Consider the following 72089-nt stretch of genomic DNA (forward strand, 5'->3'; position numbering starts at 1 on the left):
TTAGTCGTTCTGTGTCAGGCTACTAGTCTTTCGTCTTTTCGTCATCAGGGAGAAGATCGCTCAATAGTTACTCGGTTGAACATCTCTAGCTTCTCGTAATAGTGCTGCCAGTGTGCCTAAGAGTTGGTAGTACTGTAGGCGCCTTTGCCTTGTCTGTTTCAAATTTTGTTTCGTCACTGAGTTTCGACAAAATTGTTCCTCTGGTCCTGTCTGGTTTTCTGTAGTTTGTTTTTCGCATTTGCGCTTTGTATAGTGGTATAGGTTCAGTCTTCCCCCTCTTGTACTGTTCTTGCAAACCACTTTGAAGCCCGCAGCAGACGGCATTTCCAATGTACGTCTACAACAACATCTACAAACATACTCCTTGAATCATCTTACGGTGCGTGGTGCTGGGAAATCATTGCGCCACTCTCACTCCCCCGTTTTCTCTTTCAGTCGCGAATGGTTCGCGGGAAGATTGTTGGTAAGCCTCCGCATTGAGCCCAAATCACTGCAGTTTTGCTTTCATGGCACCTTCGCTACATCTGCGTAGGAAGAATCAATATATTGGATGACTGTACCAGGAATGCACGCCCTCACAATTTTGATAATAAACCAAAGGGTTTAGGAGCGCTACCTCTAGAGCGAGCGGGAACGAGAAGACACGGGCTGTAGGCGGCAGTGAAAGAGGCAACATTACTAGGACGGAGCAGGCGATACCTTGCCTGGAAGTTGTTGATCAGTAGGCTGTCATCACGGCTGCTGAATTTTTGCGGTTCTGGTACAAGTTGTTGGGCTGTGTTATGGACGTTAAACCGAAGCCAAGAAGAATTAATTAGGCCATACCTCAAGAAACTTGTACACCGTACAAGGGGAGCGTAGCTGCCATTACTATCCGCCACACCCAATGCCTACAGCCAACAGGTTACTAACTGTATAACTAAAATCGTAGACGCTTGAACCATTAATTCAGAATTTACTTTCCTGATTAATCATTGTGACATAACATTTCGTTCATCCTGTTATTTTACTGCTGATCATTCACCTATACAGCGGTCCTTTTCTAGTTTTTGATTATTCCGAGTAAATCTGTTTCAAAATCATTTGAAGAGCTTTATTCACTATCCACAAGCACTAATTACCACCACTGAAAATTTTTTTTTAAATAATTGTTGTAAAGTAACTGTTAAAGGGAAGGTAAAAATATTGTATGGTTTACGTAGCACAACTGCTGAATTAAAATTTTTCTTCAGTATTGAAGGAGATTTTTGCAGACAGATTTAATGATTTTAATATTCTTACTCTCTTTGTGGCATTATATAAAGTGGAAGTGAGTAAATAAGTTTTGAGTAAAGTACAGATAAAATTGTTTCAGTTATAAACGAAATTCAGCAAAGTACAAAGAACTATAAATAGATAATTTTTTACGTCGCCCAGTAACACTGAAGTAGAGAAAATGCTGAATTACAGTATAGAGTGACTGAGAGTGGCTGTTCACAGATCATCTGTGAAGGGAAAGGTATAAACAGAGCTTACTAATAAATTTCAATGAGTGCATCATGCTATTAGAATATTTAAGTATTTACTTTGCTGGTTATACAAAATGCAAACATAGAAGCCCTCCACCCCAACCCCCTGGCCAAAAATTTCTTAGCACAAGCTGATGATTAAAACTTCGTAGCCTATCTAGACCAGAACTATATATGTATATAGCTGCAGCAGCTAAAAGATTTCTGTGTCTTTCTCAGAATCATATGCTGAAGAGTTATGCTTATAAGCTATGTTAATTTATATGTTATCTTAGGGAACAGCAGATAAGTAGGCCAGATTTAACTCTTCTGTTTTCTGAAACTTAACCATTCGCTTGCCTACATAGGCTGTCGACCGTAAATCAATAGGTAAACCACTTAATGTAATGTCGTTTTCACTGCGTTCCTTTCTAATAGCTAGAAAAATCTTAGGAAAAGAAATACTAGCCTGATTTCCGTATTCATTAGTCATACATCATGGTCAAATCCTGTAAAAGGAGTAACATTATCCGACAGGTGTATATTATATGCACAATTCCCCGTATAATACTGTTCTGCTAGACTTTTTCTCTAGCAAGACTATTTGTTCTGTTGTATAGTGTTGTAAACTCTCTTGCCTGGCAAGTTTGTCTGTGTGCCCATACGACGCAGCAAGCGCAGAAATACTTGTTATGCAAATAAAACCGCCTTTTCTACGCCACAAAATGAAGGAGCAACATATTGGACAGTGTGAAAAAGTTCAGAATGCAAAATTGTGCGTATGTTTCGGGAATAAAGGGATAGTGCGACGTCCAGACCAGATGAGAGGAAACGCAGATCACAAATAGCTGTAAGTAATTACATAAAAAACGCGACGTGAACTGTTTGATAATCTAAAAATAACATAATTATATATTTATAGATCCCACTGAAAATGCGTTAGAGCAAGAAAAAGGCGAAACGCGCCTTGGAAAAATTAAGTTGCAGCAAGAAAAGCCGGTTTCATTTACAAAACAAGTATCTCTTGCCTGGGCTTAGCTGCGCTAACTGGTGTTACCTAAATGAAGCAGCACATAACGTGATTTCAGCACGTGGCTCTCTTTTTCAAAATTTTCTCGGATCTTTTGGTGTTGCAGTTTTTCTAATCTTGTTAACAAGTAATTTATTTGTTACACAATAGCTTGAGTACACATGCGGTCTCACGTTGTGAGTTCCATGAAAAGGATCTTAGGTGAAATAAACGGCCAATTTTAAAGTGATTCCTCTCTCTGTTAACAGTTCTAAAGTGAGAGCCTAAAAATTCAGCTGACCAACCGCGCTGAGTGTTCATAAAGAAAATAAAAAAGTTTTAGCCTTACAATGGCATATTGCCTGCACTAACAGCTGACTGTATTTTATGTAAACTTGTCATCAGCGTATTTACTTGGATTTATTTGTTATTCCTTATTACATGCGATTTGTTTTACTTTTCAGTGGGTGTCGGATGTTAATTGCCGTGTTAGTCATTTCTCTACATTACTAAAGCTTAAATTTGGAATGTATAGTCAAACGCCACATTCTTGATCTCATTAATCTTTTGGGTTAAGGCTTGGATTTAATGTCAAGACTTAAGAAAATGGTACCTACACTTGTCTCCTTGAAATTTTTTCTTGATTCTATTTTAGAGGTTTCGTAAATTCTATAACCAGTTGTCTTGCCTTCAAAAGAAAAAGTCAAAAATCTAAATTATGGTGGAAATTGCTGAGATTTTCTATATCTTTTTGATGTGTCAATGAAGTGGTTTATTTATGAACTTTCAGCATGCTACAGGTGAAAAATAGGTGCGCAACTTGTAATTGAAATAAATGGTTGTAGGTCTGTCATAAGTTACATCCAGAAATAAAATAGACACTTCTCAATGCAACTTACGACAGAGCTACAACCATTTACTTCAAAGTGGCTTACTTTTTAAAAATTTGATAGTAAAATTATGAATGCTACCGCATTTCAAATAAGATGCGTGAGGAACTGTCACATCATGCATGACGTTTAGATTTATTACTTCTGTGCCACTAACCGTATTCACAGTAGATTCCGCAGGCAGTGTCCACATATGCCGCAAAATACACCCACAAACGTATATCATTGGACCACACACACAGATCAGGAGATATGGCGTCGTAAACACAGAGATGGGTGAAACTGCCTCATTGTGCATGACGTTTAAATGTATCACTTTTCTTCTACTAATTGTATTTGCAACATATTTTCAAGCCAATATCCACTTATGAAGCACTTAGAATAGCAGAAGCGTATGAACCAAAAGCTAGTTTTAAGAGAAATGCGATTAACGTTTCACTAAGTGGCACCAAAAGCTAGTTTTGGAGAACAATGCGATTTAAGGTTTACAGCGCTTCATTAACCGAGCGATAAAGACATTAAGAAGTGTTCAGATGTGAACATATAAAGTATGATTTGTAAAATGCAATTTGACATATATGCAAGGTTTCTGATCGCTAGTTTAATCCATAATGGTTTTTACATAAGATATGCATTCATGCGCGTGAGAGCCGAAAGTGTTTTCCTGTAACGTTAACAGCCGGCCACGGTGGCAGAGCGGTTCTAGGCGCTTCAGTCCGGAGCCGTGCGACTGCTACGGTCGCAGGTTGGAATCCTGCCTCGGGCATGGATGTGTGTGATGTCCTTAGGGTAGTTACGTTTAAGTAGTTCTAAGTTCTATGGGCTTGATGGCTTCCGATGTTAAGTTCCATAGTGCTCAGAACCATCTGAACCATTTTTTTGTAACGTTAACGTTGCAAGAATAGGCCTAGTATTAATCAGTAACGTGGAACACACAATGAAACATAGTGAATGAACTGATCAATATAAATAAATAGGTAACAAGAAAGTGTAGTGCACCGAAAACGACTAGGTGGAGGTCCACTTTGGTTTGCGCTGTGAGGAACCTTGAATATGTCAGTAACGCGAATGTCGTCATCCACTGACGCCTCTTCCTCTCCCTCTGATGTGTGATATGTGTTTTCTTGGTCAGTAAATATACTTGTGACGTATACTTGATGATTCGCGGGAATGTACGGAAGAAGTGGGGGAAAATCTACAGGTTTAATGTATATATTCGGTAAACTGACTGCCGAAAGGTTCAAATGGTGATCGTAGCTCTTCCCACATCTTTTTTGCAGGTACACTTGATAAAGTTCTCCGCTGCATGTAGATGTAATGCCAAACCACATTCTTGTACTGGATGGCGGGTGTGGGCAGGCGGTGGGCGTTGTGGAATAATAGGGTAATTTTTAGAGAAAGGCCATTTATTGGCTAAAGCATGATGAAAAGGGGCTACATAGGCCTAGGGAGGTGAGAGTGAGCCAGAGCTTACAATTTGGCGAACATTGTTCGCGAAGCTACCGAAAGTGGTCGTCTGCCAAAACTAAGTCCACAGTGCCGTAGCACCGGGAGAAGCGGGAGATGTTCAGTGCTACAGGACGCGCATCCGACTCGCGGGTGAGGAAGAATACAAGAGCCGGGTATATTCGACGCACCACGCGGCTTCCTCCACCCTGATTGGTCAGGACCGAGCAAACCGTGCGGGCGGCATGGAACTTTCCAGAGCGTTGCCTGCTAAGCGACGCCTGGGACGGCGTTACCTCGTCAGCACACGAGAGAGGCGCGTGAACAAGGTGCCCTTTCTCGGTGCTGACTTCCTGTTACTAGACCGTGGGACGAAAGAATTTACAGGCAGCTAACACTGCCGGCCGTGGCTGTAATGGAGAGATGAAGTTACCGGTTGGAGGCTCATATAATAAAGTAAAATCCCTTATTGTCTGGCTCATCCTTTACATTCTGTAGTTGCTGGAGAAAACAAAATCTCTTCCCCAAGAAAACTTGGCGCCTGGAACTTGCTCCATCTTCATGTGCTGTCGTGAAATTCTTATACCTTTGAACTGGTCTCTCGTTACAATAATGACATCAAAAGGATTCTTCTTTCTGCAGATTCTTATTTGCTGACCATGCTAAATCTCAGTAAACATTTCTCTTCTCGTGAGATATAATTCTTTACTCCCAAAATTGAACCACGGAGACGTGTTCCATTGTTGAGAAACGGTCTCTATGTATGTATTTACGACAGGTCTGAAACATGTTCAGAATTTTATTCTCCGAACTACAGTTATCGCTGAAAACATGTAATGTCTTCAATTCTGCGGGTGTTTTACTTTCAGTATAGTCCATGAGGCAACTTGCAATTTCAGCAGAGACTCATTTTGCAATACTTTTACTCCAAAGATATACTGAAGCTGTTCTGTCCCGTACATTGTGGATGCCAAAAATTACAAGTCCGTAATTTTCTCTTGTCACACTGGATTCCAGAATTTATTTTGGGCGTGCGAAACGCCTGTTGAATGTCTATTACAACAGCAGCAACTGCTGGATCCTTGTTATCAGCCACCTGCTTTAACTGTGTTTGTGACATCATAGCTCTGCGTTTGTGCAAACTCTTTCCAGCTTTACTTCTGTTATTTCTTCGGAACTGACGTGTTGTCTCATTGTCTCCAGATGTCGCTTTGTTTTGTCATAATAGTTGCAAGTGTCGGACATATCGCTCCAGTTCCTGTAACATGTCACGAGCAGCACGCAGTCGCATTTTACTCAAACCGTGTATGTTACGAAAAGCAACTGCGCAAACCCTATAACTCTTATTTCCATGAATCACTTTATAGTCTGCTCTGCGCAATCTACGAGACGGTTTACATGTGATGTTATTACGTCCGCAATTATCATTAGGTCATTTAAATAGCTATTCTGTAGGTTGTAATCCCCTATGTCCCAAAATATTTGAAATAGTCCATCCAATTTATCTTGATCCAGTTTCTCAAAACAACCACACTGAGAAGCAGTTCCTACTTCCTTGACCTTTACAACACTGTTTATTTTGACACATGCTGTAGATACTCTTTACCGGATACGTTCGTTTTCCATTGCTGTGGCCGCACTCAGCGTTTTGTAGGATGAATTACGTGATGAGTTGTAGAATAATGGGTCTGTATCCCTCATTGTGCTTAATTAACGTACGTGATTACGCTAAATCCACTAAGGGTTTGATGAATGCTATCATTATTACACAACACTACTTTCAATACACAATACTATATGCAGTCCATGTACCTTAATCAGAGAGCTACAAGTCACCAGATTACGTGTTACAACTGTCTTCACACGCAGCAGATTGAACTCGATAGATACCCGGCCACGGTCGGTAGGCTGACTCACACGCCTGTGCTAATCTCACGCTCCAATTACAACGCGGCCGGTCAGGCTGCAATCAAATGGCGAGTTCGATCATATCCGAGGCGTTTCACCCAGTCAGACTTAGAAAGCATGAAATAGTACGCTTCAAACATTATGTTCCAAGAGCAAACCAAAAAGGCATGCTTTGGCGTATAGCCTCTGCTATTCGAAAGCCTGCTGAACGTACCTACAACATTACATCATTATATAACACATATACCAGGTGATATGACGTCATGATCACTGAGACGGGGCCAACGAAATACACAGACCCTACAACGAACTTGTGACGTCATACTAGTCGGCTTGTCCGCCACTCTTCGTGAAAGCTAGGCTCCCTACAGGGCACACAAGAAATGAATATTTAATTGAAATGTTTTCCGCCAAAGGTCTTACTTATGTCGTCTGCTATCGAGAACTTGCATGTATTTAAGCACTTAGTGCATGTCTTCTTTACTCCTGAGACAGTTCTACAGTCAAGTCGACTTAAGGAATCTCTTGACACCTGGCAGCGCTTAAGACAACCTTCATCTGCGAAGCGCAAATAAGCTATGGGCCATTAAGATTGCTTCACCACGAAGATCACGTGCTACAGACGCGAAATTTAACCAACGCGAAGAAGATGCTGAGATATGAAAATAATTAACTTTTCAGAGCATTCACGCAAGGTTGGCGCCGGTGGCGACACCTACAACGTGCTGACATGAGGAAAGTTTCCAACCGATTTCGCATACAGTTGATTGGCGTTGCCTGGTGAAACGTTGTTGTTATGCCTCGTGTAAGGAGGAGAAATACGCACCATCACCTTTCCGACTTTGATAAAGGTCGAATTGTAGCATATCGCGATTGCGGTTTATCGTATCGTGACATTGCTACTCGCGTTGGTCGAGATTCAAAGACTGTTAGCAGAATATGGAATCGGTGAGTTCAGAAGGGTAGTACGGAACACCGTGCTGGATCCCAACGGCCTCGTATCACTAGCAGTCGAGATGAAAGGCATCTTATCCGCATGGCTGTAACGGATCGTGCAGTCACGTCCCGATCCCTGAGTCAACAGATGGGGACGTTTGCAAGACAACAACTATCTACACGAACAGTTCGACGACGTTTGCAGCAGCATGGACTATCAGCTCGGAGATCATCACTGCCGTTACCCGTGACGCTGCATCACAGACAGGAGCGCCTGCGATGGTGTACTCAACGACGAACCTGGGTGCACGAATGGCAAAACATTTTTACAGATGAATCCAGGTTCTGTTTACAGCATCACGATGGTCGCATCCGTGTTTGGCGACATCGTGGAGAACGCACACTGGAAGCAAGTATTCGTCATCGCCATACTGTCTTATCACCCGGCATGATGGTATGGGGTGTCATTGGTTACACGTATCGGTCACCTCTTGTTCGCATTGACGCCACTTTGAACAGTGGACGTTACATTTCAGATGTCTTACGACCAGTGGCTCTACCCTTCACTCGATCCCTGCGAAACCCTCCATTTCAGCAGGATAATGAACGACCGCATGTTGCAGATCCTGCACAGGCCTTTCTGGATACAGAAAATGTTCGACTGCTACCCTGGCCAGCACATTCTCCAGATCTCTCTCCAATTGAAAACGTCTAGTCAATGGTGGCCGAACAACTAGCTCGTCACAATACGCCAGTCACTACTCTTGATGAACTGTGGTGTCGTGTTGAAGCTGCCTGGGCAGCTGTACCTGTACGCGCCATCCAAGCTCTGTTTGACTCAATGCCCAGGCGTAGCAAGGCCGTTATTGCGGCCAGAGGTGGTTGTTCTGGGTCCTGATTTCTCCAGATCTATGCACCCAAATTGCGTGAAAACGTAATCACACGTCAGTTCTAGTACAGTATATTTGTCCAATGAATATCCGTTTATCATCTGCATTTCTTTTTGCTGTAGCAATTTTAATGGCCAATAGTGTAGCTGTAGGTGGAGACGATAGCCGTCTGTAGAGCTATGAAAAGGGGATTCCATAGAGACGTTTACAAAATCGCATTGTACACAGGTCAAGCAGCTGCGCCCTGCCTACAGAAACTGTACAGCATCACGTTTGTTTGTTAAGATACTGTTCTTATACATTTCTACGCTATGTATATTTCTTTGTGTGACTGTTTCATAACTTCAAAGGTGTTTTCATAAATACATGGAAATGAAATTTTTTCCATATTTTAGTACAAACAATGTTCACTTTTCGTTTCCGTTTCAAATACAGAAATTGTAAAATGAAAACCTGTGCAATGCCAAGTCTGTCAGCTAGTAGCCTTACAAACAATGTCTGACAACCAAGTTACCACTTCATTTTCGTTATTGCGTAACATATTATTTCGCGAAGTATACTTACTATGGAATCGTTGAAATGAATATTATTGTACTCGTTCAGAAAATTTAATACTTTTGTTTCATGAGTACTAACTGTTCAGTTATTAACTGAACCTGGTTCCTATATCTGCCACTCCGATAGGAAATCGTTGGAACGTAAAGGTAAGATTTAACATTGACGTCCTAACCCTGATGAGCTCATTAAAGGCGGAGCTAAAGTTAGGATTGTTGAAGGATGTGGAAGAACACCGGAAATTGCTTCTTGAATGGATCTATTCATTCTTCAAGATTATGTGATCGAAGGAAATTACGGAAAATCTAAATTGGGTAGAGGTCGGCGATAATAACTATTTTATTACCGCGTGCAAGTCTACTATCTTACCACAGCCGCATCGGCGTTATCTGTCGAGTTTTACGAGACATGGCCAAACATGGCCGATATGCGAATGTGAATGCTGGGGATTATTCTTATCAGCAGCAAGAATGACATTAGTCATTGCTATATCTGTAGAAGGGGTAAATGCGTGCAAAGCCGTAAGTTAAGAGAACTAGAGAAGTTTAAAATAAATGTGTGGAAATAAAATGAAAAAAAATACACTAATGATGTACAGGGTGTCGCCAGAGGTATGGTATAGCTTTATGCGTTATTAGCTCCGAACTAATTAAGATATTCACGCCATATCCGGCTTACGTGACGCACTATTTCACAAAGGTTCTTTTCAGTCAGTTTAAAAATGTGCTCCTCTGGTGGCACGCACAAGATTCCATCTGTATTCAAGCTCTGTCCACACGCGGCGCATCATAACCACATCTACAGTGTCAATGACAACAACGATTTGGTTACGTGAATCACTGACGTAGTTGACAGGCGTTTGGTAGACTCTGTCCTTCACATACCCCGTAGATAGAAGTGTATCGGTGTAGTATCAGGCGTCCTAGGAGGCCAGAGACGTGGACCATACCTGCCAATCCAGCAAACTCCTTGGCTAGATCATCTCTCCCAGTCGGAACCTAATGTGACGGTGCTCCATGTATGCGAGTTAGTTGTGCCCCAGATGGGAACATTGTTTTCGTTTACTTTATCATACACGTGGAATGTTACTTCGTCAGAATATGCTAAGTTGATTAGGAAATTTCAAGCATCTGCTAAACAGTGAAAAACGCCCGCAACGAATTTATGTGTTGTGGCTTCTCGTCTGGCTGGAGTCGGCTTGGATATATCTGTAAATGTTTCCGAAGGACATGGTCCTCGGTCGCCCTAGCGATTGGCAGTTTCTGTGACTTTCTTCGAACAGACTTCCGTGATGAACGTTTAAAAGCCAAGAGTATCCGTTCGATATCGACTTCACTGGATCTAAGTCGTCCAATAATATTTCACATCAACCCTTCCAGTCTGCATAAAATTCTTGCACCACAAGCGTATCGACGTCCGCGAGGGTAGTTGCGTCCTATACTGTTTGGAAGTTCCTTTGAACCTGCGTACCTGATGTTTCTGAATAAACCATTCCACACACTTAAACTTTTTTTTGAACCGTAATCCTTCGGTTGTCAGAGTTTTTCATCCCTCACACAGAATGGCATATCTCCCCAGCAAATAATAAGAGTTATTTCTAAAGTTCATCTGTTGTCTATAGGCGACTATACTGTGCGTGTGTGTGTGTGTGTATGTGTGTGTGTGTGTGTGTGTGTGTGTGTGTGCGAGAGAGAGAGAGAGAGAGAGAGACAGAGACAGAGACAGAGACAGAGTTATATTTGTGTATTGTGCTGATGAAACAAGGCAAAGTTGAAGGATGGTACTGGCACAATGCCCCTTCCTATCGAATGGCACCAGGAGACTGCTGTGGTGAAATCCCCAAGCATATGCTTCCTATAAAAATTTGGGACTAATTCTCCATGTTCCAGCTGGATAGTTCAGAGGCTGCTTGCTACATGTGCTGTGTCTTCATTTGTCAACTATTCTACAGCAGAAGACCTTGGAAGCCGAAATACGCTAAATTCAATGTTTGTTTCACGTCGCTGTTTTAGGTTTAGTGATAGAGGGCCCCTGAAGTACCAAGAGCTAGTCCTATTGTTGTCAGTTCATAGGACTTATATTCAAATTCGAATATGTGTAATTCATATACCGTAACTTCTTTGTCTGCTTGCGGCATCTCTGTCACCAAAGTCTTCAACATAGAATTTATTGGGTGGCTATGAATAACAAAGATCCGGCGTCAAGAAGATAACGTACAGAGTCTTTATATATCAAGAGCCCTGAGTTCGTTCGCCGCCTTTACTTTTCCCACAGAAGATCGCCACCACCACCACTACCACCACCACCACCACCACCTGCAACTCAAGTAACAGTTTAGTGTTGTAATTGTTTGCATGGATCAGTTACTTGCTTCATATGCAAATGGTAATCGATTTAAGTTCATCTTGCTGTCAAGAACGTTAAATTAATCTTTAACCGTTGCCCCTAGACTGGACCCTTTTCCTAGTGATGCGATGTATCTGAGAATCCTAATTTTATTGAACCTAAGAGTATTTATTCCTTTGATAGCACTCTTTAACTTTTGTCTAGTAGTAAATTTCTTAAGTACTCAGCTAGTTTCTTATCTAAAGTATTCCACATTAATTCCCACAATGGAAGAGTTGAAGTTTTACTAAAATTTAGATCCTAATAGAGCTAGTTACTTTACTTAAAAATCATTGTTTCTGAAATCTGGACCGGCCGGAGTGGCCATGCGATTCTAGGCCCTACAGTCAGGATCCGAGCGACCGCTACGGTCGCAGGTTCGAATCCTGCCTCGGGCATGGAGGTGTGTGATGTCCTTAGGTTTGGTAGGTTTAATTAGTTCTAAGTTCTAGGCGACTGATGACCTCAGAAGTTACGTTGCATAGTGCTCAGAACCATTTGAACCATTTAGAAATCTGGATTCAGTATTAGAAACAACTAAATAATGCAATGATCATTATGAGGGGTTATTGATCATTGTAGTTTAATGGTCAACTTAACGAATACCTGCTTCATGGGTTTTTAAAAGTGTTATTATTCATACATTTGTGTTTTAGTATTTTGTCTTCCCAGAAGTGTTCAGTTCTGATCTCAGACAAATGTCAGAATAGTTTCTGCGTGTCATTGCTAAATGTTGAACCAGCATTACAGTTACTATTACAATAAAAGTATTTATGATACGTACCATTCATTTTGATAACATTTGTGCTCTCTAACGATTATCTGGCTGAAACTGCTCAAACCATAACACATAAAGACGCCGTGTTTTACTTTTACTCTATTTCATGAAAAGAAGTAAATGATCTCTAAGCAAATGTATACTGATGAGATTAGTTAATAGAACCATTTAAAGATCAATTATATGTCAGTGTCCATCAATAAATACCAATTAGTGAAACTCCCCACATGTGTATTAGTTGTGCTTATCGCTTGCTAACTGACTTCAAATAATGAACATCGACTTTCTTTCTATGAACACAGCCAGTAAGAGTTTGGCCAGAACAATTAGAGTTTCCATATGTGTTGCTCCAGCTTGTTAAGTGTCCTGTCTGCAAAACAGAATTAGTTCCAAGTCAAGCCAGGGTCTTGATGACTAGTATAAGCACTTGATACCACTTTGCCTAATTCGGATGGCAACACCTTTTTTCTTTATGTATTCAAAGTTTGCTTTAAAACTACCATAATATTGGTTCAACTCTCGCCAATTCAACGACTGGTCCCTATCTAAACATAACCTTTTGGTTAACAAGACACAGTCAGGTATCTCTTCCATTATGTACGATCAGGGTCGACTCTAAATAAATTTCATGTTAGAGTGAAGTCCTATCCTTTTCTTTATGAGTAACAGCAGTATTAGTGATCGATAGTGTTATAAAGTCTAATCTGTCAAAAACTTGCAAACCCTACACAATGGTCTAGTAGTCACTAGGTGTAATCACATTAAAGAGATTGCTCTCTAAAAACTGCATCCTTCCTCAACATGTACATACATATGTCTATATGGTGAGTTGTTCGAAAAAGTGAGAGAGTTCTTTACAAACTCCGATGTATTAAGAAACAGTTATCAAAATTAATACCTATTAAATTTATTTCCCAATATATATTTTAACAGAAAATTAAAATGTGCTCTTACTTAAAGATTATATCATTAAAAACCTATCATATATCATGGAAGCAGATGTTACTTACATGCAGCGACCTGTGGCATTCAATCTTAATAGACAATGTTGACAAGTAGCAACATCATCAACATATTCTGTTTGACAGTGCTCTAAGATAAAAGCTATTAATTCCAAACCACATCTTGGATGTTGTATGAACAGTTACTGAGATACGTTAGAGGTAGTAACCAACAGTTCACACAAAAATTTGGTAAGGAATGTGTGTGAAATTAGCAAATATTATGTTGACTGTAACATATGATGTATTTTGGCTGAAAGAACCTAACATTTTTCAACCAGAATGTCTTCCAATAGTTTGAATTTTGAACCTTCATCAAATACTAAACCTTTCATTTAGGCATTAATGATTAAGTTTCACAATGCATTCATGTAAGTAACACTACCTAATGATGGACAGTGAACAATATCTAATCATTTTGTTATTAATTTCTTTATTCTAAAATCAAATTACATTAAATTTTTTTTATTTTTCCCTTCAATTTCTTTCCTCCATTATAGATGTTAAATTTTCATTTACTGTTTTAGAACTTTCCAACACACTACCTGTATATCAAGCTTTAATTACATATTTTTCAAGTGTAAAGTACACAAATATTACCTAGATTTGGCAGCTATAGATAAATTATTCACAATAAATCCTCCAAATTTGACTACAAACCCTTCCATGTGTGAAGGTGACAGTGGAGTTTTTCTGTTATACTTACTAAATAGTGTCATGATAAAAGTAATGAATTCTGTTTTATAAATTTCGCAACTGCCACAAAATTAACTCCTCATTATTGTAGGCTATGCTTATATAAAAGTTAAATCTATGTTTGGAGTTCGTTATTATCAACATCGTCTAATATATCAATTCTAGATTTTCTTCTTAGCACTGTCATTCTAAGTGATTTATTTGATGTCAACCGGCAGATACTGATGTAAATAGGAAAATACAGTAATAGTGTAAGAAATTTTGTTGTTCAGTTATAGGAAGATCTGTTTTCCAAAAGTGTACTGCACATTTATTACTTGTACTCATAGAAAAACATTATTTTCTGGTGTTCTGAATAAATATAGTAATATTGCTTTCATCTGAAATGAAATGTTATTCAGATTTGACCACAAAATTATAGAACTACCCTACTTAAGACATTGCTAATCAGTTGTTAGGACAGAACTTTGAAATGACTAAACAGCTGTTAGCTAAACATGAACTGAAAATTAAATCCTAAGGAAAGGAAAAATGATACACATTTGATTTAAAACATTAATCAGTTAGAAAAAAAACCAAAACACTAAATTAAAGACAAACTTCATGTTTTAAACGCTAAGTAAATGATGATCAGTGTGGTGTCTAATAAATGTAACACTAGAATTCAATTTTTAAATTATTTCAGTCTGGTTGTCACATGAAGTTCTCATAAATTTACCACAATTAATAACCACTACCAATATCTTTATGATGTTAAGCTGTGTACTTATAATTACTTGATTAGTGTCTGATGATTCCTTGTTGTAGGTTATCAGTCAACACCATCTACTGCCAATTTTCTGAATCAACATAATCTGGAATTTCTTCTCCGTAATTTTGTTTCAACTTTAAGAATTTGTTGCATTTGTCATGAAGTGATAAAGATGGACAACCAACTTGTCTGTGTGTACACAGTTATTTTACTTTAGCAGCTCTCCACCAGATTCATCTTTTATTATAATGAAGGAAGGTGTTGTAACTTGTCTGTGTGTTATGCAAGTCATTCATGTTGGTGTAACTTTCTATTTAGTCAGTTTCTGATTTTTTTTATAAGGCAGAGATAAGAAACGCAAAGTATCTGCCAACATTGAGAGATCTCTGATTAATGAGAAAACAATAATTACTTTATAATTTCAGTACTATACGTGATTACAAATGTAGTGTAGACTTTGTTCTGTTTCCATTGGGGACCTGTTAAGAGACTGTCAAAGACTGTTGTGTAAATTTGTTTCGCTGTAGTAGAGTATATATCAATGTAAGAACTACGGACTAATCCGATACTTGTTTTTGTGGGTGATCATAACGATTTCTATAATTTTATTATTTCCTTTTCATTTTATCCTTTTTTTTAATCAAATATTTGCAAAAGTGAAAAGGAAGTATGTTTACTATCACATGAAGTATAACTTTCAGCTATTTTTCTACAGTTCATTTTCCTTTTCCCAGTTCATTTGTATTCAAGTATCAGTGAAATATGTTGGTCTCCTTCCTGATATACCGTCTGGCTGTTTGTGTGCTTCTTACGTAATTTATTCATAGCGACTGCAATATATGGTTCTTTGTAAGATCAAAATTTAGTATGATTTCCGCTCTTTTTTAATTTAAATTAATGACAGTCATAAAGTGAGAAATTTCTTGATACAAGCCATATAGTTACTACAACTACTACAACAGCTTCCTCTAGGTAGTATAAATGAGTAATTTAGATACACAAGGTGCAGTATCTTTGGAAATCAAAGATACAATGAATAAAATGCGCACACAAACTGATCAGTTAAGGAGAGTACTACTGCACTGCTCACACCATCGACATGCATTCAGCTGTACCACTTAAAATGACATCCCACACCAACTCATGTAATACTGATGTTAAAACATGGAATGCACACTGGTCACAGTTGGACATGCTATTAGCTTAGACTGCAAAGATGGGTTATCTTGCAGAATAGCATCACAATAGGAATTCGTTTGTGGAATCTATGCAAAAATACAAAAAAAATCTTGCTGTTTACTTCCATTAACAAACTATCATATTTCATTTTGACTTGGTACTTATAATTTACTGCGGTCAAATGGGTTAACTTATCATTCAACACTATTGTTAACTGCATTGTACATAAATAATGTCTTGGAAATACACACTATTGTTTACAGTTGCAGCATGACCCATTGTCACATCAAATGTTTTATTGTAGGAAGTTTTCGTTTCCAAAAAGCAAACATTGCAGAGAATCAAATTTCAATTTCAGACTGAACTTCATTATCGTTTGTATCTTCTCTTGTATGTTACCCAGTGTACATGAAACTGATATGATGTCATAAAATTGTGTGACTTTGTGGCACTTGTAACACTTTCTTAGATACAGGGTGAGTCAGAAGGAAAATTACATGCTTTGAGACACGATAGTATTAGTTATTCTGAAAAAAAAAAACTTCATATAGATTTATGCCCTATTGCGGATGGTTTCTGACATAGAAAACATTTAATATCACATTTGTACGTTTTTCTTTAATAACTCGAAAACTGCACACTCCAGCGAAAACCTGTCTCAGTACACAATTAAACTAAATTAAATTTGCTGTAAAAAAGGTCCTATCTATTTTTTGTCTGTGACTAACAGCTTGCACGGAGAGATCATGGGAATATTGAAAATCTCGCGCAGAGTGCAAAAGCTGTAGCTTTGGTACTTCTTGTAGGCCCGTTTGAGGCATTTTTCCGACTTGATAGACCACAAGCGTCCTTTATCAAAATGTTTGTCTCAACTTCCTGTACATTACTGTGGTACATCATAAACAATGACAATGAATAAACATAAAATAACTGATTACAACAAACGAATGGAAGATATTCTCGCAGAACCTATCTACAAGAAACTTCAGGGAGATCCGACGGCCAAGGTAATCAAAACGACGCAGGCACTGCTCAAGCACTCTAGAATCAATTTCGACAAGGCCAGAAGATTCATCCCGCAAGTGACACAGGCACCAAGGATATATGGTGTACCGAAGGTACACAAACCCGACTTCCCCTTAAGGCCCATAGTAAACAGTATAAATTCGCCGACCTACTACCTGGCGAAAGAACTGGCACCTAGGCTCCGACACCTAGTGCATCAAACCGAGTCCTACGTTAAGGATTCCACTCACTTCGTGTCTCTCCTAAAGGAAATGCGTGTTACGGACCAAGATCTGATGGTTAGCTTCGACGTCAAATCCCTATTCACGAATGTCCCAGTGTCAGATACTGTGAACATCCTAGAAGAACGCGTGGCACCTGATGTATGTGAGCTTGTGCGCCACTGTCTGACGACCACCTATTTCAGGTGGAGAGGTCAATTTTATGAACAAACTGACGGTGTAGCTATGGGCTCACCCCTATCGCCTATCGCAGCAGAAATTTTCATGGAGGCATTTGAGGAAACAGCCCTCCAGTCCGCACAATTACGTCCAAATTGTTGGCTTCACTATGTCGATGATACTTTCGTCATCTGGCCCCACGGAGAAGAGGAGTTACAGAACTTTCACAAGCACCTTAACCAACAGCATAGAAAAATCCAGTTTACAATGGAAACAGAGAAGAATGGGGTGCTGCCTTTTCTCGACGTGGAAGTTTATCGAAAACCTGATGGTAAACTTGGCCACAAAGTGTACAGGAAACCAACCAATACGGACAGGTACCTTCACGCCTCCTCCCACCATCACCCCACGCAGAAGAAGTCCGCCCTGCACACGCTAACGAAGAGAGCGTACAGGATAAGCGACGAAGAACATCTGAAGACAGAACTTGAACACCTCAGGTCCATCTTCGGAACTAATGGCTATGGGAAGCAGATGATAGACAGCACCATGTCGACAAGGGAGAAGACTAATAGGGAAGAGGAGAAGGAGGCACAGAGCATTGCTGTGTTACCATATGTACAAGGGGTCACCGAACGTATTGGCAAAATACTACGAAAAGCCGACATCAGACCAATTTTCCGAAGCAGAAACAAAATATCAGACATGCTCGGTTCTACCAAGGATGCAGTTGACAAACTACACACAGCTGGCGTGTATGAAATTGGTTGTGCGTGTGGATTAGTTTACATAGGTGAGACGGGACGTCCGATCAGCACTAGGCTCTCGGAACATGAAAGATATATCCGCCTGAAACAACACACTAAGTCAGCAGTGGCGGAACACCGAGACGAGTGCGGGAAACCAATATTTTTTCAAGAAGCCCGCGTCCTGGCGAAACAGCCTCTCACTTTCAAAAGAAAGATTAGAGAGGCGATAGAAATAGCCAAAAGACCCGCCAACATGAATAGAGAGGACGGGTACAAGCTTCCGAGGTCTTGGCTGCCTGCAATAGCAGGGCTACGGAGCGGCGGCAGAGCCATGGCTGCCCATGCAGACACGCGGAGAGCCGCAGTAGTGGTCGCGAGCACACAAAGCAATGGCACGCCGCAGCCGGCTTCTGGACAGCATGGAAACAGTGTGACGTCACAGCCATCACCTGTTCGCTATTCGTCCGTCTCCTCCAATGGGGTGGATTAATATAAAGACCAATAGAAAACAGCTATTTCAGCCAATAACAGATAATAAAGGAAACACCAATAAAGCATACCTTTCACCCCTCCTCCTCCTCCTAGTACAGCCAATCAAGTAACGACACGGTTTTCTCGTGCAGCTATTTAAGGAATCCAAGTGTGTTCATTTAGCAGTTAACGTAAGGCCCTGATGAAGGCTAGCTGCAACGCTGGCCGAAACGTTATCGCATTTTAAAATTATGACGATGCGGTCTGATACCCTGAAGAATCTTATTGAAGAAGACAACGGCCGCGGAAGCCTACGCTTACAAATAGAAATGTACATTAAAAGTATTCTGTCTCTGAAACCATTCGGAATAGGGCATATGTCCACATCAAGCTTTTTGTTCAAAATCAGTAATCGTCTCACCCATCAAAACACTTCCCTTCCCTTTTGACTCACCTTTTAAAATCTTATAGAACTATGTATTGTGACGTTTAATTTCTACACATATGGAATTTAGACCCCTTAGACTATGATTCCAATGTGGAATGACTTATTCAGGATCTATGCAGTATTAATCGTTACGAAGTCCCTGACCCCCTCCAGTTCAGAATAACATTGTAACATGAAGACTAAGTGAAAGTAGATTTAAATTTATCTATCACGAAGATGGACTGACCTAGAATTTGTCTATGACACACCGTCATAACTTTGTCACAGATTGGCTTAGTTTTATGAGTTTGGTTTTATGCATTTGTCACAAAGTTTGTCAATTAATTGAAATTAAATTTTCTAGTGTTCTTTAAATTAAAATAACTTTGAGCCTATCAGGATTGAAACACAGTATGAATGGAAAAAACCAAACTGCATTAAGTGTGGTAATCACACTTTAACACACCTTTTCACACATTTGTTCAGTGGAAACGTATGAGGAGCAATATCATGTCATAACATCAATTAAACATAATATTCTCTAAGGTAGAAAGTAAATTGTTACCCACCTATTTGTGAGTACGGTGGTATATGGAAAACAGCCATTACATCTTTAACACAATATTTTGTGAAATTGTAATATGATACAGTTAGAAACAAAGCTATAATAAGTTATGTAACTTTTTCTTTAAAAAACCATTCACAAATATATAATTTCGTTCATGAGACTTACTTGCTATGATTTCAGTTGTCACAAATATTTCTGCAATCATGTTTGTTGTTACAGAGTCATCTCTATAACCTATGGTAACCAGTTGTATCACTTTCCAATGCTTGAAGTAAGTATTTGTAAAATGTAACTCTTATACAAAATGGCCTAACATACAATTTATTCAGATCGATTTATTTTCAGTTACCCAGATCCGCAAAATTATTGGCAGTGGCAGAAAGTTTCCAAGAAATGTATACATCTACAAACACATTGTTATACCTGTAAGAAAAATGGCTGCCTGATTGCTTTGTTGGTAGTTAACTAAATTAATATGCTGATTAGGAAACTTATATTATAATACATAAGAAATCAGTTAGGGTTTAATCTACCAAGACATTTTCAATAATGTGTATTACCAGGGGGGCGGGGGGCCAGAATACTTTGAACCAGCTGTAAAAAAAATATGAAAAACCACACGATAACTTCTCATAATGACATACTTCATAAAGAGAAACTGGTGTGTAAGTAGAGTCCAGAACCTGAAAATGTCTCTTAGCAAAAAACTCACTTTCATTAATGTGTAATACCAAAGTGACGGCGTGGGGTTCAGAAAGACAACTTCATGACTACAAAAAGAAAATTTTAAAATACAAATATCCATAATTTTGGTGACTTTTACTCACAACTCAACATACTGATGTCCAAATAGATTACTGGATGTGAAAATATTGAACATGGCATTCATGTCAAAAGGCACATATACCAGTAAGAGCTATATTTTTGAGTTAAGTGTAATTAAAATTTTAAAATATTTATGGAATTTGTTAGAAGATCGCTTTAGAAACAATAAATACTTTTTCCGAACTTCAAAAATAATTTATTAGACTAGATTACAGTACCTCCAAAAGCTGTGTGTAAAGAACTACCCCATCCCTCTTTCATATTGCTATGATTAATATCAGAGATGTTCAGCCACATTGGTTATTATATTTAGTAAGTGTAAATACCCTTCATTTTTGTAATCTAAAACACATATAAGGCAACTATAAGGGATTTTAGTGAAATTTTCATGCCAAATAAAATTCGGGCAAGATCGTAGTTGGAACTTTAAACCTCGGCATGCATGTTCACCACTGTTATCGACTGAGCTGCCCAAACTCTACAAAGATCTGCCCACGTAGTTTCTCTTCTGCCAGAATCACTCCACAACTTTCCAAACATCACAGTAAGTTTCAGGTTGTTGAAACTTTTCTGTACATGGTTTTAATCTGCAGGCAGTTTCATAACAATTCACCCATCAGCCTATTGTGGTATTTAGTAGTTTTTATGTATTTAATATTGCCACTGTATTGTCTCATACTACATATCCACCGGTTAGGTCCTAACATGCTAGATAATAGTTTTTGTGACCTATTTCACTTGTAACAATGTGTGAAAACTACCTAATTTCGCAGTGAACTATATTTGAACAATAGGGTGCCAGTAACTAGTTGAGTGCGTTGTAACACTGCATACGTACTGTCGCGGTACATTTCGAATTTTTATCGTAAGTCAACCAGAAATTGTTTTGGTTTGAGATGAAACGGGGAATATTAAGAACTGTGACTACGTGCATATCAACAATTACACTTCCCTGTTCTGATCGTTTGATAAGATTGCTACATCGTGCGTAGTATCTGAAAGGGTAATATAATGAAATGTGCTGTATATCATATTTAATAGTAAGTAACTGTTTATTAGACAAACATCAGTCCGCAATCACACTGCCACTGTTACTCTGGTTACTGTCACCCTGTATAACTGGAGATGAAAGATACTGAATTTTAAACACTGTTTAGAACGATTACCGGCCCTTGTCATGAACGCGCGATTTTTAGTGGTAAACACTTGAGAAAGACAACTTCTTTGACAACTTGTTATTGCTTTTCTTTCACCTGTATTCTTGACTTAAAATGTATGTTTTTATTTCATTCCACTTCTTACTTTCCATCACAGTATTCAGTATTATCACTTTGCTGCTCTCCAGAGACTCTCTACCCCACCTATAACATAATTCCGTACTCGCTGATAGCCTCCGAATGTGTTTGTTGAAAACGGCTTGGGCGCTCTGCAAGAACAACGCGCAATGTCAAGACGACAATACCCAACGAATGTTCGTCTCCAGAGACTTCGCATCCAGATCAATCGATACTTCGTAAGTTGGAGAAAGGCCAGAGCGTAACAATTCCAATAAAAATCCAATAGTAAATATATTGTTGTGAACCTCTAGCATAAGTTGACAGTAGCTCACACGCGTTGTGTGTGTAGTTACAGGCGTGAAATGAGGAACAGTCGTAGTTCGAAGAGCTTTATTTCGTCTCTGCAGAAAAAAACATCACACAGTTGTTTGATAATTTGTTACTGATTTTCAGGTACTTCGTCTAGCAAGTGAATAATGTAATAAAACTTCGCTTCTTCTTGTGGCGTCGCTGCAACGTCCTGTAAAACAGAAGACAACAAAGTTCTCATTGAAACTGATAATAATGAAATATGTTGTGGCAGGTAGAAAATATGAATAATCGAGTGAGCTAACTCTACAAATTAGGTAATACCATTTAAATAATTGTAACTACGATAATACTCGATTTTATTCTTATTCGAGGACACTCATCCGAAGATGTTTGTGGTTTCCGGGAAAAGAAAGAAAAATTCATTGCACCTCCTAAGCTAGACATTGAATTTAACGCCGTACCCAAGCGCGAAGTAAGGAAGTCAACTGTTACTCGCACCAAGAAAACCACGCTGGGCGGAAGAACACAACGTCGTCGTATATTTGTAGGTTAAGGAAACATGAGGGTATTTCAAAAAGTAAGTTATGCATTATTATGTCAGACCTAATAGCTTTTATCGAGTGTTGCAATACACACCTGAGTGACACAGATACGTGAAACTACATTCCAACATAGAGAGCAATGTTTGGGGCGTTCTGCATATTGTTCAGTTCCTCGAGAAATGATATTCTGTCCTTGCTCACGGAGTAATTCAAGAACCACTGTGTGAAGACAGTCGTCGTTCGGAAATTTGTTTACCCTAAAGGTTCTTTCAGTTTTCTGATAAGATGAGATTCGCATTGTGCAGGATTTGGACATCGTGATCAGCATAGCGGACGAATGTGCTGCCTTGGCCGACATATTGTCACCATTTTACTACGGCTGCACGCGATACTGCATAAGGTCCACATACCGTAAGCATTTCAGGACAAATCTGGACATTTAGACGTTTTGTTCACAAGAATCTTATTGTCCCGTGTAGTTAGACTTTGAGATACATTTCCAGATGCTGCATCATTTCAGTCACACCCTGTGATGCACCTGTTGTCCGTACCAAAGACCAGGTGTTTCAGCAAGAAACCGGGAACATGTAGTCTCTCCTGACAATGCACCATTCTTAAAATGCAGTGGGAATAAAAGCTTAACTCCCAGAATTCCCTACGTACAGCCTGTGATGATATGCGAGACTAGCAGTTTTGCTAGCAACCTACCTGTTTGCACACAGGTCAGGAGGATTCATGGGCATGTAAGTTATTATCCTTCTATATTCAGTGAAATTCTGTCATACGAAGTTTCAGGAAATAATGGTGGAAACAGCCACTGGTTTTACTTATACGCGGAGAATCGGACAGTTTTTTAATTCAGGTTTGTGAAGTTCTGTAGAATGCTGCTGAGTTTGATCGGGTTTTTATTTGTTTACTTTTTGTACATAGAAGTTTTATTTTATTTTTGTCTATTTGATGCTGAAGCACGTAAAGAAGTAGATCTCTGGGATTAGTTAATGCATTACACAGAGTAGTCCCAGTGGCTTACCTTTGGACGGCTGTTTGATCCCGACTGATTAATGGCTGGTTCTGAAGAAAAGTAGGTGGGAGAATTTGATACCTATGAAGGGGTGGAGAAGAGCTACTTCCAGAACAAACTTTTGCAAGAGAAGCAGTTCCTCGTTTGGTTAAATAGATCGTATAATGCTGAAACAATGCCAAACTGCTACACTACATGATAGGGCTAACTTATTTCGTGAAGCATGGCTGGATGAGAGTGGGAAAAGGGTGTCGGGCGTAGTATTGGTTGGCTGTACCTAGCTGACCAATTTCAATCCACAGCCGCCAAAATAGTACTCATTTCCGGCAAATTCCACTCAGCTGTTTTCTTCTGTGAGTGTCCTTTGTTTGTTAAAAGGTGGTCCGTAAGTTTCTCTTGCCCCTATTTCTCAAGATGGGGCATTGTAGTGCTTCGCGAATAACACTTATTAAGAGACAGTGCACTCGCTAGGAGCCAACCCATACAGAATTGACGTGATATGTTCCTCACAAGGAAGCTAAATGATACACTAAGAGCGCTGTCAAAATATTCCACTGTTTCATGGAAGCAACAATTATCTTTGCCAAGCAACTGGGTGCAGTCCAGAGATGCCAATGCCTGCCGTGTGCAAAAGTTGCTTAAACTAAATATGCACAAACATATGACATCTTTTTGGCTAGACGAGACACTTTCTAGTGTTTTTCTAACAGCAACAACAGGCTCCAGAGATCTTAATTATTTTCTTCTCAACGACAACAGTAGTGGGCAGTATGTCTCCGTCGAGTTCATAGGAGTAGGGAAGTACAACCCGATCTGTTACTAAAGTGTAGTACAGAGATATTGCGACTCTATTGCTAATATTTAAATTACACCACATTCCAATGCAGTTCACGCGTCGACCAGTAAGCAAAATTAACAACAGAGCCAAGTTCTAGCAATGAAACATCATACGAAAACCACTGGAGAGCCGCAGTGAAAATAACCTGTAGTGAACGCGGTCCTAATAATAGTGATGTACTGTCATGTATGAAGAATGTTAACATACAGGGTGATTCAAAAAGAATATCACAACTTTAAAAATGTGTATTTAATGAAAGAAACATAATATAACCTTCTGTTATACATCATTACAAAGAGTATTTAAAAAGGTTTTTTTCACTCAAAAACAAGTTCAGAGATGTTCAATATGGCCCCCTCCAGACACTCGAGCAATATCAACCCGATACTCCAACTCGTCCCACACTCTCTGTAGCATATCAGGCGTAACAGTTTGGATAGCTGCTGTTATTTCTCGTTTCAAATCATCAATGGTGGCTGGGAGAGGTGGCCGAAACACCATATCCTTAACATACCCCCATAAGAAAAAATCGCAGGGGGTAAGATCAGGGCTTCTTGGAGGCCAGTGATGAAGTGCTCAGTCACGGGCTGCCTGGCGGCCGATCCATCGCCTCGGGTAGTTGACGTTCAGGTAGTTACGGACAGATAAGTGCCAATGTGGTGGCTCAGACGATAAGGTTTCATAACTAACCTTTTTCGTAGGGCTCTCCATACAGTTGATTGTAGAATTTGCAGCTCTCTGCTAGCTCTGCGAGTCGATTCTCCTGGGCTGCGAACAAATGCTTGCTGGATGCGTGCTACATTTTCATCACTCGTTCTCGGCCGTCCAGAACTTTTCCCTTTGCACAAACACCCATTCTCTGTAAACTGTTTATACCAACGTTTAATACACCACCTATCAGGAGGTTTAACACCATACTTCGTTGAAATACACGCTGAACAACTGTCGTCGATTCACTTCTGCTGTACTCAATAACACAAAAAGCTTTCTGTTGAGCGGTCGCCATCTTAGCATCAACTGACGCAGACGCCTAGTCAACAGCACCTCAAGCGAACAAATGTACAACTAAATGAAACTTTATAGCTCCCTTAATTCGCCGACAGATAGTGCTTAGCTCTGCCTTTTGTCGTTGCAGAGTTTTAAATTCCTAAAGTTGTGGTATTCTTTTTGAATCACCCTGTATTGTTTTCGCAAATCTTCCATCTACAGTATGGCAAAGCTACCTTCATGGCCAACATGCGAAATGTATCTGATGGACGGCAGCTCACGTTTAAGTGGAAGAGCGAAATCAAAATAATGAACATTCAGGCTGGCTTGGTTCTCGAAGCAGCTCTAGCTAACATCACAGGACTCTTTGCCCAGATGCGAAGCGCACCTCCTGTCACCAAAGGACGCGTAGCTGCAACAGTGCTGTGCAGCAAGAAAATCTTGAGATAAATGTCTCCTCCGTTGTAACGTTCTCCTCACGTAGTCTTTGAGACCGTCTCAAAACTCAGTCATCTTCTCTAGGCCACCATGCTAACAAACTACGTGTAATAACAAAATAGTCATGACACAGGTTTCACATACCCGTATTATGACCGAAAATTTACTCTGTATGGTGAAAGAATATCAGTTATAAGATTCACTACTGACGTTGCTATCTTTTGAAAGTCACAGAAAAATACAGGACTTGTTGGATAGAATGACCAACCTGAGTGCAGAGCAGGTGGTAAGAGTTAAAAGAGGAAAGGCGAAAGTAATGAACAGTACAAGAAATGAGAGTAGCGATTAACTTAGTATAAAGTTTTTGAAGGAAAATAACATACGTTGGACGAAGCAAGAACTAACTAGGCCAAAAAGGGCGATCTGGCAAAAGAAGTCTACTAGTGTTAATATAGGCCTTGATAAGAAGGAAGAAACTGGTGATAATGTACGTCTATAGCACAGCATTCTACGGCACGGGCTGTGGGAAAAACGGAAAAGGAAAGAACAGGGCCGTTCGAGCTGTCACGCTACACAAGTATGTAGAAAATTTGATGAACTGATGGGGTAACCTAAGGAATGATGTTCTCCTCAGGAATCGCGAAGAAAGAAATGTATAGAAAAAACAGCTATACGAAAAGTGTCAGAATGATAGGACATGTGTTAAGGCATGAAGGAATAACTTCTATGGTGTTAGAGGGAGCCATAGACAGCAAGAACTGTTGGGGAAGACAGAAATAAGAGCACATTCAACAAATAGTTGAGAAGGTAGGGTGCAATAGCTACTGAAATGGTTGGCACAAGAGAGGAATTCGTGGCTGGCCGAACTAGACCAGTCAAAAGACTGTTGACAAACATTAGTTACTTACTCTTAACTGCACCTGCTGCTAATATGTGGAGGGGGTTATCCAGAGGCCACTTTGTACGTCTGGGCGGGCATCACGACGGCTGGGAGGGCTGTATATGTCACACCACCTGCTGGTCGCTGCTGCGTAGTCGCCACAGTCCTGCAACATACAGGAGATTCCCGTAGCACACCAAGGAGGAATTATATGTGATGGATTCTAATACAGGTACGAGGTTGCAGGCGAAAACCAGCATTAAGCGCCAAACAGGTAGAAGGTTTATTAACACGCAAATTGCTTTCTTGTCTCTCTGCTCAGTAAAAATTTCGCAGTTGAGATTAAACTACCTCGCCTGTGAGCTCGAGACTCGAAATTTTAAGCAAAGCTATGAACAGGATGACAATGCAACAATCTCTCTCTTTCTTGTCGGTATGTTCAGTGGGGATGCGGCTGAAAATGTTTGGTGACGCCTGACATCAAGGCTGTACAACATGACTGGCGGATTTTGCAGGTAGTACCGGTTTACTTATAGGGTTTGTATGTGGGGAAAGGCACAGCTGAGCACAGAGTGGGAGGAAGGAGAAGATAGATGGAAAGAAGGGAAAAGAGGAGATGTACTGAGAGAGGGGAGGAATGAGAAGACGGACACAGACAGAGGGATAGGAAGAGGGAAGAGGAGGAGGTGGTGGACAAGAGAAGGGCTAGGAGAGGGAGTAGGGTGAGGGGGAGGAGGAGATAGAGTGAAGGAATGAGGAGATGGAGGGAGACAGTGGGGTGCATTGAAGTAAGAGGAGGAAGGGGTGGACAGAGAGAAACGGCAGGAGGAGGCGAATAAAAAGAGGAGGAAGGAGGATATAGAGAGAGAGAGTGTAGAAGGAGATGTGCGGAGAGAATGGGGTAATAGCAAAAGAAGAAAGAGATACTTGCAGCATGTGGCATACGCATACAAGGGGAAAGCTGAGGGTATAGTGTTCATAGTGAAATAACAGTCTCACAAAAATGGAACGAAATTAAGTTTTCCTGCCCATATTTTGATTTTTATGAGCATATCAGTTAAACAGCCTGATGTGTTATTTACAAACTGTGACATAGTCATGATAGAGTTTCCAGCGATCCAGGAAAGCATCATCTTTATTATAATTCCAGTTTTAGATGGCAATGTTTATTTGCAATGAGGTTATTAATTTCGGTCGGTAATGACCATCTTCAGACCTGAATATAATCGTGTTGCATTATACGTATCATGTCATTACATGTGATGGTACAGTCAAAATAGTCAATTCTGCTTCATCAAACAAACAAAATTGTGTTATGTACAGAGCGCCATACTGCACATGAAGAGAGTCACGAATATACCTAAATAATTTATTAGTATGTAGGTATAACACTATACTTTTTCAGAAAAAGTCACGTGAAAAGACACTGAAATAAAACTGAAATTTAGTCACGTGAAAAGACACTGAAATAAAACTGAAATTTAACATGTCTCCGTTGTAATATAAACAAATGGTTAAAAATTCATGAGAAATTTTCGCACACAGGACTAAAAAGCAGAAAGTAATTGTTGACGTTAAAATGGCTTTTTGGCATAACACTTTATTAAATTGTTGGTTCAAATGGATCTGAGCACTATGCGACTTAACTTCTGAGGTCATTAGTCGCCTAGAACTTAGAATTAATTAAACCTAACTAACCTAAGGACATCACACACAGCCACGCCCGAGGCAGGATTCGAACCCGCGACCGTAGCGGTCGCTCGATTCCAGACTGTAGCGCCTAGAACCGGACGGCCACTCCGGCCGGCTAACACTTTATTAAAACGGACTACAAAAATACATTAATTTTTCCTAGGTCCATATTTATTCCTTACCCAATACAAATAGCACTGAAAAACAGGAATACGGTTGCACCAGATAATAATAAGGGGGTGAACTATTCATGCAACAATTACTTAGTGTGTGCACCACACGTTTCTCGTTTTAAATTTTCCTGTCAAAAAAACTGGCTTATCTCTGAGCCACTTCTAGTTTTGTGAATTGTCAGCTCATTTAAATCTATGTACTGCTGCATCCACAAGTTTACATTTCTGGAAAAAGTCACACATTTATCTGGTTATTTACGGGATCGGTAACTGAAAGCTGAGCAGTTTTCATCATTGTATATAGGAGCCGTGAACGTTTATTTCAATACACTGAGGTCATGGGACAGAGATATGCATATATACAGACGGCGGTAGTATGTTGTACACAAGGTATAAAATGGTGGTGCATTGGCGGAGCTGTCATTTGTACTCAGTGACTCATGGGAAAAGGTTTCCGATTGATTTATGGCCGCGCTACGAGAGTTAATTGACTCTGAATGCAGAACGGTAGTTGGAACTAGACGCATGGGACATTTCATTAAGGAAATCTTTAGGGAATTCGATATTCTGAGGCCCACAGCGTCAAGAGTATGCCTAGAATACCAAATTGCAGGTATTATCTCTCACCACAGCCGGCCGGTGTGGTCGTGCGGTTCTAGGAGCTTCAGTCTGAAACCGCCTGACCGATACGGTCGCAGGTTCGAATTCTGCCTCGGGCATGGATGTGTGTGATGTGCTTAGGTCAGTTAGGTTTAAGTAGTTCTAAGTTCTAGGGGACTGATGACTTCAGAAGTTAAGTCCCATAGTGCTCAGACCCTTTAGAGTCATTTCTCTCACCACGGACAACGCAGTGGCCGACGGCCTTCACTTAACGACTGTGAGAAGCGGCTTTTCCACAGAGTTTTCGGTCCTAACAGACAAAGAACACAGCGTGAAACAACCGCATAAATCAATGTGGCACGTACGAAGAACTTGTCCGTTTGAACAATGCGTCGAAATTTGGCGTTAATGGGCTGTCGCAGCAGACGATGTGGTGTCAGCGCCAGACACCACACTTGCTAGGTGGTAGCCTTTAAATCGGCCGCGGTCCGTTAGTATACGTCGGACCCGCGTGTCACCACTGTCGGTGATTGCAGACCGAGCGCCGCCACACGGCAGGTCTAGAGAGACTTCGTAGCACTCGCCCCCAGTTGTACAGCCGACTTTGCTAGCGATAATTCACTGACAAAATACGCTCTCATTTGCCGAGACGATAGTTTAGCATAGCCTTCAGCTACGTCATTTGCTACGACCTAGCAAGGCGCCATTACCAGTTACTATTGATGCTATAAAACATGTACCGTCAAGAGCGATGTTCACCATTTATGGATTAAAGTTAAGTATTCCACAGCTACGTCCTTTTTTGCTAGTCTAATTTCCTTGTCTTGTTCCAGACCTCACGTCAGCCTGCGGGAGCTAAAACGCGTGCCTTTCAGCTTCCTCTCAAAACCGGGTTGGCTCTCTTGCCAATCCACAACAGACGAATGACGCGAGTGCCTTTGGTAGCAGAAAGACAACTCCTGCAGCGCCTCTCCTGGGCTCGTGATCATATCAGTTGGACCCTAGACGATTGGAAAACCGTGACCTGGTCAGATGAGACCAGACTGAGTTAGTAAGAGTTGATGGTAGGGTTCGAGTGTGGCGCAATCCCCTATAAGCCATGGGCCTATGTCAACAAGCCACCGTTTAATATAGTTGTGGCTCCATAATTCTGTCGGCTGCTTTTATGAGGAATGGACTGGGTCGTTGACTGGTCAGCAGCGGCCTGCCAAATATGAGCCGATTCGGTTGTTCGAGTCTGAGCGCTTTCCCTTGATAATATCAAAACTAATAAAGCAACTGAGGACAGTTAACTATAAACGGCTTCCAAATAAACATTTGTTGAAAAGGTACGTTCTATGCCATTACGCTCTTTCACCTATTGCTCATTTTTAATAGTTAAATCAGGAAGCGACTGCTTGAAGGGCTGTCGGGAGATGTTATGAACATCAACAAAAGTAAAACGAGAATAATGGAATGTAGTCGAATTAAATCGGGTGATGCTGCAGGAATTAGATTAGGAAATGAGACGATTAAAGTTGTAAATGAGTTTTGCTGTTTGGGGAGCAAAATAACTGATGATGGTCGAAATAGAGAGGATATAAAATGTAGACTGGCAATTGCAAGGAAGGCATTTCTGAAGAAGAGATATTTGTTAACATCCAGTATAGGTTTAAGTGTCAGGAAGTCGTTTCTGAAAGTATTTGTATGGAGTGTAGCCATGTGTGGAAGTGAAACGTGGACGATAAATACTTTAGACAAGAAGAGAATAGAATCTTTCGAAATGTCGTGCTATAGAAGGCTGCTGAAGATTAGATGGGTAGATCACGTAACTAATGGGGAGGTATTGAATAGAATTGGAGAGAAAACGAATTTCTGGCACAACTTGACTAGAAGAAGGGATAGGTTGGTAGGGCATATTCTGAGGCATCAAGGCATCACCAATTTAGTATTGGAGGGCAGCGTGGAGGGTAAAAACCATAGAGGGAGACCAAGAGATAAATACACTAAACAGATTCAGAACGATGTAGGTTGCAATAGGTACTGGGAGATGAAGAAGCTCACAGGATAGAGTAGCATGGAGAGCTGCATCAAACCAATCTCTGGACTGAAGACCACAACAACAGCATGTTACAAGAATATTTTACTTAGTGTCAAATGTGCTATGATATGAAATGCAGCGAGTTCATTCGGAATGTCTGTATTTCACAAATTCAAGTGCTTCTACAGTAATCGTGTTAGCAAACGCCAAAATTTGTGTACTGGTACATTTTTTCGCCGTCAACAAATCTTCACATAACCAGACACACTGCTTTCGTTAATGTATTCCTTGGCCCTGTTTACGTGAACTTTTATGCTGCGATGCTGTGGCGACGATTTCATACAGAAGTATACCTGCCCGTGCTGAAGCAAATTTCCGACGAAAATAACAGCCTTTCCAACGAGACCTCATTATACATGAAGCATCGGCTATTAATAGGAATGGCCCATTGACATTTATGGGTACCCGTAACGCTTTAAATACGTGCTTATATACACACGGACATTTACGGCATCTCCAGGTGGCTGGTACTAAACCGGCTGGAACGTCAGCTGGGTGGTGCAATTCTGGCCTTTTATCATACAACGTCAGACAGAGCGCCTGTCCTAAGTCAGCTGCTTTTATGTTTGGTGATGGTATGGATGATGGTTGTGGGTTGTATTATCTTCCAGCGTGGTTATTAATTCACTATGTGCTTAAAAACTTTTAAAGGTATAAGCTGATGGAATAAAATCTTGGGTAAAAGTCTGTTCACTTCATTGCAGTAACTCTTAACATTCCTATACTACTTCACCCTTCTCTTGCCTGCCCCCCTCCCCCCTTCCCCCCCCCCCCCCCCCCCCCGCCCTGAGTGCTGACACAATCCTTGTCTCAATATATACTATTAAAATATAAAGGAATGAACAGAAAAGAGTACAAGAATTAAAAAATATTACCCGTTGTGAATGGTGTGTAACTTTCGTAATCGACCACAAACAACGAGACTAGTTGTGATTTACATGAAGGGCCCCACAGTAATTTCCAGAAACACATGGAACCAGCCATCATAGAATAGACTTTAGAATTTGACGTTGTTTCATCTACCGTTGTTATTTAGCCAAAGCCCTATTCCATGCTCCAACAAACACAGTTGTTTTGATTGCAGAGCTTCGACAGCGCGGGGCTTCACTCAGGGTCGTAGTGTTATTGAGCTGTATTTCATTTGTCTCTAAGAATCATTGTTATTGCGCAATTATTAAAGTAATAGCCATCATAAACAAGTACAGATTCGCATATTACATATACAGTGTTTTCATTTTCAGACGACTAATATGTCGAATATGATACTTCTAAAAAGATGTTGTGGGCGAAAAGTAAATATTAGTAAAGGGGACACCTTTCTGTGCTACAACTGGCCATTTCGAAACCACCCCTCCTGCTTGGGTAGGGCTGTCTTTGTATTTCAAAATGGGAACGCCGCATTTTTATTGCATACTGGACTCTATGCCAAAAAAATACTCACTGTTTACTCAACCAGTGTCTCAAATTCGTGGCAGATGGCGCTGTAGTCGACAAATATCAAGTGTGGTTTTTTTTTCAATTTAGAACCGACACAACAGATTTTCTATTTCGTTTACAATCAAAATATCAACCTCCGTGTTCTGACACATGATATTTATGTTCAAAATTTACATTAGTGGGGAAAATTTGATTATGCAGTACAATATGGTTAGCCGTTTCAATGTCTTGTTACAAACTAAATTGCAACAACAACGACGTGGATGTAATAGTTCCAAAGATGTCTGGTTATCTCAAGTCAAAAGAAACACCATGTAAATGCAGAAACAACAGGCGTAGTGAATGTACTGCAGTGAGTACAACAAATAAACTGAGTCAGAAGTTGCTGTTCCATCAAGCACACTTAGAACATGTCACAGCCCAAAACTGAACTATGTAAGCTAATGGTATAAAGGCGAAATTAGCTCTGTCTGTTACATTTCCTTGACTAAACTACTGAACCGATGTCAAAATAACTTGGTGTGGAGATAGCTTCAACCCTGAGGAGCAACAGAGGATGTTTTAGCAAGTTAAAAAAGTACACCAACTTAATATCAGTGAACACAAACTGACTTTAAAAAAATTAATAAATTTGATGCATAAGGCACGTGTTGTATAGCTACTTCAACAGCAAGATGCATAGATGTGTGCCCCTGCCCCACACCCCTCTGCAACACTGCTCATCAGCAATGCGGTGGGCAGGAGGTGTATCACGAGCTATGCTTACCCGAAGAGGCAGACACGTCAGGCCAGCTGACGTTATTGCACGTACAATAGGTTACTTACTCACCTTACGTTATCATAACAAAGCTACCAATATGCGAGCACAGCTGTGGGTAATAGTCAATATCACATTGTGGCAATGGTTGTCTAGAACGCTACACTTCGGCCCAGGTGGTATGTGTGTGTGTGAAATCTTATGGGACTTAACTGCTAAGGTCATCAGTCCCAAAGCTTACACACTACTCAAGCTAAATTATCCTAAGGACAATCATACACACCCATGCCCGAGGGAGGACCCGAACCTCCGTCGAGACCAGCCGCACAGTCCATGGCTGCAGCGCCTTAGGCCGCTCGGCTAATCCCGCGCGGCACCCTAGGTGGTCTCAAGTTTCATCCCGACCAGGGGCGGGAACGTTCCATCGTTCCAGTGACGCTACGACAGCCCTAGTCCACTTAGACTGATACCATTGGTCATTCCCAGGGCAACGGGCTTGCCAACCTCTTAGTGCCTCTTCGACGAAAGACTATACTCTACCCATAGTCAGGGCAGCAGTTGATCACACGCTGCTCGCTACAGACTTCTTTGCATTTACACTTCAAATGATATCATCCTTCACAGTTTTCCCGCTCTACGGACCCCTGAAGTACAGAATAACTTATTCCCTTATGTTATTACAAATGTCCTACCATCCTACCCCATCTAAACAGCGTTTGCCACATATTTCCTTCCACACCGATTACTTGAAGGACAAGCACATTTCGTACTTCAGCTGTTCTTTTGTAACACGTCATCTGAAATACCCAGTTCCTTTTCGTCCGCTTTTCCTTCCGTCAATCAATGTTTTGCCCCAGACATTTTTTACAAATATCTCCCACAAATTAATTCATACAGTTGACACAAACACTTTATTTTCATTCGTTCTGCGATACACAGGCTCAACAGTGCAGGTATAAGTACCACCGTCACACCCTAGCGAAATACACTACTGGAAATTGAAATAAGAACACCGTGAATTCATTGTCCCAGGAAGGGGAAACTTTATTGACACATTCCTGGGGTCAGATACATTACATGATCACACTGACAGAACCACAGGCACATAGACACAGGCAACAGAGCATGCACAATGTCGGCACTAGTACAGTGTATATCCACCTTTCGCAGCAATGAAGGCTGCTATTCTCCCATGGAGGCGATCGTAGAGATGCTGGATGTAGTCCTGTGGAACGACTTGCCACGCCATTTCCACCTGGCGCCTCAGTTGGACCAGCGTTCGTGCTGGACGTGCAGACCGCGTGAGACGACGCTTCATCCAGTCCCAAACATGCTCAATGGGGGACAGATCCGGAGATCTTGCTGGCCAGGGTAGTTGACTTACACCTTCTAGAGCACGTTGGGTGGCACGGGATACATGCGGACGTGCATTGTCCTGTTGGAACAGCAAGTTCCCTTGCCGGTCTAGGAATGGTAGAACGATGGGTTCGATGACGGTTTGGATGTACCGTGCACTATTCAGTGTCCCCTCGACGATCACCAGTGGTGTACGGCCAGTGTAGGAGATCGCTCCCCACACCATGATGCCGGGTGTTGGCCCTGTGTGCCTCGGTCGTATGCAGTCCTGATTGTGGCGCTCACCTGCACGGCGCCAAACACGCATACGACCATCATTGGCACCAAGGCAGAAGCGACTCTCATCGCTGAAGACGACACGTCTCCATTCGTCCCTCCATTCACGCCTGTCGCGACACCACTGGAGGCGGGCTGCACGATGTTGGGGCGTGAGCGGAAGACGGCCTAACGGTGTGCGGGACCGTAGCCCAGCTTCATGGAGACGGTTGCGAATGGTCCTCGCCGATACCCCAGGAGCAACAGTGTCCCTAATTTGCTGGGAAGTGGCGGTGCGGTCCCCTACGGCACTGCGTAGGATCCTACGGTCTTGGCGTGCATCCGTGCGTCGCTGCGGTCCGGTCCCAGGTCGACGGGCACGTGCACCTTCCGCCGACCACTGGCGACAACATCGATGTACTGTGGAGACCTCACGCCCCACGTGTTGAGCAATTCGGCGGTACGTCCACCCGGCCTCCCGCATGCCCACTATACGCCCTCGCTCAATGTCCGTCAACTGCACATACGGTTCACGTCCACGCTGTCGCGGCATGCTACCAGTGTTAAAGACTGCGATGGAGCTCCGTATGCCACGGCAAACTGGCTGACACTGACGGCGGCGGTGCACAAATGCTGCGCAGCTAGCGCCATTCGACGGCCAACACCGCGGTTCCTGGTGTGTCCACTGTGCCGTGCGTGTGATCATTGCTTGTACAGCCCTCTCGCAGTGTCCGGAGCAAGTATGGTGGGTCTGACACACCGGTGTCAATGTGATCTTTTTTCCATTTCCAGGAGTGTATCTTGCAGAGAACCAGAGAAAATTCTGGTCCTAAGTAAAACTGCCAAGCATGTGTATGCTTGTATCCAGTCACTCATTCACCAGCCTGGTGTAGCAATAGAGGGTAACTAAAGCAAAGCTTAAGCTTTAAATTTGTTGTTTAAGAAATTATTCACGCATGGAAGATAGCACAAACATGCCGCCGTTTAACTGTTGCACAGATTCTCTTGAGGAGAACATAGTAATAGGCATGCCTGCCGTACCGTAGAGAAGCAACTGAAAGAAATGGAAACAAATAAGTCGCCAGGTCCGAATGGGATCCCAGTTCCGTTTTACATAGAGCCCTCCATGGCAATGAGCCCTCTTTAGCTTGCATTTATCGCAGATGTCTTGCCCAGCGCAAAGTCCCAACTGACTTCAAAAAAACGCTGTGTACAAGAGTAAAATAACGGATGCGCAATATTACGAGCCAACATAGTTCACGTCGGTTTGGTACAGGATTCTTGAACATATTATCAGTTTGGATATGATAAACTGCCTATATACGGGAAAGCTGCTGTCCACAAATCAGCCTGTATTTAGAAAAGCATCTCCATTCCTTGCACTATATCCTGCGAACCATGGATGAAAGGGTGCAGGTACATTTCATATTAATGAATTTCCGGTAAGTTTTTGACACAGTGCCACACTGGAAAATATTAACGAACGTATGAACATACGGAGTAGATTCCTAGACATGCTTGTTGTTAGAAGACTGCTTAAGAAAGAGGACTCATTACGTTGTGCTGCTCACCCTCTCCGGCAGATCTCTTATGTGTACAGAGAATAAGAGCACACACGGGGGTCAGCATGAGTGCACCAGGGAAGTACGATAGAACCGCTCTTACTGTCTCTATACATAAGTGATCTACCGGAGAGGCAGAGCAACAATCTACGGCTCTTTGCTGACGATGTTGTAGTATACAGAAAGTGTCGTCGTTGAGTGATTGTAAGGGGATACAAATTGACTCAGAATTTCTAGTGGTTTGGTGAATAGCAGCTTGCTCTAAATTTATAACAATGTCAGTTAATGGAGTTGAGTAGGAAATACAATGTCATAATGTCCGAAAACAGCAGTGTGTAAAATAAGGCAAATCAGTAGACTGTTCTATTTGAGCCACTGGCTCAGGTGTAGTATTGACTGTCCCTCTTGCGCCACCATTGCCCATATCTATGAGGAAGAGTTGATATCTGTTGGTTGTGTCCTTAGAAGGTTTTTGCTTGCCGGTATCTATACGGGGATCGCTGGCCCGAGAGGGAGGCACGAAATTTGGGGGTTGGCGGTAGCGTCGCGACAAGAGGTGGTCACGAGGTCCGAGCGGCCGAAGCCACGAGCTGCGCAAGGAGGACCTGCGCAGAGCGAAGATACCGGAGTACTTCACCGGGGTCAGCGTCGACTACAAGCAGCGGGCCGACATCCCGTCGTTTGGTTGACAACATTCGTGTCGAAAGACCACTCGTGGCCTGGCTGCGCTACTCTGTCTGGCTTTCATCGCCACCACTCAGTAACCGCTGCGACGCACAGTATATCCATGGAACTGCTTGCTGATAAAGGGGAGTAACATTCGGTAATCCTTGTGGTGATTTTTGTCATTGTCTACCTGCTCTCATTATTTTCTGGTTTGTTTCCGACCCTCAGAGTTTTACTTGGTCGCCTCTTTGGTCGTAAATATAGGCAGTAGAATTGTGCTAGTACACTAGTTGTCGTTTGAAAATTTGTCCCACTATTATATTGCCTTTCCTCTAAGGTTTATACCCGATCATTAATGTTCTAATGAATCAGCTCCTGGTGGTAAATACAGCTGGAGCAATTGTACTAACGCACAGGTTTCCGTTGAACGAAAGAGGGACCTTGTGGTCGGATTTAGCTGTTAACCGGTTCAGATCTTTGATTGTAACTACATTTCTCAGTTATTAGTTATAATCTGAACAACCTGTTGTACTAAGCTGTTAGTTTCTGTGTTTGAATGACCCGGTCATTACTGATGTATTTTAGCTAGATCTTGTGGTTCCGCCGAGTTCTCTTGTAATAAGTGTTCACAAGGTATTTTTTAAGACATTCCTTCAGAGCGCTCTTACTAACTGACAATCAGTTTAAGTTTCAAAATATTATCAGCCAACTATCACCAAGGCCTCAATCAAAAAAAATTATCAGAAGGGACGAGTTGGGATCCAGTCGCACCTTGCTTGCAGATTGAAATTAAAAGGTTGGTTGCTTTGAACTAAGCCTTATCATTTCCATATTGTTTGCTAACCTGTCCAACCTTTAAGCACAGATGCGCATCTTAACCCAGAACCTTTCGACATACAGCTTTCAAATTAAAAGTAAAGTCATCTGTTTTGAGTAACTAAATCACTCTTGTCATCAATGGTGCTTACATAGTTTTCATGTTTCTCAGCAGAAGGGCATTTAATAAGACAAACTGTGCCAAGCGCAGTAGCAAACACCGCTGTTTCAACCGATAACTGGAGAGCTGCAGGTCCTGCCGTCTTATAATCATTGTCATATTTTTTACTGCTCCGCAATACAGCATTTCAGATTTCTTTTGCAAAGATTAAAAGCTTATTCAACTTATAATTTTGCAAATCTGTTCATTTCGTTAAAGAAAATTTTATGTTTAAATGCTTCGATTATCTGTAAAACACAGTTTATATTTTGTTAAATAAACAGGTTGTGTGAAAAGAAACTTATATTGGTGGGTCCTCCCTTCCACGTTTTCTTTAATTCCAGTAAGCACCACGTATCAAAATATTTAGGTGCAACCTTGCAAAGAGACATGAGATGGATGGAACTAGCACCTAAGAATGGTAGTAAGGTAGGTGTATTGTACTGTATGTTAACTGGGGACCTAGAAACGACGGAGAGGCTCCGTTCCCGCCTCAGCCACAGTGGTCCACAACCACATGACGACTACCGCAGTCCACTTCACCCCTCCGCCGCCCCACACGGAACCACTCTTTCAGCGTTATTGTGCGGTTCGGCTCCCAGTCGACCCCCCCCCCCCCTCCCAGATAACGTCACACACCAGACGAGTGTAACCCCTATGTTTGCGTGGTAGAATAATGGTGGTGTAGAGTACGTGGAGAACTTCTTTGAGCAGCAATCGCCGACATAGTGCAGCTGAGGCAGAATCAGGGGAACCAGCACGCATTCACCGAGGCAGATGGAAAACCGCCTAAAAGACATCCACAAAGTGGCCGGCTCACCGGACCTCGACACAAGTCCGCCGGGCGGATTCGTGCCAGGGACCAGGCGTTAGACCGCGCGGCTAACCGAGCAGGCAAGTTAGGTGAATGGTAGACTTTCGTTTATTGGGAGAATTTTAGGAGGCTGTAACTCATCTATAAAGGAGACAGGGTGTCGGAAATTGGTGCTAACCTTTCCGAGTACTGCTAAATTGTGTAAGATTCCAACCGGATTAGATTAAAGGAAGATGTCGAAGCAATTCACACACGTGTAGGTAGATTCGTTACCGGAACGTTCCATCACCACGCAAGTAATACAGATATGCTTCGTGAGCTAAACTGGGAATTCACGCAAGGAAGACGATGTTGTCTTTGCGAAATGCTATTGAGAAAAATTACAGAATCGCAATTTGAAGCTGACTGCAGAACGATTCTTCTGCCGCCAACGTACATTTCGCGTAAAGATAGAGAAGAGAAGAGAAATGCGGGCTCGTACAGAGGCATAGAGACAGTCGTTTAGCCCCCGCCATATTTGCGAGTGGAACAGGAAGGAAAATGACTAGTAGTGGTACAAGGTACACGCCCCTGCCCCCGACATGCACCATATGATTGGTTTGTGGAAGGTGTATGTAGATGTAGATGTAGTGGAGAAAGATTCTACCTTATGCCCTTTTCAGTCTGTGCAAGTCTAATTTCATCCTTCACTCAATTATCTCATGATCCTTATGTGTATTGTTTGTTATCCATCTGAGACACAGATTACACTAAATGAATTTTACACTATGTACCCGAACGTGCTCTTATTTGAAACTTACTGCCATATGAAAAGTCTGTGCCGGACTTCACAGAAGTTCTCTTGCACAGCTTCAGGGACTAGTACTCTTGCGAAAGAGGATGTTGCTGAAAATTGGTTTAGCCTTATCCAAGGGGATTGTATCCAGAATGAGTTTTCCATTCGCCAGCGGAATGTATTCTGTTTGTAAAGTATCTGGCAGATTAAAACTTTGTGTCGGACCCGGACTCGAACCTGATATCTTTGATTTTTGGGAGCAAGTTATGCGGGTTAACGCGACTGAAGTTTGGAACATAGGGAAGAAGACACTTGCCCGCGAATGGTAGATCGTACGTTGGAGTCCTAGTCCGGCACACAGTTTCAGTTTGCCAAGAGTGTTAATTAGACACATTTTCCTGAGAATTTTGAAGACCATTCACCATTTTACGATGTCGAACGCTTTTCTAGATCAGCAAGTTCTTGATTTTTTACGCCTTGTCTCCTGAAAAAATAGCAACGCCAGAACTGCTTATCTTTCATGAAGTGAAACCAGACGTTATCTATCTGACTACGTCAGGTGTCAGAGCGTTGGATACGATAATAGGATTTTCCACCTAGCTCGGCACACTGTAATGTATAGAGGGCTTTAATTTATGGGGAAAACGTTCAAACGGCCCTAACACAGTTCTTACCTGTTGGCAAGGACTTAATGAGGCATGGGGCATTAACTAAGTGATTTACTGTGGTAATAAATCGACAGTGATATTCCACAAAGTATATTCTTCCGCGATGACTTAGGAAGACCATGGGAGGTAAAATTATGAATCGTCGAACTTCACATTGATAACAGTGATTCATTACAACAAATTCAGTTCCGTAAAGCTGTACCAGTTTCCTCAGTGCGCAATAAATAGCTTGTTGATTTGTATTTCCGGAGAATAAATGGTTTCTGTAACTCAAACGCTCGTCACTGTCCCTTGTCATAACCATACGAGAAATTAATTTCAGTCCTATTTGTTTTTAAGTAAAAGTAAGTGATAAATTGAATTTTCGTTGCGTAATTTGGTAGAAAGATCATTAGTATTTAATATCAGGTTCGTCAGAAGGATATCACTGTACACTGTTCGTAGGAATCCTCTTCTTATCAGAAAAAAACAAAAATCTGCCAAACTAAACAAAATTAGTTCATGGCTCAAAACAGACAAAGAATACGCTTTTGTCGTATTTTCTAGGATATAAAACAAGTGTAATTCAAAATTCATTTAGCAATCCATTGAATAAATCCTATAACAATCATTTTTAGGAATTTTTTCGTTTACTTGCTCACACTATCGGTTCCGAAATATGAAATCCCATTATGAATTGTTATGGAGATAAGTATTTAGGACGGTGAAAAAGAAGACAAAGCGGAACTGTAGCAGTGAATATGCTTTTCGTTTATGTTGCGACCGTCATCTAAATAAATGTTAAAACGTATTGCATTCTGAAAGCGTCTATGTGGAACACTCAAACTTTGTATGCAAAACGGTTGGTTGTGTATGCACGTTCTTTTCATATATAGTAAGATGGACAAGTAGTACTGAATAAGTATTACAGAATAAGTGCATGATGTGTTGCGGGTGTCGTTCAGTTGTAAGAACTCTGTAATTATAATGCAACTTTTGTTGCTGTTTCTGTTATCGGTGCATTTTACCAGACCAAAGCTACAGCTATTTCGCTGCATGGAACAAGTTCTAACGGACGACAGAGCAAGAAGACGAGATACCGCAGGAATGAATTTCTGAGGCAAATAGCGTGAAGTGGAGAACATTTTAAGAATAAATGCAAAATGATGTGTGTTTTTTCCAATACAAATTATGAGGGGAACATACACAGTAGAGACGAAGATTAACAGAAATCATCAGACCAGGAAAACGAAACATGAAGACATTTAATGAGAAGTGGCAAGCGAATGTACATCTTAATATTTATGAAACAGAAGGGATAATGTTTATAAAGACTTGCATGAGCTCCGGACTGAATATAAACAGTAGGTGATGAAAGTAGACGAGGAGACACAGATGCTAACGTTACAAATAACTTATTTAAGAGTAAATGTCATATTAATTGGGCTCTTAAAACACCCTTAATTTCTATATGTTGTTCAGAGGCTGTACTAAGCAGTGAGAGTTTGATTGCTACACATTTCAGTTCATTATTTTTCCAGAATAGCTGCAACATAACCTTACCTGCCTCCTTGTACCGTATAATAGGCTGCTTGGGCAGTTGCTGCGGGTCTCACACCATGCTGAGCCCTGGCGGTCACCAACTGGCCAACAGGGACGGCGGTGTAGGCAAGCGTCGAGTACGGTTTAGATCCTGCCACTCCATATGTCATTGGCCATGCAGTGTATGTGCTGCCTCTAGGTCTAGCCGTTCCACTATAGTACATCGGTCTGCTTTGCACGGAATACCCCCTCGTAGCGACATAGCCCACAGGTATCGCCGTGTAACTGACAGCTCCAGGTGTTACAGCACCTTGTGCCATTTTGTAAGTTCCTGCAGTATTATATGTTGCGTAAGCACCACTGCCGTAGGCGAATGGAAGTTGTCCCATCACTGCGTTTTTACCACCTGAGGCGGACACTGAACCTGTCAGGGGAGGGCCTTTAGGCATATCACCAGATCCTGGCATCATCATAACGTACACTATCTCCGTTGGCTGAGAAGCGTTACTGCTAGCTCCACTATACGTTATTGCTCCACTACCTGCGCTTGTCATATGTCGCGCATCTCCTCGAGAAACTTCACCGCGCGTGAAAGATTGGGTATATCCTCCCAAGGTGCCAGAACCTCCAACTGTCGGAGCTCCTGGTGGTGGAGGATGAGAAGAGAATGTTGGAAGTGCACCAGCACCAACTCCATGCATGTTCTGACTCATTGCTGCTATCTTACCAAGCATTTCAGGACCTCCAATTTTCGCCCACATTTCCAAAAGTTCGCCTACTATTTCCTGTTGCCCCCCAGAAGCAACACCTAATCCTCCGGCAGCAGGGCCTGTGGAGCTTTCTTTGTGGCCTCCTGTTACAGCTGCTGGGTGATGGACTTGTCCTCCACTCATGTGTTCCAGTCCAGCTGCGCTGCCCCCTGGGGCACCATAGTGAGCGCTCGAAATACTATGTCCACTTCCACTGAGACCAATGGATGACGGATCAGCTTGGGGTACTTGAGAGTTGCCATGAATACCCCCAGGCAGCCCTCCTCCAGAAATATGTGCGCCTCCATGTGGGTTGCCCTCTACTCTGCCGCCATGGGCACTGTGCCCATCAATGCCGTGGGCATGAAGTCCACCAGATGGAATTGCGGCTGTACCTCCACCTTTGGTATTCTGCATTGACATACGGCGAAGCACTTCTAATGCTACGGCTTTTTTGTCTAGGTCATTGCCTTCGGAAGCAATAACTCCATGACCCATATTTCCTTCGATCTCGCCTGATACCTTTTTCAGGTCTACGCCACCACTACCAGGAAGAGATATCTGGCCGCTTCCTTCCAGTTCACCTCCTCTGTGGTGACTTTGTCCTAAATGACCACTCAAATGATGTTCGCCAGTAAGGTGTCCGTCCATATGCCCAGATTTTCCAGAAGAAAGACCTGCAGCAGCTCTGCCTAAGGTCAGGTCTCCTTCTGGATGGTGTCTAGTGTGGGACGAGAGTGCGAGTGCGGCATCTGCTGATCCGTGATGAAATTCTCCTCTTGGCATCCCACTGAGACCTGGTTCAAGTCGTTCACCTGGCGCCTCTCTTATCATCCGCACATGAGCAGGGAGAGAGTCAGAAACGTCAAGAATCCATCCTGACAGTATTACAAATGCCACAGGAATAAACAAACTTGACATTCTACAGCAAGGCGTCGAGAGATCCTGCCCAACTCGAGCACAGATGCCTACACGTTTATCGACAATTCGAGCACAGCTAGTGTAAGACCCCAGCACGTTCCACGAGATACACTTAACTCGTACTGTAGCGGGCTTATTTGTGGTGCTCTGTGGGAAATGAGAACGCCAGCTGACAAACGTCGGGTCATAGAAATTCGCAGCCAGCCGGAACTTCACATTTCCTTCCCAGTTTTTCAGCAGTGTTTCGTTACACAGTTTGACGAGGTGACTGCCATTTTTTCTAATACACCGGAAACGTAACGTACATGCAATGTATTACTTCATGATTCTCTGATATTGCGAGCTAATGTCGTTAGTGCCACAGGAAGTGCATGTACCACCTTCCCCCTCATCTTTTCCAAACCTGCTACTGACGTACAATTAATTTGACAGGTTCTGTCCAGCAACGAGTTGTTAACTCTATTTTCAGCTACAATGTCCTAAAGCGTAATGAATGATGAATCATAAGTAGCATGTAAGTAGTCTGGAGCAACTACAACGGAAAGTTTGTGTGTAAATATAGAAAGAGATTGCTGCTGAAAGTTGGCTGATGCAAGAAGACATGTTTGCGACGAAGATGAGATGAACATCAGCCATTTCTGAGTAGTGGACTCCTCGACAGTGAGTAAATAGATGACTGAAATTGTGTGTTCAGTTTCACTATAGATGAAATTTTACAAAAATTCATTGTGAAAGTATTATATTTCGCTGTCTAAAAACTTCATATTTCTGCAGAGTCAGTATTTTGCAACTTATTTTCTGATAAATTTCGAAGCAATTAAAAAAAAATTTCACCATGAAGGAGTGTAAATTATGCTACATGAATCAGACAGACCATATTTATGCGGAGCCAGTCATCTTATCTTCTGATAAATGTAGAAGATAGTGAAGGAAATTTTCACCATGAAGAAGTGTAAACTATGCTACATGAATCCTACAGATCAGAAACTTTTTCCAGTTTCCAAGCGTCTTACCGATGCACAGCTGTACACTTTAACAATGTACCTGAGAACAGCAGATTGGCTGAGATAAATTTTCCCTGTAGTGTAGTTCGATACCGTAAATTTATAAACAAACCACCTTATTTGAAATACTCTTCTACTGTTGTTACAAACAAGAACAAAGTAGAATTTAACGGAGGTGGTATGTTTACCTATCATTTCAAGCATCACGTTAAACACGACTGCGACACATGAAAGAAATACAAACACTAACTGTATCTTCTCCGACGTTAATATCGTATAACCACTGCTTCGTTATTAGATATTTTTAAAACGTTAACGTTTTATAAACATAAAATTTTACATTTAAAAGTAATGAAAGAATGGTTTTAGCAGTTCCGGCATGACATATATTTACCGTTGTTAAATATAGATATTTCATTGTTTTACGAGAGGCTGTACTTACCATACCAGAGGAATTTCTGTAACTAATTTGAAAGTAGTCTATTATCGAAAAATGTAGCACTATGGATGTGTCTCCAGTAACGCAGTGTAGATCGTTGAATGTCCATCAAACAGTAAAACGTTACAATCATTAAAATGCATATCTACACAGCGTATTTACCAAAATTTCTGAAGTAGATACTCCAGGAGACCTTAGCACCAGGCAAGCCTTTTAGTTGTTTCTGAATGCTTCTCTTCTTTGGTTATAGTGCGTTGGCGAGGAGCCAAAAGAGTTGTTTGTGACACATCTTTATTTACCTACAACGGAAGACCGTGCAAGATGAGGCTCTCGATGAGCTGTGAAGAAAGCTGGAATATTCCAGGTAGTATATGGTCGGGTGTCGTCTTGCTGGAGTGTAGTATTGACTCTACGCTCTTCAGACGCAGCAGCAGCCCTGGCGAATACTGTAAAATGGGGTGAATCGAAACAGTTTTCAGCTTTAAGAAAAAGTTGATAATAAAAATAAAATGAAAATTGTATGAAATTATCGGCTTTTTGCCTAATTTAGAAATTTTACCGGAAGAAATAAGAACTCGGTGTTTCTGTTTACCCCGTAGGGAGTTATGGGAATAGCCATGTTAATCTTTTCATTAATTTTATTTATTGGTACTTTGGGTAAACAGGGGCGTATCAAACCCTGCTTTGGTTCCAAGAGAATAAGGAACATCATTTATGTGGAGTGAAATTTTCACTCTGCGGCGGAATGTTTCTCACAGATTAAAGTTGGGTGCCGGGCGAAGACTCGAAAGCAGGACCTTTGTCTACCAGTGCACACTCCGCCGCAGAGTGGAAATTTCCTTCTGGAAAATTGCCGTCTTCTCCCCCAGGCAGCTAATGAGCCATATCTCTACAAATCTTTTCTTCCAGGAGCTGTAGACCTGCAAGTATCGCAGGTAAACGTGAGTTATCTTTTGAAGGTAAAAGACGAGGCACTGGCGTAAGTAAAGCTCTGAGGAGGGGTCGCGGGTTGTGCTTGGGCAACTCAGTTGACTCGGTAGACTCGCAAGGTACAGTTCCCGAGTTCAAATCTCGCTTTGGCACATACTTTTAATCTCCCAGGAAGTTTCGAAATGTGTCTGGATCAAAAACAGTTTTATTCAGCAAAAAGCTAAGAATATTGCAATAATTATTAATTACTTTCCGAGTACTGTTATATCTCTAATTATGTTACTGTAATATTAAATTGATGAATTTTGTTTGCATGTTAATACAATAAGTCACTAACAGCATATTTATAAATGAGCCTGTCGTTGCATCTGCAAGTTGTTGGTACCCCCCCAGAATAACGGAGAGCTTTCAAACGACATTTTCATGACTGGAAAATGAGACCTGATCTATTAAATGAAACGTGTTTAATTGGCCCTGATTTTTTCATGAAAAAGTCAACGTTACCTATGTCTCCTAAATAACAGATTTTACAAGCATGCAATGTAAATAACGGTTTAACTTTTTCCATATACTTTAATCACTGCACAATCTCATAGGTTGAGTGTAGTGCCAGGTGGTTCTTCATTCCCGACTTCTTCTGAATAGACACTGATGATTATTTTAAAACTTAACTTGTAGTTAATGACACGGAACAGAAAATTTGGTTTCCAGCTACATAAATTAAAACAACGCAATTTAGATTCGTATTTGCAGATGAAAGTTCTAAATAAGCAAAGGCAACACAACATCCGGTATTTGTCATACAGTACTGAAAATATCAAATTGCAGTGGTGCAACTTGGAAATTTATATTTGCCGGTAGGTTCACTACCAGCCTAGACAGACAAATCCTTGAGTGATTTTCCCAACTGCCGTTCGACGCGATGGCGTAGAACTTCTTTCGAACTTCTTATTCACCCCACTGCAGCTAATGAGCCATATCTCTACAAATCTTTTCTTCCAGGAGCTGTAGACCTGCAAGTATCGCAGGTAAACGTGAGTTATCTTTTGAAGGTAAAAGACGAGGCACTGGCGTAAGTAAAGCTCTGAGGAGGGGTCGCGGGTTGTGCTTGGGCAACTCAGTTGACTCGGTAGACTCGCAAGGTACAGTTCCCGAGTTCAAATCTCGCTTTGGCACATACTTTTAATCTCCCAGGAAGTTTCGAAATGTGTCTGGATCAAAAACAGTTTTATTCAGCAAAAAGCTAAGAATATTGCAATAATTATTAATTACTTTCCGAGTACTGTTATATCTCTAATTATGTTACTGTAATATTAAATTGATGAATTTTGTTTGCATGTTAATACAATAAGTCACTAACAGCATATTTATAAATGAGCCTGTCGTTGCATCTGCAAGTTGTTGGTACCCCCCCAGAATAACGGAGAGCTTTCAAACGACATTTTCATGACTGGAAAATGAGACCTGATCTATTAAATGAAACGTGTTTAATTGGCCCTGATTTTTTCATGAAAAAGTCAACGTTACCTATGTCTCCTAAATAACAGATTTTACAAGCATGCAATGTAAATAACGGTTTAACTTTTTCCATATACTTTAATCACTGCACAATCTCATAGGTTGAGTGTAGTGCCAGGTGGTTCTTCATTCCCGACTTCTTCTGAATAGACACTGATGATTATTTTAAAACTTAACTTGTAGTTAATGACACGGAACAGAAAATTTGGTTTCCAGCTACATAAATTAAAACAACGCAATTTAGATTCGTATTTGCAGATGAAAGTTCTAAATAAGCAAAGGCAACACAACATCCGGTATTTGTCATACAGTACTGAAAATATCAAATTGCAGTGGTGCAACTTGGAAATTTATATTTGCCGGTAGGTTCACTACCAGCCTAGACAGACAAATCCTTGAGTGATTTTCCCAACTGCCGTTCGACGCGATGGCGTAGAACTTCTTTCGAACTTCTTATTCACCCCACTGCTTCTATTGCCCTCTTTTTACGGCACTCACCAATACCAGTAAAAGGTGTAGTCAACGTCAACAGCCGGTGTAAGCATCAACTTGTTTCCGCACGGTATCCGTGAACTAGTTTTAAAAACACTAGATCAATTATATACATAAATTCTTGTTCTGGCTCTCGTTTGCTGGGTTTTTAAAGAAGCAACGTGAAGGGAGGCAGCTCACTAACTGTGAGCAGGTGATTTACCTATGTTATAGTTTTACGCTGGACATTTACGAAGTTTAAAATATCACAAAACTTTAAATTTTTCGAACCAGAATTATAGCATTAGTTACTGAGGTTGCGCGTCTTTTTATGTTACTCACGGTGGTAAAGAATCATACATGAATATCACCACACAAGATATTTGTTTGTTATTTCGTTCATGCTACTAGTGTATTATTCAGACCAGTAGAAGTATTTTTCTTTGACAAAACGAATTCCATTCCAGTTTGTTTTGCTACATGACAGAAATTTTATGTTGGTTGATGAATAATCAAAGATGTTTGTGATATACGTTGCACATCTTTTTGAGTCATAGCGATAAGAAATGAGGGCTGTTTTTTTCTTCTAGCATTGCAAAAGTGGATATAACTGCTATTATCACTATTCCCAAAGTGAGATGAGTTATTTTATTGACAGTTGCTATGACACTTAAGGAACATTTGCATTTGCAATAATAAGAAGTGAAAGGAACTAATGTGATTAAAAATAAGCTGGTCAACTACAAAACACCAGCAGTAACACAGAGTAGCCCAAAATAGGTGCTAGAAAGTAGTTGTTTACTGTGATTTAGTCGTATGCCATACACGAGATTCCTTGTGATATTCTTGTACTGTAGCTATGAAGGTTTTATAGCTCGCTAACAATGTTTCATTTCATTTTTCAAAATGAAAGCACTTATTTTGGATAAGTGATTTTTTATTATAAAGACTTTTGCACTAATTGCGGACGTTCTGTTATGTTGTGTCGCGTATTCAACAGCGTATTTGATCCACGAACAGCGCCATACTCCCTCATATTACAGTAATTAAAGGAAGTCCAATTGTGATGACATAATTTAAGCATGTTCGGATAGGCATTTTTCATAATGCTTTTAGTGTGTTTTTACAGGTTGGTGAAACATTTTAAAAAGGCTACATCCATACGTAACTTAAAGAACAGCCACTCAAGATGACCACCCTCAGCTGAAACCCTTGAGAATGCGGAACGAGTGCGAAGCCTATTTAGTATGGGGACCACTACATCAAAAAGACATTGAGCACAGCAACTTAGTATGTCACGACTGTCTCTCTTGAGGTTAATGAAACAGAATTAAACCTTTTCCCTCACAAAATTTAAATGCGCTAACCTTTGGAGCACAGTGGCGTGGAATAGCGATATTTTTTCGCAAATTAGATGACTGGAGCCTTTGCAAATGGAACAGTCGTTAAGGATCACGTTTAGCGTTGAAGCGCAATTTCATCTCCATTGGGACCCAACAAACAAAACTGCCTCTACTGGCGTACTGTGAACCCACACGTTCAAGCTGTTGGGCATGGTGTGGAATGCCAATTTAACCTGTACGATTACTTCTTTTGGAATGGTCAGAGGACATACTCTTCGAAGATGTACCTCCAACTCTCCAGGACCTTCCTACTGCAGTTTCCAGAAAGTACCGTGTATTCGAAATTGATGATCCTCAGTAATTCATTGTGGACTTTAGTTCAAAACTCTGTACACTCGTCGCTGCAGAAAGAAAGCACTTTGGAAACTTCTCCTGTTACATTTCAAGTTCTCTGCTGTAACATAAACATGATAACAAAAATCTATCACCCTATTTTATATGTTAGTAGAGAAAAAATTCCTAACACTTGTTTTGCGCCAGCCTGTATTTGCTCTTATTCACAGCTGGAAAAATGTGAGCAGAAGACGTTGGAACAGCTGGAAGGATTTGAGGCAGTAAAGAAAGGTCGAGGGTCTTGCACTACCTATGTTAGAAGAAGCTCCAGATTTTATTCCCACACACCTAGTACTCAAGGTTGTGATTTCAAATATTCGTATTCGTTTCATGATGACCGTAAAATATGAGTGGATTTCTAGCTAAATACACATTTTTAAGAAAAGAAATTCAACATGCTCCAATGCACCACTATTTCTGCTTGTACATTCGGCATGCTACTCAATGTATAGTGAGTGTATGGTCAACGGTAACAGTTTAGCCAGTCTCTGTCGCAGTGCATATGCCTAAAGAGAGGAGAAATTACTGTCTACTGCATCACATGCCGCAAACTTCCTTATATTCATTATTTACCTACGAGACATGCGTTGAAGCCAGTATGACTGTCTCACAACCTTCCTGAAATATCATTTTTCTAAATGCAAACAACTTCATTTCGTATAATAACGTTGTGTTTCTTCCGAAGATCCCCAATTCCCGCAACACACTTACTACACTTTACAACATGCTATATATCGGTCCTTTGCGGCCCTGGCAGCACACCACTAAATTCCGTAGGTTTCTGATCTCAGATCTGCTTGATAATACTTAATTTATTAGAGTAGTATTCTTTAATATTTCATGTAGTAATATTATATTTTGATTTCTTAATGGGTGCATCAGACGGTAAACTTACTGCTCACCTTAACCATAGTTTTTTTTATACTCTTTGTTCCGCCACTAGTTTTCTTTGAACGGCAGCGCAGTTGGTGTGGGCGATAGGCACTGTGTGAACAGCACTACAATATTAATACAAAACAGCCTCAATCAGGTGAAATTCTAATTAAATATGGACAAACAATTAAAAACCACATGACAGAATAAATATTACAAGAATAATCATGAAACAATTTACATTTCTTTCAACAAAATTATCATCTTCTCTGTAATAAGTAACTAGATAAGAAGTTAACACCGGACAGACGAAACGATATTGCGAGTGATTTATGAAGAACATATCTTCAAAAAATGGCTCCAAGCACTATGGAACTTAACATCTGAGGTCATCAGTGCCCTAAACTCAGACCTACTTAAACCTAACTAATCTAAGGACGTTACACACATCCATGCGCGAGGCAGGATTCGAACCTGCTACCGTAGCAGCCGCGTGGTTCCGGACTGAAGCGAATAGAACCGCTCGGCCACAGCGGCCGGCTGTATCTTCAATCGATTACTAGAAATAACTAGAAAAATTTTCGCTGAAAATGGACTTACATGAATTAAAAGTAGATATGTGATATCAGTAGCTTGCATGTAAGAGTTGGGAAGCATATTGACTAATATTTGACAATAAATTGCGAAAGCATCGTGAAACATGAGTCCAACTTTTATTTTTCAATATATTTGAGTGGTTTATCGGCTCGTAAACCTACTATCGATAGAAGACTTCACTGTATTGTGTGTTCGCACGTTGTAACCTAGCAATGAGAATTAATGCCTCACGCTAGAAACCGCGTATGTTCCGTTACACTGGCCGCGGTGGCCGAGCAGTTCTAGGCGCTTCAGTCTGGAACCTCGCGACCGCTACGATAGCAGGTTCGAATCCTGCCTCGGGCATGGATGTGTCCTTAGGTTAATTAGGTTTAGGTAGTTCTAAGTTGTAGGAGACTGATGACCTCAGATGTTAAATCCCTTAGTGCTTAGAGCCATTTTTTGCTCCGATACCCCAATTACACTGTTGTGACGGACGTCATGTGATACCTCCTAATAACGTGTCCCGCCGTAGTGCAGCATGGACTCAATAAGTCGTTGAAAGTACCCTGCAGAAATGTTGAGTCATGCTGCCTCTACAACTGTCCATAATGCCGAAAGTATGGCCGATGCAGGGTTTTGGGCACGAACTAACCTCTCGATGTTTGTCCCACAAATGTTCGATGAGTTTGAAGTTGGGCGATATGGATGGTGAAATCATTCTCTCTAAATGTCCAGAATATTCTTCAAACCGATCGCTATCAACTGTAGCCCTGTAGTGTGGCGCTTTGTCATCCATAAAAATTCTAACGTTGTATGGAAACATGAAGTCCATGAATGGCTGCAAATGGTCTCCAAGTAGCCGAACATAACGATTTTCAGTCAACGATCGGTTCATTTAGACCAGAGGACCCGGTCCATTCCATGGAAACACAGCGCACACCATTACGGAGCTTGTTGATAACTTGGGCTTCAACGGGTTTGCCTCACACTCGAAACCTATCAACTGAAATCGGGAAATCAGAACAGGCCACGGTTTTCTAATTTTCTAAAGCCCTACTGATATGTTCACTAGACCAGAAGAGGCGCTGCAGGCTACGTCGTTCTGTTACCGAAGGCACTCTCGTCGGTCGTCTGCTGGTGTAGCCCGTTAACGACATATTACGCCGTACTGTGCTATCAGATAAGCTTGTCGAACGTCCCACGTTAATTTCTGCGGTTGATTCACGCAGTGTTGCTTTATCAACACTATCAACAAAAACGGCGCTTCTCTCGGTCGTTATGAGAAGGCCATCGGCCACTACGATGTTCGTGGTGAGAGGTAGTACCTGAAGTTTTGTATCCTCGGCATACTCTTGACACTGTGGATCTCGGAATATAGAATTTCCTAAGGATTTCCTAAGTGGAATGCCCCTGTGTCTAGTTCCAACTACAATTTTGTGTTAAAAGCCTCTTTCTGCTGCCAATGTACTGCTCTTCTACGTCTTATGTACGTGATACTATCACTATCTGTATATGTGCACATCGCTCTTCCATACTAGTGACTCAGGGTATGCTCAGTCTCGGCCGCAAATATGTGTTCCTCCCTTAGTGACTTTAAAGCCACAAAACTTTTAACAACCGTGATTCAGGTTCTTCGACTGAGACACAGTAATGATTTTCGTTCTATTTTGTATGAAACTTAACATTCTTGCGTGCCTTCTATCAAATTCAGGCACACATGTGTTCGATGCTTCCATCTTCCAAACTATTGGAGTAAATGCACTCAGTATAATGCTTCTGGGCAGACCTCGGTCTGAACATTCTATACTCTAGGCCAATAGTAGACCGATGGCAGCCGCGAATAAAATGCTAACATCTGTCTACTTAGTCCACTGTACCTCGAATGGAGCGCCGAAGAATACAGGGTGTCCCAAAAAGAATGACCAGATTTTAACTTGTAATAATATTGAGACAAATGTTACTAGGTAACTGTAACGGCGCTAGGTGTAATCGGCACGGTCTAGAGTTTCAGAAAAAAATCCGCTAGATGTCTCTATGAGCGCTGACCTGGAGCGTGCAGCCAGTCTCGCCCAATGCGGCGTCCGCGCAGCAGAAGCTGTACTGTGTTATTGGATTTAGTCGTACTCAATCAGTGATTTCAGTTCTGCTGGCGTTTAATATTCGATTTCGTGCTGGACCACCATCACCAAAGAACATTCGACGGTGGTATAAACAGTCTGAAGAAACAGGGTGCCTCTGTAAAGGCAAAAGTTCTGGCCGGCGTTCCTGAACAAACAGTGGGACAAATCCGACGAGCATTTGAGCGGAGCCCCCGCAAGTCTACGCGTCGTGTTAGGCGAGAACTTGCGTTACCGCGCATGACAGTGTGGCGTGTGTTACGGCGTCGTTTACCCCTCAAACCTTACCGGTAACAATTGGTACAAGCTGTTCGAGATATTGACAAAGTGAAGCGAGTGGACTTTAGCAATGCTATTCTAGAGGACACGGAAGATGACACTTTTTAGTCAGGGTTGATATTCAGCGATTAGGTAACTTTCCATATTAACGGTAAGGTTCACCGTCATAATGTGTGTATATGGGTGCTCGAAAGCCCTCATGATACAACTGAACATTAACGTGATTCACCAAAAGTGAATGTTTCTTGTGCTGATCCGCAAAGCAGGGTTTATGGACCCTACATTTTTGAGGAAGCAACCGTAACAGGACAATCATATCTTGCAGTGCTACGGAACTGGTTATTCCCACAACTAGTCTCTGACAATTTCATCTATCAACGAGATGGAGCACCACCACACTAGCAACGTTCAACGTTGGACAGGGCGTACAGCACTACGACACCAGTCTTTACACTCTTAGCCTCCTAGGTCCCCTGACTTACCACCATCTGATTTCTTCCTGTGTGTTTATGTTCCTCACTTACCTCGTGACATTGATGAACTAAAAACCAGAATATCAGCTGCTGTAGCTTCAGTGCAGAATACATCTTACACTCCGCTTAGGATGAATTCGGCTATCGGCTATATGTCGTCCGTGCAGCCAATGGAGGACATATTGAACATTTGATGGATTTTTATAAACTTCTGTCTTTTCCGAGTAATTAAGTATGCAATTTGTTGGTGTTAAGCCCTTCTTCCAAATAAATAGTTCTATTTAAAATCGGGTCACTCTTTTTGGGACACCCTGTATTTAATCGGGTGATAAACGGTTGAAAACGAAAAAGATTTCAACTTTCCTTTCTACCACAACGGGCTGACTTGTGTTTTCCCGGGGATAGTCAATGAAATATAGATCTTCACAAACTGTTGTACGAAACTTGCGAAGCTTCCTTTGCGCTTCCAGTGTCGTTGCAATGCTTGCTGGTTGTTATTGTGTTTTCCGTTGTGATGGTTCTAGTTCCTCGGCCTGTATGATAAAAATCTTCATGTGTTAAGCTATAACTGGTTTTGTGAGGATCATATGCACAGTTATAATAACCTGTGGATCTGATATTGTTCTAATAATACTTAGAAAGTGCACCTTTTGTGCAAATATACACTTTTTAAATGAAACAACGCCTATCGACATTGACAGACTAAACGTAGGGTAAACAAGAATGTTAGTGGTGTTTGTTCTAGTGCTAATGTTTTGCGGCATCAATATCTTCGCCATCGTACAACTACTGCCTTCCTTCATTGAGCCAAACAGATGAGTGTCGGAAAGTACAATATCTGGGATGAGAGTGTATGAAGAAGAATAATCCAAAGAAGTTTTGTGAGCTCTTCTTGCGCACGCTGACTTGTGCGAGGCCTTGCGTTGTCATGCAGAAGGAAAAATTCAGTTGCGTTTCTGTTGCGACGAACACTGTGAAGTCGTTTTCTCAATTTCCTGAGGATAGCACAATACACATCAGAGTTCATCGTTCCACCACGACAGAGGACATCAAACAGAATAACCCATCCAGGGTCTCAGAAGGCCGTCACCACGTCCTTACTGGCTGAGAGCGCGATTTTGCTTTGTCTTCGGAGGGAAGGAGGTGTAACGCCACATCAAAGATTGCCGGTTTGTTTCCGGTTCGAAGTGATGATCCCATGTAAGTTTGCAGGCTTTCGTGGCCGTTGTCACTAAAGTTAAAATCTTCTGTATTGCTAGGCCGAGACATACTTACTTAAAAAATAATCGACGTTTAGACACCTCTGCTGGTATCTTCTTCAGGATGTTCTGGTGTCCACTATTACTAAAGCCCTCCAGAGCTAAATGATTTCGTTTCTTATTGCGACACGAGACTACCACCTCATTATTTAGTTTACCAAAATAAAAATCCATCTACATGTGTTGGATAGCCTTTGTACATTTGTAATCATTGGTGTTACAATAGCCTTGCCATCACTGACACTATCAAAGTACATTTTGAAAGAAGTTAGATCTGCTTGTTGCTACAGTACTGGTCATTAAAATTGCTTCACCAAGAAGAAATGCAGATGATAAACGGGTATTCTTTGGACAAATACATTATACTAGAAATGACATGTGATTACATTTTCACGCAATTTGGGTGCATCGATACTGAGAAATCAGTACCCAGAACAACCACCTCTGGCCGCAATAACGGCCTGATACGCCTGGGAATTGAGTCAAACAGAGCTTGGATGGCGTGTACAGGTACAGCTGCCCATGCAACTTCAACACGATACCACAGTTCATCAATTGTAGGGACTGGCGTATTGTGACGAGCCAGTTGCTCAGTCAACATTCACCAGACGTTTTCAATTGGTGAGAGATCTGGAGAATGTGCTGACCAGGGCAGCAGTCGAACATTTTCTGTGTAAATAAAGGCCCGTACAGGACATGCAACATGCGGTCGTGCATTATCCTGCTGAAATGTAGGGTTTCGCAGGGATCGAAGAAGGATAGGGCCAAGGGTCGTAACACATCTGAAATGTAACGTCCACTGTTCAAAGTGCCGTCAATTCGAACAAGAGGTGACCGAGACGTGTAACCAATGGCACCCTATACCATCATGCCGGGTGATACGCCAGTATGGCGATGACGAATACACGCTTCAATTGAGCGTTCACCGCGATGTCGCCAAACACGGATGCGACCATCATGATGCTGTAAACAGAACCTGGATTCATCCGAAAAAATGACGTTTTGCCATTCGTGCACCCAGGTTCGTCGTTGAGTACATCATCGCAGGCGTTCCTGTCTGTGATGCAGCGTCAAGGGTAACCGCAGACATGGTCTCCAAGATGATAGTCCATGCTGCTGCAAACGTCGTCGAATTGTTCGTGCAGATGGTTGTTGTCTTGCAAACGTCCCCATGTGTTGACTCAGGGATCGAGACGTGGCTGCACGATCCGTTACAGCCATGCGGATAAGATGCCTGTCATCTCGACTGCTAGTGATACGAGGCCGTTGGGATCCAGCACGGCGTTCCATATTACCCTCCTGAACCCACCGATTCCATATTCTGCTAACAGTCATTGGATCTCGACCAACGCGAGCAGCAATGTTGCGATACGATAAACCGCAAAACCGATAGGCTACAATCCGACATTCATCAATGTCGGTAACGTGATGGTACGTATTTCTGCTCCTTACACGAGGCATCACAACGTTTCACCAGGCAACGCCGGTCAACTGCTGTTTGTGTATGAGAAATCGGTTGGAAACTTTCCTCCTGTCAGCACGTTGTAGGTGTCGCCACCGGCACCAACGTTGTGTGAATGCTCTGAAAAGCTGATCATTTGTATATCACAGCATCTTCTTCCTGTCGGTTAAATTTCGCGTCTTTAGTATGTCATCTTCGTGGTGTAGCAATTTTAATGGCCAGTAGTGTATTACATGCAAGATATTTCCATCGTTAGTGGCTTTGTGTAATTACACAGGACGTTATCGGAAAAAATGATATCAGAAAAGGATATATCTTTGGGTCATTTAGGAAATTCTGTTTTCATTAAGAAGGTAACATATGAAATCTAGCATTATGGCAGTAAATGTATTAGATACATATCAGAAATTGGAGGTTTGAGAAATTTATTACTGCTGGCTTTGAGCTCGGATGAGTATTCTATTTCCTTTGTTTCTCGATTCCTTCCGCTTCTCATTCTTCTAGTTAGCAAATCATACTATCAGATTGATTAACTTATTTCTGTGAACTAAGACCTGCCGCCTTAGAAAAAATAGCTACTGCTAATTTTATGTCTACTAAAAGCTGTAAGATAATGCCAGAATAATCCAGTATATTTGAAATCTTGGCTGGAGGAAAGCTTCAGCGCTCCACACCTAGCGTCGCCTTGAAACCACACGCAGGAGATAACAATGAAACTAGGACGTTCTTCACACACACACACACACACACACACACATACACGCACGCACATACAATCGTAAGGTACCCGAACCTCATTTGCAAACTGAGATTGCGTCTCTCGGAGGAATCGTGCCGTTTGCTCAGCAAATGCCGGGTGGGAGAGACGCATTGCTTGGGGGGGCTTAGCTCTAAGCCGTGCTTCGCGTGGCTTCCGGCTTAACTCTGTCGAAGCCATTAGCCGTGCGGCCTTCTTGTGACAACAGATTCGCTCGAACGCCTACACTGCAGCGCACAACACCAGTGGCGGAGCAAGAAGCGGCAGCCTCTGTAATCAGGCCGTCGACAGTTTGCGTCCTGAGATTTGTAAACAGTACTAGCCCACGCCACAAGCGAGAGGCTTCTAGGAAGTCCCCAAGTTAGTACGTGCTCAACTGCAGATTGTGAAACACTACTCAGCCGATACACAGACCAACAGGAAGAGACATGAAGCTACCAGCCGGCTTCCCTTTTCGAAGAAACCTGGCAGAAAGATGGGGACGCAGGAGCTGTTTCTTATCAAGTACTACGCTAAAAATGTTCCAGAATAAATAAACTCTATTAATATTAATTTGCACAGCAACACAAGTTTCCTAGGTAACGAAGCGCTAGTGCTACAAAGGAGTCGGGGTGGAGGGCGGGGAGGGGGGGGGGGGGAGGGGGGATGGGGGGTTATGCAGGCGTGGCCAAAAATATTGGAACAACAACAACACAACATCATCCCCATGATGCCATTCAAAACACCTTCCAGTGGTCTCCGAATGGATAAATACTGGTCGTCTATTGGTGCAGGCAATGTTCATGAACGCTATGAGGTGAGTTTATCGAACATAGATGAAAAATCAAGAGGTGCCAGCAAAAGAAACATGATGCCTCAAGTAGGAAACCATTCTAAAAGGCCACTTGGTCTTTCGTCAGTGGTCCATACCCGCGGCTCAAAGAGCTCATGTATACTGCCTGAGCCTGCTACTCAATGATGTTCCATCTCGTAACTGTCCGGTCTTGGCGGTTCTGGCAGTTGGAACGCCATCCGAACGTTGACAGTCTCTGTATTTTAACGAACCGCAGTTAAATTAGCTACATTTGTACACCAGAGATTGCGGTGAAATCATCGCGAAACCGATTGCGTGTGATCCTGCAACAAAAGAACTACTGACAGCTAATGCGGCAACCACAAAGCTGGTTAGAAGATTTTAATAGTTTGAAAAAAAATTAAAGATTTTATCACCTCTTAATTTGTTTCAGGCAAGTGCAATGGTCAGTGCTTCACCTTGCTCGCAATGAGTTATATCATGCACATGAGTGCTACGAATTCCGCATTGCGATCAACTATTGTCCAGAAAGCTGTGTCCGCCATAGATAATGTTAAAGCAAAGATCAAATATTTAATTCATAGCTTCTTCAACACAATTCCGTTACAAAAAAACGTGGTGAACACGTTCCTATGAAATGTTTGGTGATACAAAGTGAAACAGTTTACACTACTGGCCATTAAAATTGCCACACCAAGAAGAAATGCAGATAATAAACGGGTATTCATTGGACAAATATATTATACGAGAAATGACATGTGATTACATTTTCACGCAATTTGGGTGCATAGATCCTGAGAAATCAGTACCCTGAACAACCACCTCTGGCCATAATAACGGCCATGATACGCCTGGGCATTGAGTCAAACAGAGCTTGGATTGCGTGTATAGGTAGAGCTGCCCATGTAGTTTCAACACTATACCACAGATCGTCAAGAGTAGTGACTGGCGTATTGTGACGACCAATTGCTCGGCCACCATTGACCAGACGTTTTCAGTTTGTGAGAGATCTGGATAATGTTTTGGCCAGGGCAGCAGTCGAACATTTTCTCTATCCAGAAAGGCCCGTACAGGACCTGCAACATGCGGTCTTGCATTATCCTGCTGAAATGTAGGGTTTCGCAGGGATCGAATGAAGGGTAGGGCCACGGGTCGTAACACATCTGAAATGTACCTTCCACTGTTCAAAGTGCGTCAATGCGAGACCGAGACCTGTAACCAATGGCACCCCAATCCATCAAGCCGGGTGATACGCCAATATGGCGATGACGAAAACACGCTTCCAATATGCGTTCACCGCGATGTCGGTAAACTCGGATGCGACCATCATGATGCTGTAAACGGAACCTGGATTCTTCCGATAAAATGTCGTTGTGCAATTCGTGCACCCAGGTTCGTCATTGAGTACACCATCGCAGGCACTCCTGTCTGTGATGCAGCGTGAAGGGTAACCGCAGCCATGGTCTCCGAGCTGATAGTCCATGCTGCTGCAAACGTCGTCGAACTGTTCGTGCAGATGGTTGTTGTCTTGAAAACGTCCCCATGTGTTGACTCAGGGATCGAGACGTGGCTGCACGATCCGTTACAGCCATGCGGATAAGATGCCTGTCATCTCGACTGCTAGTGATATGAGGCCGTTGGGATCCAGCACGGCGTTCCGTATTACCCTCATGAACCCACCGATTCCATATTCTGCTAACAGTCATTGGATCTCGGCCAAAGCGAGCAGCAATGTCGCGATACCATAAACCGCAATCGCGATAGGCTATAATCCAACCTTTATCAAAGTCGGAAACGTGATGGTACGCATATCTTCTCCTTACACGAGGCATCACAACAACGTTTCACCAGGCAACGCTGGTCAACTGCTGTTTGTGTATGAGAAATCGGTTGTAAACTTTCCTCATGTCAGCACGTTGTAGGTGTCGCCACCGGCGCCAACCTTGTGTGAATGCTCTGAAAAGCTAATCATTTGCATATCACATCATCTTCTTCCTGTCGGTTAAAATTTGCGCCTGTAGCACGTCATCTTCGTGGTGTTATAGGAATGTCATAAAATGACTGCTATATATAAAACAGAATGATGCCATCGGTCAACATCCCTAGGCGTTTGTACATGAAGGAACGCTTCAAGTTTTGAAAATATCAACATATAGCTGGTAATTAATTGTGTTCACGCTGCAAAAAGTCAATGAGCAGCCGGTCCTTGAAGTCAAATAAAAATGACATTCCCAGAGCTGGCATGTATGTCGTTTCGACTACGCTGAAGGTGTTTCGTTGGGGAGCCCTTAAATATGCTCCACATTGTCCCAATTTCTTCGTATGCGATTTCCATATTTTAGGAGACCTGAAAAAAGACATCGCCTCTGCCGATTTGCTTCGGACGGCGAGATGGACTCCAAGGAACAATCGTAGTTCTGTAGGCAATCGAAAACAGTTTTACATGAAAGCATCGGCCATCTTGTCTCAAATTAGGGCAACAGTTATGGTGATTACATTCGAAAAAATAAACTGCTCGCTTACTTTTTTGCCTTCTGTCCTCCATTTGACTACCTTTCACACATACACGGTCAACTCTCGGTCCGCGTTGCTCAAACGACGTCGCAGTGATGTGCACCTGAGCTATAGAGTTTCAAAGAGATCGCTCAAATCGTTTCGGCGAATAGAGGAGCAGGGCGTGCCACGTGCCGTGTGTATCAGTAGTCCTTGAACATGCTGTGGGCTAGGAAGCAGTATGGTCAAGTACCAGCGCATTTGATCGTGGACAACCGAAGCACGAAACAGGCAGTATCTGAGGATTTACGGGAACTGTGCTTCTAACTTGTCACGATGTCAAGGGGCACCGTGAAGACCGCTGTCAACACAATAAAATGAATGACCATCCCTTCCACGACAGGGTGACCCGTCCATTACCGCTGATTGTAAAGGAAGATATGCTGTCCACACTAGCAAATCGTTCACCAGTGATGGCATACCTGGTGGCAACTTTGTATATCAGTGACTTGGCAGACAATATGAAACCTCCCCTCAGAAAAGTTAATTAATTACTGTGCTGGTAAACCCATTACGTTATTTGATTTTCAAGCAGCTGAGCAGAACTGAAAGTACTCAGACATTTCTCTCTTTACTTATTCTGATCAACACTAAACTGACACACAATATTTCTACCGCAACGCAGTCTGACTTTCAATAATCCCTACAAAAGAATGGCCCTCACTAACAATAACCTACACCTGTCATGAATCACTTACATGAATCTTCGTTACTCGAACTACTGCAATACAGCGAGCGCCAATATTGCCAGATAAATAAAGGATTCTAAGTACTGAAGGCATTAATTACTAATAGGCATAGTTGGCAAATGAAAGATTTTGATAGAGAACAAACTATGTATTTACATTAATCAAAAATGGCTCTCAGCACTATGGGACTCAACATCTGAGGTCATCAGTCCCCTAGAACTCAGAATTACTTAAACCTAACTAACCTAAGGACATCACACACATCCATGCCCGAGGCAGGATTCGAACCTGCGACCCTAGCAGTCACGCGGTTCCGGACTGAAGTGCCTAGAACCGCACGGCCACCACGTCCGGCTACATTAATGGTGTTCAAAAGTCATAATATATATATCAGTTCATGACATACAATCTTACAAATTTCGTTTTTCTGACGGACACACGTCCAGATCGTCCGCTCTCAAAACTCTGCCAGCTCTCTTCCCACATCCACCACTGCTGGCGGCTCACCTCCAACTGCGAAATGCCACGCGCTGTTCACATCCAACTGCCCACCACTACAATAGCGAATATTCCAACAATACCAACCAGCCACAGACTGCACACAGCACAGCCAGTGATTTTCACACAGAGCGCTACGTGACGTTACCAACATGAAAACCCAAACAGCCTACCTAAGAAATATTAACTGTTACCTTGGGTGCCGGCCGGAGTGGCCGTGCGGTTCTGGGCGCTACAGTCGGGAGCCGAGCGACCGCTACGGTCGCAGGTTCGAATCCTGCCTCGGGCATGGGTGTGCGTGATGTCCTTAGGTTAGTTAGGTTTAATTAGTTCTATGTTATAGGCGACTGATGACCTCAGAAGTTAAGTCGCATAGTGCTCAGAGCCATTTGAACCATTTTTGTTACCTTGAACTTTTTTACATGATGCAGATAACTCTAATGCTGTACTATATGAAGAAGAAGCTGCACAAATATCTGGCCGATTCCTGCTGAGATATGACAGGAACGTAGGAATTGACAACTTCCTTTAAATGCTCAGAAACGTGAACTTTACTGGACACAGAGTCGTAGTATCCTATGATAAAAATGTCGTTGAGTCACAAACGCAACTAGTTAACTCATACAAACAGCTGGATGTAACTTTGTGTGGGATATCATAAGGAATTATCAAAAAGGCTCAATTGTAAGAGAAGTATTGGCGACTGAACTTGGTGAATACTCTGGTTTACGAACCTATTGAATACCGTGAGTCACCTGCATCCATCGAGTAGCGGTGTTAGCTCAAAAGTTTAATTTTAGGACGGCAGTCAACGAATCTGCGGTAGTTTTCTCTTTTTTCCCCTAATGACTCACCAAAAAGATGTATTGTTAAAATAAGTTATGTTTCTTCGGAAAGAAATAATAATAATAATAATAATAATCCCCGTGGAGGCCAGGGAAAAGAATAGGCCTCCGGTATGTTCTGCCAGTCGTAAAAGTCGACGAAAAGAACAAACCACTAATAGGGCTAACCCCCCTTTTAGTGTGATTAGTTGGTTCAGGACAGAACTAAAGAAGCCTCGGACAAGCGCCGTCATGGTCGGGGACGACGCTTGAACACTATGCCCGCCCACAATGGTAACGACACTGCTAGCCAACTGGAAAATGATTTAAATCCAAATAGAGGTGTTTTGCAGGATATGCTTCCTGCAACCACCCTAGAAGGAAAACAAAGACAGAGGATGAGATGGTCAGATGAAGTTAATCGACACCTCATGTTCTGTTATTACCAAGCAACAAACCTAGGAACCAACACAACTTGATACAGATCACAAGTATACACAACATTTATTACCAGATACCCAGAATTAAAATTTTTAAGAGAAAAATGACTAGCTGATCAGATCCGTGTAATAATCAAAAATAACAGGACACCCCAGTCAGAATTAGAAAACATCAAACAACAAGTACAACAAATACTGGAACAAAACAATGTGCAATCAGAAGAAGAAGAAGAAGAAAATACAGTAATGGACTCAAACATCCCAGAGCAAACAAACAAAGGACAACACGCATCAATTAAACAATCAGAGCAAAACGAAATCTTAAGACAGCCACCAGAACAAGCACAAATAAAACACGAAGTGACACACATGTTAGATATAGAAGAAATATTTCAGCTGACATATATAGAATACAAAGACACAAATACAGACATTAGACCATTCTTGCATAGACCGCCAAATAACCCAAAAGTCGAAACAACAATAAAAACTATCAACACAATCATACACAACAAAATAAATGAAAACACAACTATGGAAGAGTTACAACTACTGGTTTATATAGGAGCACTCACTACACTAAATATACACACTAGGCAGAGATCAGAACCAACCAACACTCAGAAGAAACCCACAAAACTAGCAAGGCAACACAGGCTACAGACCAGAATAGAAAAACTTAGAAAAGACATCGGACAGCTAACACAATTTATAAGAAATGAAATGTCAGAAAAAAAAGAAAACGGTTAGGTAAAATCTCACAACAAGAAGCGATAGAGCAATTAGGTGAAAAGAAGCAGAAATTACAAGCATTGGCCGAACGACTTAGAAGATACAAAAAAAGTGAAAATATAAGGAAACAAAACCAAACATTCAACACAAACCAAAAGAAATTTTACCAGACAATAGATAACACACACATTAAAATAGGCAATCCACCAAACATAACAGACATGGAACACTTCTGGAGCAACATATGGTCAAACCCGGTACAACATAACAGGCATGCACGGTGGATACAAGCAGAAACAGACACATACAAGATGATACCACAAATGCCTGAAGTGATAATTTTGTAACATGAAGTCACCCAAGCAATTAATTCTACTCACAATTGGAAAGCCCCTGGAAAAGATAAAATAGCAAATTTCTGGCTAAATAAGTTCACCTCAACACATTCACATCTAACCAAATTATTTAACAGTTACATTGCAGACCCATACACATTCCCTGATACACTTACACATGGAATAACTTATCTGAAACCTAAAGATCAAGCAGACACAGCAAACCCATTTAAATATCGCCCCATAACATGCCTACCAACAATATACAAAATATTGACTTCAGTCATTACACAGAAATTAATGACACATACAACACAGAACAAAATTATAAATGAAGAATAAAAAGGCTGTTGCAAAGGAGCACGAGGATGTAAAGAGCAACTGATAATAGATGCAGAGGTGACATATCAAGCTAAAATTAAACAAAGGTCGCTGCACTACGCATACATTGATTACCAAAAAGCTTTTGATAGTGTACCCCACTCATGGTTACTACAAATATTGGAAATATACAAAGTAGATCCTAAATTGATACAGTTCCTAAACATAGTAATAAAAAAATTGGAAAACCACACTTAATATCCAAACAAATTCAAATAATATCACATCACAGCCAATACAGATTAAGTGTGGAATATACCAAGGAGACTCATTAAGTCCTTTCTGGTTCTGCCTTGCTCTGAATCCACTATCCAACATGCTAAATAATACAAATTATGGATACAATATTACTGGAACATACTCACACAAAATCACACATTTGCTATACATGGATGATCTAAAACTACTGGCAGCAACAAATCAACAACTCAACCAATTACTAAAGATAGCAGAAATATTCAGCAATGATATAAATATGGCTTTTGGAACAGACAAATGTAAGAAAAATAGCATTGTCAAGGGAAAGCACACTAAACAATAAGATTACCTATTGGATAACCACAGCAACTGCATAGAAGCGATGGAAAAAGCAGATGCCTATAAATATCTAGGATACAGACAAAAAATAGGAATAGATAATACAAATATTAAAGAAGAACGGAAAGAAAAATATAGACAAAGACTAAAAAAAATACTGAAAACAGAATTGACAGCAAGAAACAAGACAAACGCTGTAAATACTTACGCTATTCCAATATTGACCTACTCATTTGGAGTAGTGAAATGGAGTAACACAGACCTAGAAGCACTCAATACACTTACACGATCACAATGCCACAAATATAGAATACATCACATACATTCAGCAACAGACAGATTCACATTAAGCAGAAAAGAAGGAGGAAGGGGATTTATCGATATAAAAAACCTACTATGGACAGGTAGACAACCTAAGAAAATTCTTTCTAGAACGAGCAGAAACTAGCAAAAGACACAAAGCAATCACTCATATAAATACATCGGCTACACCACTGCAATTTCATAACCACCTCTACAACCCTTTAGATCACATAACATCAACAGATACGAAGAAAGTAAATTGGAAAAAGAAAACACTACATGGCAAGCACCTGTACCGTCTAACACAGCCACACATCGATCAAGATGCATCCAACACATGGCTAAGAAAAGGCAATATATACAGTGAGACGGAAGGAGTCATGATTGCAATACAGGATCAAACAATAGACACCAGATATTACAGCAATCATATTATTAAAGATCCCAATACCACAACAGATAAATGCAGACTTTGCAAACAACAAATAGAAACAGTAGATCACATCACAAGCGGATGTACAATACTAGCAAATACAGAATACCCCAGAAGACATGACAATGTAGCAAAAATAATACATGAACAGCTTGCCTTACAACATAAACTTATAAAACAGCACGTTCCCACATACAAGTATGCACCACAAAGTGTACTGGAGAATGATGAATTCAAATTATACTGGAACAGAACCATTATAACATATAAAACAACACCACATAACAAACCTGACATCATACTCACCAATAAAAAGAAGAAATTAACACAACTAATCGAATTATCCATACCCAATACAACAAATACACAAAAGAAAACAGGAGAAAAAATTGAAAAATACATCCAACTGGCTGAGGAAGTCAAGTACATGTGGCATCAGGATAAAGTTGACATTATATCAATTATACTATCAACTACAGGAGTCATACCATACAATATCCACCAGTACCTCAATGCAATACAGCTACATCCAAACTTATATGTACAACTACAGAAATCTGTAATTATTGATACATGTTCAATTACCCGAAAGTTCCTAAATGCAATATAACACATACCATACAGTTAAAAGGAAGTGACGCTTGATCAAGGTCCGCGTCACTTTCCATTTTTAACCAGACTTAACGTCTGAGAAAGTAAAGAAATAATAATAATAATAAATTAATGTTAACAACAATCATAATGGTAATGACAATCATTGTATTACAACCAAAGTGAGATAAAATCCAACTATAATGATGAACAGCGATGAAATAATTTATCAATAGATGTAGAGCATTTGTACTAGTCTAGTCATAAACACCTACAGGTTTTGGGAACACAACTGCATGTAAACTACCAATATATAGAAAAAAAGTAACACAAACCGGTGGATAGAGCGTTTCTACAAGATTCCGACCACAATACACGCTGTGGCATAGTTGTACTAGGTCGCAGACGTGCCAGAACATGTAGACAAATCATGCGGTCCGTACTGCCGCATCGAAATAGTTCTGCGACTACAGTGAATTACATACACGTATCGATGTTTCTGATATCAGAAACGTGCTCCGTAATTTGGGTTAAAAATTCTGAAGAATCCCTCGATCATCGAAATGTGTCTATTTTCTGTGTCTCGTACTTTTCGAATAGAAATCTTCTAAAACCCTGGAGGTGCCTATGAGAAACTAAGTAGATTTAATGGAAATGCTTAACAGTGTTGACTGGAATAAACTGTTTGAAATTCTTAAGGTAGTGGGGATAAAACTCAGGGAGTCGAAAGTTGTCAACAACGTTTACAGAAACCAGACTGCAGTCACAAGAGTCAGAGGAAATAAAAGTGAATGCATAGTTGAGAAGGGAGAGAAATGGAGGTTTCCAGTGTATCCGAGGTGTTATTCACACTATACATTACAGCTGTGGAATATAACATAAAAATTAGTTGTCGGGGATAAGAAACTCGAAGTTTGCTCATGGCACTATAAATCAGTCAGAGACGACAAATTACAGATGAACGGGAAGTGGTGGCTTTTTTGAGAAGACTTTAACACAACAGAGGTAAGACAGCGGTACTAGCATCAAGCGATGCTGAGGGAATTAGGAAATGAGACATTAAAAGTAGCAGGGAACCACGTATGCTGTGAAGTGGCTGCATGTAACAACGATTATTAGACCGCAGTCTCTGAAACAATGTATGATTGAATATATGGGCTCTAGCATGGAAACCATGCACATTTCCGGACATAGGTTCATTAGATCTCTTTTGTTCCGCATTCTCTCATCGATCAAACCCTAGAGTTTGTACACGGAAGGAAGAAATCACCATATATGTTGTACCATTAACGCCTTTTGCGTAATTGTTGTGGTGTAGAATTATTTCTGTTATTTCGTATGTCAGTACCGATTGCCACGTGTGATTTGAAATACGCGCGCAGGCGTCAGTCGCAACCTACAACGATGGTAATGGAACGTAACAGTTTAAATTCTCAATATTGTCTTGGGAACGACACGAATATTTTGAGCGCGAGTAAATGCGTCTTAAATATCCGTAGCGTGACTTAATCTCAATATGCAGGCAAAAAGTTATTTATTATTAATGGAAATATTACGCTCTCTTTCAATGAATGACAACGTACTGTAATCAGCAACTAAACCAGCGATAATACAGAGTATGAAACGATTTCTTCTCCCACCAAATTAATCTAATGTTTCTCGGAAAGAAAGAATAGTACAAACACCTGCGTGTTATTAAAATCATTGCAGAGAATTTCTTTAACTTTATCTCCCTAAGAATTGAGTTAACTTTTAATCCTTTGATTTAACTGTATATATTTTAAATCAAATGTGAAGCCTCACCTACGCCTTACGGTGTTAAATCCCTGAATACGTTTCATAGTCAAAAATATTAATTAACGTAGTGTTGAAAACTGTCTGTAAAAATTCATAGGAACACTTAGAATTACTTTCCTTTGCTAGTGAAGCTCGCAAACACTGAAATATTCTTTAGTACACGTAATAGTGGACACAGCGCCACCGAAACAGTCGAAGCCAGATGGGCAATCGACCCAATATTATTATTATCTTCAAATAAAATTCACGTGTAGGGAGAGGTTCTTTTTGAAAGGAAATATAAGATACATTCAGTTAACAATATACTGTAACCTTAAAGCCCATACATACGTACAGCTAGTTATACAGACATTGATCCGCAGGAAAGAGAGAACTAGGAGGGGAAAAACAGAGGAAAACAGGGGCGAACACCATGGCTATTGTGTATATACATTACACTTGAAGTTCCATGCTTTCATGCATCGTATTTAACTGTCGTATTCTTTATCTTTGCAATTATTGGAAAATATTTACACTATTTGTCAGTAAATATTATCAGATTACACAAAATGAATCATAATACTAAATTACTAACATTTATTTTATGTTTTTCATAGCAGTCAAATCAATTGAATTAATCGCGTCATGCTTAAGATAGGCTTCCAGGAGACGCCACAATGTGCAGAAAAATATGAGACGGTGGCCAAAGGCGAGAAGATTCAAGCTGTAGACGGACAATGGCAACCAAATAGTTTAGCTTTGGATATAAAATTAAATGTTAAGAAGTAGCGAGTGCTTATAATTAAAATGACGGTATTCAAAGTGCAGCCGTGTGGGCTGTATACATCTCAGGATGCTGAAACATCGTACATACATTCAGTAACGGGTGCTTTCATCCTGTATGCTAAAAAATATAAATGTTCTACTTTCTGCCATCAGGTGAAAAATATGGCGCAGTAAGCAGTCATAATGAGAAATATTTTCTGTTTTCACGCAAGTATGCTATTTGTCGCCTTGGCGACGCTTGTTCATCATTTTTGTGAAGTGACTGATCGTGTAAAGGGTTAAGAAGGTTGAAGCTTTCCGTACGAAATACAGTGACTGTTGAGAAGAAAGACCGTGAACTGCTGGTAAAGCTGTTTTATCACAACGGCAGCAATGGCAGCGCTGTAATGCGCAAATATTGCCGACAAAACAGCTGTGTAGAGGCTCCATGTCAATAAATGATTTAAGGAATATGATGGTGAAATTTAAAGAAAAAGGTGAACTACACTACTGGCCATTAAAATTGCTACACCACGAAGATGGCGTGCTAAAGACGCGAAATTTAACCGACAGGAAGATGATGCTGTGATATGCAAATGATTAGCTTTTCATAGGATTCACACAAGGTTGGCGCCGGTGGCGACACCTACAACTTGCTGACATGAGGAAAGTTTCCAAACGATTTCTCATACACAAACAGCAGTTGACCGGCGTTGCCTGGTGAAACGTTGCTGTGATGCCTCGTGTATGGAGGAGAAATGCGTACCATCACGTTTCCGATTTGATAAAGATCAGATTGTAGCCTATTGCGATTGCGGTTTATCGTATCGCGACATTGCTGCTCGAGTAGGTCGAGATCCAATGACTGCTAGCAGAATATGGAATCGGTGGGTTCAGGAGGGTAATATGGGACGCCGTGCTGGATCCCAACGGCTTCGTATCACTAGCAGTCGTGATGACAGGCATCTTATTCGCATGGCTGTAACGGATAGTGCAGCCACGTCTCGATCCCTGAGTCAACAGATGGGGACGTTTTCAAGACAACCACCATCTGCACAAACAATTCGACGACGTTTGCAGCAGCATGGAATATCAACTCGGAGACCATGGCTGCGGTTACCCTTGACACTACATCACAGACAGGAGCGCCTGCGATGGTGTACTCAACGACGAACCTGGGTGCACGAATGGTAAAACGTCTTTTTTTCGGTTGAATCCAGGTACCGTTTACAGCGTCTTGATGGTCGCATCCGGGTTTGGCGACATCGCGGTGAACGCATATTGGAAGCGTGTATTCGTCATCGCCATACTGGAGTATCACCCGGCGTGATGGTATGGGGTGCCATTGGTTACACGTCTCAGTCACCTCTTGTTTGCATTTACGGCACTTTGAACATTGGACGTTACATTTCAGATGTGTTACGACCCGTGGCTCTACCCTTCATTCGATCCCTGCCAACCCTACATTTCAGCAGGATAATGCACGACCGCATGTTGCATTTCCTTTAAGGGCCTTTCTGGATAGAGAAAATTTTCGACTGCTGCCCTGGCCAGCACATTCTGCAGATCTTTCACCAATTGAAAACGTCTGGTCAATGGTGGCCGAGCAACTGGCTCGTCACAATACGCTAGTGTCACTACTCTTGATGAACTGTGGTACCATGTTAAAGCTGCAGGGGCAGCTGCACGTGTACACGCCATCCAAGCTGTGTTTGACCCAATGTCCAGCCTTATCAAGGCCGTTATTACGGCCAGAGGTGGTTGTTCTCGGTACTGATTTCTCGGGATCTATGTACATCAGTTGCGTGAAAATGTAATCACATATGAATTCCAGTATAATACATTTGTCCAATGAATACCCGTTTGTGATCTGCATTTCTTCTTGGTGTAGCAATTTTAATGGCCAGTAGTGTAGATGGTCCAGCAGGGAGAGGGAGGCGGTCCGTTCGCATGGTAAGTTTGTGAAGTTTCTATAGTTGTAGTCGACCGTGCAGCTCATGTCTCAATGTCTGCTGTCAGAGCTCAAGCTGTGTAACGGAAATTGTCGCTCCTTTGGTCAAGAGACAGACAGATTTAGTGGCACATCTTACACTGGTATCCCTGCAAGATTCAGAACTTTCACCAAATGACGCCTCAAGATGGATTACAACGCCGTGACTTTCCTCTACGTTTTTTGGAATTCATGGAAATGGGTGACATATGACTGTGGATCATTCTTCTGATGGACGTGTCACATTCTTCTCTGCACCGTGCCTTGACTGCACAGAATTGCCACCACATGTTGTGCAAGAACATCCAGTGCACTCAAACTGTGTGACTGTGTGTTGTGGTTTGACAAGATCCTTCAGTACCGATCCATATTTCCTTCATGAGACCACATCTCGCGGGCCTGCTAGACATACAGTGACATCTGTTCGTTGTAAGTACATCGTTACCCATCACGTGATTCCAGAATTTGCAAGAACGCAACTGTGTCCAAACCACTATTGTCATGCTAGATGAAGGGTCGCCATATGTCGCTTACCAGATGATAGACATACTTTGAGAAACAATGGGTAACGGCCAGATCGCCTGTTGGCAATTTCAGATTTGCAGTCTACAAAAAACCCCACCGACACCCATGCGACATCTGGTTGTGAGGATATCTGCAACATCGTGTCTGCCTGGGATGTATACGGACTGTTCCTGAGCAGATGAACAGCACATGTCGACGTATTGTTCTGATTACTCCAGAATGCTGCGAACAACTGCGGTAGCGTTCTCGCTTCCCACGACCGGGTTCCCGGGTTCGATTCCCGGCGGGGTCAGGGATTTTCTCTGCCTCGTGATGGCTGGGTGTTGTGTGATGTCCTTAGGTTAGTTAGGTTTAAGTAGTTCTAAGTTCTAGG

The 72089-nt window shown here is 41.5% G+C and overlaps 1 protein-coding gene across 1 annotated transcript; it reads right to left on the reverse strand.

Annotated features, from left to right (window-relative positions):
• Positions 1–22010: 22010 nt before the first annotated feature.
• Positions 22011–43795, reverse strand: LOC126418868 (uncharacterized transmembrane protein DDB_G0289901-like). Its single transcript, XM_050085865.1, has 3 exons — positions 42006–43795; positions 26681–26818; positions 22011–22154 (listed from the first exon to the last, which is right to left on the reverse strand). The coding sequence occupies exons 1-2, from the start codon at positions 43652–43654 to the stop codon at positions 26716–26718; spliced, it is 1752 nt and encodes a 583-aa protein (XP_049941822.1). The 5' UTR covers positions 43655–43795; the 3' UTR covers positions 22011–22154; positions 26681–26715.
• Positions 43796–72089: the final 28294 nt, after the last annotated feature.

The sequence above is a fragment of the Schistocerca serialis genome, chromosome 9 (genome assembly GCF_023864345.2).
Source record: "Schistocerca serialis cubense isolate TAMUIC-IGC-003099 chromosome 9, iqSchSeri2.2, whole genome shotgun sequence".
Lineage (NCBI taxonomy): Eukaryota > Metazoa > Arthropoda > Insecta > Orthoptera > Acrididae > Schistocerca > Schistocerca serialis.

Coding starts and splice junctions, on each gene's coding strand:
- LOC126418868 (XM_050085865.1), bottom strand. CDS start 43,654: ATGTCAAGTTTGTTTATTCCTGTGGCATTTGTAATACTGTCAGGATGG. Junction 26,819..42,005: donor TATACGGTACAAGGAGGCAG/GTAAGGTTATGT, acceptor TGTATGTTGCAG/GACTGTGGCGACTACGCAGC.